The sequence below is a fragment of the Amphiura filiformis genome, chromosome 4 (assembly GCF_039555335.1).
Source record: "Amphiura filiformis chromosome 4, Afil_fr2py, whole genome shotgun sequence".
Classification (NCBI taxonomy): Eukaryota; Metazoa; Echinodermata; class Ophiuroidea; order Amphilepidida; family Amphiuridae; genus Amphiura; species Amphiura filiformis.
In genome coordinates, this window is record NC_092631.1 from 46,902,567 (window position 1) to 46,960,487 (window position 57,921).

Consider the following 57,921-nt stretch of genomic DNA (forward strand, 5'->3'; position numbering starts at 1 on the left):
TTTTTTATCAGATCAGCCCATTTACATCTCCACTCAAGGTCATGCTTGCACAATCACAATATGCATATACAAAAGTAAAAGTTCAATAGACTGAATCAATCCATTCACAATTTTTTGTGCTCTACATCTTTATTTTTTGCAGGTTTCATAACAGAAAGATTTGGCTACAAAATAGAGACAGTGAAGAAGGGAAAATCAACCATGGGCTATATTAGAGATGTTATAAGGAAAAAACTTCTGGAGTATCAGAGGAAACATAAATACTAGACTAGCATTGTGGCGGAAGGGGCATCAAGGGTATTACGTATGAGAGATGCAGATGCGTCAAAGCTAGAGAGCACATTTTTTATGTTTGCCAAAGTCGCGAGAGGTTTGTTTGACGTATCTAGGCTACTGAACATTATTCAGTTTTGTTACTGCGCACATCAATAAAGTCCCAATACCGTCTGACCAACAAGGACATCCTAACTGAACTTTTGGGAGAAGATTGGGATTTACGCATATCTAATGAAGCAGGGATCATGCGCTGATCAATCATGAAACTTTAAGCTTTTGGCTTGTAGAGAGGCGTCCACTGCTGACATATACCCGACTCTTGCAAAAAAAACTTGTTCACCAAGGATTCTACGTTGTTGTTCGTTTTGTAAAAGACTACTTTTAACTCCTTATATTAACATGTATAAGTATATTTTCATTTGGTAGTTCTACACTTAGGCCCTTATTCACCATGACAAGCATCGCTTCATTTTTATTGACTTTACTACCGTACTGACGCGAGTATAGTCCCACCCCGTTTTTGGTTGAACATTTTTCAAAATTAGGGGGTGGGACTAGACTCGAATTTCAAAAAAAAAATTTTTTTTTTTAAATTTTTTTTTTCGGCTTTGGAGTGTCCCTGGACCTAGACCTAAATGCTAGGATCATTCATGGTTGATTTTTAAAAAAAAATATTGTAGGCCTATGTGTTTTGAATAAATTTGTACTCATGTCATACTCTATTAATGATTTCAATACTGAGATAAGAATACGCATTAAATTTGTATGCATTTTTTTTTCTTCTAAATTTCTGAAATTTTTCGAAAATTTAGGGGTGGGACTTTACTCGAAGGTGGGACTATACTCGCGTCAGTACGGTATCAATCTACCTTGCAATTTCAACATTTGTACATTCACATCCTAATCCAGATGACTGGTTTCTTCCCCTCAACAAATATGTTCTTTACAATCTTGTAGTATCATCATGTCCGAAACAGAAAACTGCATCTTTTGACCACTCTGATGCTGAATCTGTTTTAGCCAACATTTTGAAGCCATAATGATATTTCGGGAAATGACATTGATCAACCAAATCTTTGTCGACAGTTACTGGATTCTATCCGATCAATGCGCAGTAAATTGAAATAAGTTTTAGTTCAATTCTGGGTTTCTTGAATAATTTATACTTTTCATGTAGTGGTCATGATGTGGGCCATAGTGGTCAGCGGCAACCTGTAAAGTGTGCTGAGGCTTGTGGATCAACGTCTAGGCGTTGTGCCTGTGCGTAGCGCACTATAAATCACTGCGCTTTTTTAAAAATACTTTTCATGTAGTAGTTGTACAATGTAGTACTAATACATTAACCTGTAGTAGATTAGTAAACTTTACTAAAAATTTACAAATCATTTACATGTGACATACATGTGACCACGATGCAGGCAATTTTGCAGGGTGATAACAACCATGATACTGTATTTCCAATTAACTTCAACATACAGTGCATGATCTGCCAGATATAGTATTCATAAAATCTGTCAAAGATATATTCACGCTCTTTGCCAAGAAAGGGGTTCCTCACCCCAGCAGAAAAATACCTTTCACTTTGGAGAAATTTGCTCTGTGGACAGAACTACTAGGGGACAACTGGTTCTTCCACATTGTAAATGCACATGGTGATTTTGCCTTTGTCGTAAAGGGACAGTTGTGAATTTTGTCTGCTAGATGAGCGTGCACCATTGATTTTACCCAAGCGGGAAAATTAAAGCTCATCCATCAAGGATTTGCGTTTGTTTTGAAGTTGATGAAAGAAGACTTGTTTTTGGAATCTACACATATAAGTAGTAGGTACAGTTATGCTTTTGTGAATTGAATACCAATTCAAAGTTTTAATAGTTCCTGTGTAATTAATTGAATAAACAAACATGTATTTTGGTACATGTTACTAATATCCTCCATTCAGCCTGCTGCACAACTTGCTCCACCAGACAATGACTGTACTTGTCACATGAAGAAATTTTAAATGTAAATAATTTGTTCATGTACAAGTTAGCATTTGGAGGTGACTACCAGAAAAATACTTTTACTGACAAAGGGCTTGGGAACGTGTTAGACCAAATATTTTTGAAACACTATATGACCTCCAACAAGGTTTATTTCCCTTTTAATGCTAAAAAACCCTCAGAAGTCACCTAGATGGTTGCACACAAAAATAAGACTATAATGAAAGACGGAGATAAAAGACTTTATCGCGTCTGACGTCAGCAAACTCGAGCAGGGTTTGTTTACAAGTGTCGTGATGATGACTTGCTGAACGCAGCGTTATAACCGGGCACCTTATTGTTAATTTTGGCCCTTCAAACATACAAACCATCTCAAAAGTTAGGTCTTGATAGTAGGAAACTTCCTTTCTTGAAGGCACCATGTCAACAATACCTGGAAAAGTTGCTTTTTGCCATGTAAAAGTACAAAGTTCAACAACTTCATGCTCAGAAGGTTGAAAATAGTGAACTAGCAAGGGTGAATGAGAGATTGAAACATTGGAAAAAGTAGGGGAAGGGTGGAAGGGGTTGCTCAAAAGGCAAAAAGAATATGAGCAAGTCGCAAAAAAAAATAGGCGTAAGAGAACAGAAGTAGAAAATTGTTTGGCGAGAGTGTTAAAGGCAATCATAGTTGAGGGAGACCAACTAAAAAACGGTTATGTTACGGGGATATTGATGAAATTGTCTTCATAATGGTTTCTTAAAATATAGCAGTAAGGGGGTACCATAAAATCCACAATACTCTAGCTTTCCACAAGCTTACAAAGTAAACGACCGGAGAAAAGAACTGAATGAGACATGCAATGTCAAAGAAGCAACTGTAGGCACAATGGTGTGTGGCAGTCTCTCCGAAGAGTTTTCAACACAGGACTTTTTCTCTCCCAAAATTGGTGCAAGGTATCAGTTGGACTCAAAACTTCCACCATTAAATAATGATGACACTCTCGTGAATAAATGGTGGGCTGACGTTTTCAAGCACTACCCAGCTCTGAAGAAAACAATTAGCGCAGCTTTATCCATATTCACAGGGCCAAGAATAGAGCAGTCCTTCAGTATGATGAATAACATTATCACAAAAAAGACAAACAGGTTAGATGTCACAACATTCGGCTCAATACAAACGGTTCGATATGACCTCATGAATAAAGGAGTGGCATCTGTTGAACATTACTGCAGAGACAACATACTCAAATCACCAGTGGACAGTTCCCTCTAGTTACCACATGCTCACTGCAAGATCCTGACTTGCAGCTAAGAGGAAGAGGCAGTCCAGTAATAAACCATCAGTCATCAGAAAAAGATGTAAATTAAGCGAATCGTCATCTAAACCCAAATCATGAGCCACAGCCCCCATATGGGCTGTTTCACAATCAGGGTACATATTTCAAAATCCATATTTCTTAGCATCCTGCTGCTTAATGAAAGAAGCTGAATGAATTCTTTTAATTTATAAATGAAGTATGTCTACTCCCCTTAAAATCACACATAAAAGAAATCACACAAATGTCTTAGTTTTTTCATTATATGGTGAAAAGTTTGCTTTTTTTTGACATTTTGACGTTTCATCTTCAAAAAGCACATTTTGAAAGCTCTAATTTATATAGTACGGGAATTTTAAATTTGCTATTGGATAACCTTTTTAAATGTACTTATATGCACCTAAGTTTTGAAATTAAAATCATTTGCACATTTGAATACAGAAAAATGTGACCCAAAGAAAGATTTGTCAAAAATATCACAAATAATGTCCTCTCTTTTACATAAAATTTTACGGAGCACTAACCAATTTAAAACCCTTCCAGATTATGCATGTATTTAACATGTGTGTACTTTTTAAATTGCCATCATTATATCTTTATACCAATTCACTTTGAGAACCTTAAGTTCCAAGGCAATACAAAATATCCCAAACCCAACAGCTTTCAATCATTCTTTGTGAAGGTCACCCAATGAAAATTGTCCTTATTTTATACCTTGAAATGGCCTCTCCTGGGGTGCCAAATGTGCAGAAACCCTGATGCCCCTGGACCCCCGGCTGTAAATGCGAGAGCTCCGGTCGCTTCACCCCGGGGCTTCGCCCTTAGTATTTTACATAACCCCAGTTACATCTCTGAATAATAAATAATAAACGGCACTTGATATAGTGCATTTCCAGAACCTGATCAAAGCCCTTTACACAAAATATATACAAAAAACAACAGCAATCAGTACAGGTTTGTTTTAGGTTACTCTTGAAATTATCTACAGTGGGGGGAAACTCTTGAGCTTTTTGAAAAAGAATCATATTTGCAAAATATTTGCAAAAATTCAAGCTTTCTGTGAATTTTATGGTCATTTTTTAATAGCATCTTTTTTTCCTAAAAGAAAAAAATCCCCACAGATCAACCGACCCTACTTAGGGGCACGGTGGCTCAGTGGTTACTGCCTTGGACTCATAATCTGAGAGCTTGCTCGGCGTGCGTGGGAGTTCGATTCCCGTCCCACCACCGTGTTGCGCCCTTGGGCAAGGCGCTTTGCCTCGCTTGCCTCACCCCACCCAGGTGCAATGGGAAGCTGTTAGGAGTAGTCACAGTCGTTGTACTGATGGACCCTGCGCCACTTGTAGGCTGCAAGCGTGGTTCCGACATATTCTAATGACGGCGGAATAAATGTAAAGCGCTTTGAGGCTGTTTACGGCATAAAGCGCTATATAAATGTCTACATTTATTTATTTATTTATTTGGATAGTCTGTCCGCCCATAAAACATGGAGTTTGGTGTTGTTGTTTTTTTTTTTTTGTCGCCTTACCACATTTTGTACATAACACAGAGGATGGCCGATTTGTTGCAAGGAATTGTTATACTGACTTTTAAGCATAGAAATTGCAAAAAACAAAGTGGGACATAATCTGAATCGTCATTTCCTATCAATTGATGACTTGTAATTCAAACTTATTTAACCCTATGAGTAGTACTACATTTCTTACAATGACCCTGATTGGTTGTGACTTGTATGAGCACTACTACATTTCTTACAATGATCCTGATTGGTTATGACTTGAAATTAAAACTTACTTAACTCTATAAGTAGTACTACATTTCTTACAATGACCCTGATTGGTTTCTACATTTTCCATATAATTGCACTAAAATATCCATTTAAGGTTGATTATCAAAATAAAACTTGCCAGTGCTTGGATATATTTAAATAAAAAAATAAATAATAAACAAGTAGCATATCAATACCAATCATTTTGAAAAGCCTCTATATTACAAGTAGAAGAAATGCAATTGACCTTTTCTGTAAATCCCACAAGCCTTTGCGGGTAAATCCCATTAGACCATGATGTTGTCATGCCTATATACGCACATCGATACCGCAAAGGCTTATGGGATTTACTGAAAAGATCAATTGATGACCAATTGCTTAGAAAATGCAGCAATGAATATTTTTTTCCCTTTCAAAATTAATTGTTTCAGGAGTATAATTATGTGACCAGCCACCACAAAAGGGTTGACAAAACTAGTTTTGAGACGGGGTCCATTGAAATTTTCATATCCTCAAATATTTTTTCTTCTTACAGGACTGTAAAAAAATGTACAAATTTTTGAAAATTTCATGTCATAGAAACATGGATTCTCTCCAAAACAATGCTGTGAAAATATTGTCCTTTCCTTGTCAAATATCTCAAAAATTGAAATTGTTGACTTTCTCGCCAATTTGTGGTAGATGGTTACATATCCTTGTGTGAATCGCATACGGATGAATAGCACACAACTACAAGTATAAATTGTCCATGTCCATATTCTGACTACAGAGGGCGACATTACAGATTTTGATACAAGTCATGCAGAGTCATTTTTGCCATGCTCACTATAATCGCGCTCGGCGAATCACAGATGGCACGTCATAGGTAATAATAAATAATATTCAGCGCTATGCAGAAATAAATAGAAAATGGGCTATTCCATTTAAAATGCACACACACCTGTGGAAGATTTCACTGCCATCTAAAAATGTTGAAAACCGGTAAAATTGATCAAATCTGGTTGAATTTTGCACAATTTGGCCTAGTATAATGTAAGATCTTGCACACCATTCCACTTATACGGATGAAAATGGCTTGATCTGGAATAATCTAACCCCAAGAGAACTACCTGCTGATTGGCCGAAAAGAAGTTTTCATTATCAATTGGACCAATCGTCAACATTGTTAGAATAATTTCACCATGCAAAAACATTGAGGTGAATTATTTACAAAGCTCCATTCTGATTGGTGATTAAAGTAATGATATCATGTAACTGACCAATCAGAGGCAATGTTAGATCAGCAGGTAGTGCTCAGGGGGTTAAACTGTTGAATTTGGTTGGAATATAGTCCACACGGGTGATTTTAACTGGAACAGCATAAAATAAACTATAAACAGACCAGCCAGCTTCCTGAAGCCATCACCTCTCTTGTACATCCTGTGTCACCTTCTGCGGGTCTTCTGAATTCTGCTCTGTCGTAGCTTCCTGAAGGTGTCACCTCCTTTGTATATCCTGTGTCACCTTCTGCGGGTCTTCTGAATTCTGCTCTGTCGTAGCTTCCTGAAGGTGTCACCTCCCTTGTATATCCTGTGTCACCTTCTGCGGGTCTTCTGAATTCTGCTCTGTCGTAGCAATGACTTGACCATCTAGTGGTACATCAATAAAACTCTCCGATCTTTCTGATGTTGACTGCTTCATCATGTAGTGGTCGTCCTTCATTGTACATGGAACTGTCAAAAAAAGATGTGAACATTGTTAAGCATGGATTACTTTATATGTGGTAATTTTCGTGAATTTGAGTGAGCGAGACATTTTTACGATTGTTATTTTTGTGACTGCCCTAGTCTTGCCCTATATTTGCAATACATTATACATATATTAGGGGGTTGGAAATTTTGCGGATGGCACTGCATTTGCAAAATCCGGGAAATAATACCTAGCGAAAATTACCACTTTCACAGTAGTTTTGGGGTTTAAAATCTGTAGTAACTGAAAGAGAATTTAATACAACAAAGACACATCAAATTTATTTGTTTGCAAACCACATTTTTTTAAATTATTTGCATGTATTCCAACACAGATCATGGAAAGAAATCTTTCCAGGATCTGTGATTCCAAGTACAAGTTTTTAATTTCAGGTTATATAAGGGTATAAAACGTTTTGGTAACATTCAAAACCATCTTTTTGAAAACTTAATGCAAAACATTTTAACATGTTTTAAGGGATCTAAAATGAGCGTTTATTGCGTTTCGACAGTATTTTTGTGGGACATGAGAGCACCTCAGACCTATCGAATTGCATTCTGAATACTGAAGCATGTCTTTCTGATATCAAATAATTTTTATTTTTTGAAAATCACAATATAATACAAATTTTATGACAAATTATAAAAATTTGATATTTTTCAAATTTTTGATATATAACAGTCCTCAAAGTAAATTATTTAAATCTAATGATATATTCTTGAAGTGTATATAGCAGGGCGGAAAAGCCGACGGTCAATTGAAAGTTTTGACCTTTCATATTGAAGATATGGATTTTTTTCCCCAAAAGACCTATTTTTTTTGTGTTTTGGGAAAAAAAATCCATATCTTCAAAACGAAAGGTCAAAATTTTCAATTGATCGTCGGCTTTTCATCCCACCTACATACACTTTAGGTAGAAATCATCAGATTTATAAAGTTTACTTCAAGTACTGTTAAATATCAAAATATCAATTTTAATGATTTGCCATAAAATGTGTATTAAATTGTAATTTCAAAAATCAAAATTATTTGATATCAGAATGACATTCTTCGTATTCAGAATGCAATTTGATATGTCTGCTATGCTCTAATGTCCCAAAATAAATACTGTCCCAACGTTCATACCCCAGCCCTTAAGTGTTGACAAAATATTTTGCAAAAAATGTTTTCAAACACAAACATTTTGAAAACATATTATAACTGTTATTGCAGTGGGTTTTTTTCCTTCAAAACATTCTAAAACTTTTTCATGACTTTTTATAATATGACTTTTAATGTTATAAAAACATTTTTAACAAAATTGTGATTAAAACAATGTTTAAAAATGTTTTTATGTCTGCTGGGTTAGTGTGATTTCACAGTTTGATTTTCTGACATTTGATTGGTCAACTAAGGCTGTCTCTAGTTCCTCCCTGACACTTGATTGGTCAACTAAGGCTGTCCCTAATTCCTCCCTGACACTTCATTGGTCAACTAAGGCTGTCTCTAGTTCCTCCTTGACACTTGATTGGTCAACTAAGACTGTCCCTATGGTTCCTCCCTGACACTTGATTGATCAACCAAGGCTGTCTCTAGTTCCTCCCTGACACTTGATTGGTCAACTAAGGCCGTCTCTAGTTCCTCCCTGACACTTGATTGGTCAACTAAGGCTGTTCCTAGTTCCTACCTAACACATGATTGGTCAACTAAGGCTGTCTCTAGTTCCTCCCTGACACTTGATTGGTCAACTAATGCTGTTCCTAGTTCTCCCCCCAGACACATGATTGGTCAACTAAGGCTGTCCCTAGTTCCTCCCTGACACATGATTGGTCAACTAAGGCTGTCTCTAGTTCCTCCCTGACACTTGATTGGTCAACTAATGCTGTTCCTAGTTCCCCCTGACACATGATTGGTCAACTAAGGCTGTTCCTAGTTCCTCCATGAATGAATGCATATTATTGAATGAGAAAATAAAATTACATTATGCAGCTCACCCCCACTTCCAACGTAATTATTCAAATAAAAATGATGTTCTCCAAATGTTACCTCGAAAAATATAATTCCATCATGTCAAAGATGAAGTAAAATGCAAAATTATAACCATTCTATATACACTCCCGGAAAGTTTCTGAACAGCCCTGACCAACCGTTTAGTATATTGTATTGTTTTGTATCATTATGAACTGTTATTCATGGTGCTATGCTAGTATGTTATAAGGAGTCCCAAGTTCTCCAGTTTAATCTCTTTAGCGTACTTTTAGATTTCTTGTGCCTGACTAGAGCTGAGCGGTGGATGAAAGCTCTCCCACAGTTGAGACAACTATACTGCCGGTCGCCATGGCACAACTGATGACGGAGAAGAGTCCAATTCTGCTTGAATGATTTGTGACAAGTTGAGCATTTGTGAGGCCTGTCTTCAGTGTGTGACCATCTCCTGTGTGCATTCTTAGCAGCCTACATGCAAAAACAATGTCAAACAATAAGCCCAGTCGCTATAGTAACTTCCTGTTTATGTGAAACAGTTTTGGGATACTCTGACCTCTGACATATCAGGGAAATTGCTTTAATTATTATTCATTTATTTATTTATTACTGTAATAATGTTATCCATAACATTTGTTTAATTCTAGTAAAATATTTTAAATAATGGTTTGTGCACACACACACAAATATTTTCCCGATAGGTCAGACGGCAAAGTGTCCCAAAAAGTATCCCACAATGCATTGCAAATTTTAATGCCAATTTGGCTATTGGAAAAAAGCAAGTTGAATATCAGTTTCATATTCAATTAAATATAAAAATCAAATTCACCATGCCTCAAATGGCTTTTACCGGGCTGGGCAGAATTGCCATGTGACACTTCTTTTAGCCAAGTAAACACCTTGATTTGGGGGTTGTATAAAATTTCAAACGGGCACAGTAAAATTTTGTAAAATGAACCAAAATATAACCGAAAGCTTGAAAAAACTGGCATAATTTTTTGCAAACATATTTTCAAACTTTTTTTTTTTTCAATTTTCAGTCAAAATTAATCAATTTTAGCCAAAATAGATGATTTTACATGCAAAATAATCAAAACAATTTTCCCAAAATGAAAAAGCTAGGTCGGCTGAGCCTGTAAAATAGGGTTTCCGTTCATCGCTTTACTGGTAAATTTTGATCTTGAATCTGCAGTTATCAACTCACCACTGTTTTGAAATGTTTGTTACAAATGCGACAAACGTGTGGCCTCTCGTTGGAGTGTGTATGCTCTAGATGCACACGCACATGAGCCATGCGCTTGAAGAGTTTACCACATTCGCCACATTTATACCTTCTCTCATCAGAATGCCGCACTTCATGCTTATTCAGTGAGTCTTTGGTGATGAAACATCTATTACATACTTGGCACGTGAAGGGTCTCTCCCCTGTGGAGAAATTAGATAAAAATATTAACCACATAAAACACTAATGACTTATTTGCTTATAACATTATGGAAATTACTTAAGATTCCTTCAAAGCCCTTGCCAATATAATATTTATAAAGAAAATGTATTATCCTACAGTTTTCAGTGAGGCTATTTCTTTATTTTTTTGTTTTAATCCTTCTTTGCTCATAACTTTTCATGTAAAATGAAATTTCATGTATGGAGTCGCTTTTAAATAAAATGCTTTACAGGCTTAGGACAACAGTATGGAAACAATCAATGCTAAATTTCCTTCTCTCTACACTGATTTGCAAATTGGGTACCCAAAATTTGACATGTACAAAGGTTAGGGGCAATGTAATGATTTTTTACACTGCAAGGTAGGGAGCGGACTAGCAATTTTTGGCAGGCCAAGAGGGGGGGGGGGCAATGTTTTTGCATGCAGGGGGAGGCAAGCATTTTATGGCAGGCCATTTTGAAATTTGTCCACCATGCGGGGACACAGATAATATTTGAACAGCTACGTACCTGTGTGTTTTCTTGTGTGAATCTTCAACTGATTCTTGCCTGTGAAAGAACGCTCACACACAGGACACATCCACTTCTTCATTAGTAACTGAGATGATTGTTGACCTTGGGTATCCGCTTCCATTATCATTTGAGTTAATACTGTCTCCTGATTCACTAGTATTGCCTGCACAGCTGACAACTGATCTACAGCTAATAAAATCTCTTTCTCCTGAAGAAATTACAATGTGAAAGACAGTAAAATAAGAGACCTGCTCTCAATTTATAGTGGAGACCACCCGGTCTCTTATTTTATCCCTTGAGAAAGAAAAGTTTTGTCTTTTTGAAACGTCAGGTTTTTAACTTTGTTTATATGTTTTGTGTTACTCCCCCATTGGATGTTGTGTCATATTTTCCCTATTTTTAATTTTATCCATTGCTAGTGTGACCTTTTGGATCCATCCTTTGGTTCCCTGCTGGTCAGTTGGAACTGATTTTCCCTGTTTTTTTTATAATCAAAGACAACCAAACAATATTTTTGTTTTGCATTTTGATGTAAGTAAACAAGGCATAATATTAAGAGAATCAAAGATATTCCACAAAAATCTTGATGAGCTAGGGACCATGACTGATTAATATAAAACTTGGACATAATAACAGCAAAATATGCTCAGCTTTCTGTGTTTTAGATTTATGGTTTAGGATTATGGTTACATTAGTGTGTGAATAGTCTTATATGACCATCCACCACGAAGTGGTAGTAAGGTCGGCTCTAGATCATTTTCTGTTTATTGCAGATTTTGAAAGAATGCACTTTCGGCTTTAAAATGACACCTCAACCAGCTTCATCGGACATCTGGAAGTGAAGTTATGGTTCATCAAAGGTCAAATTCCTAATATATTTTACGTAGAAATCCATATACTGTTTTGGATTGTATCTCAAAATGGAAAATGCCGACTGGTGCTGTTACTGGTGTACAAGGGGTACATCCGCCCTGTTTTAGAGTATGCCGCCCCACTTTGGCATTCTGGTCTTACTCATAATCAGGTGGCCCAGCTTGAGAAAATTCAGAGACGTGTTTGCAAATACATCCTTGGTAGAAAGTATACTACCTATGCAGATTCCTTAGCTACCCTTGAACTTCATTCGTTGTCTGAGAGGAGACAAAACATCTGCAAGGAATTTGCCCTGAAAGCAAGCACGTCTGTGAGGTTCTCACACTGGTTTCCACCTAGTAAGTATCACTCCCACATGACTCTTAGAAGACTACCAAAATTTGACTCTTTTAGATGTAGGACCAACAGATTTCAAAATAGTCCCCTACCATTTCTCACCAACATCCTAAAAGCAATGTAATTTGCTTTTATTGCCAGTCCTTTTTTGATATTGTTCCAAATCCAGTCAAGTGCAATTATAATGTGTTCTTATTTATTTGTATGTTTTTTAATGTTTGAGTGTTTTAATTATAAATGTATGTATTTTTCATAATGCTATTTTTAATGTAAATGTCATGCAATTCAGCAGTTGGCTGCTATGTGATTTCTAATAAAATATACAATATAATATACAATACAAAAACTACAAATGACAGATACAAACAGTTATAGACGAATCCAACCAGCCAAGTCATGTTCAGGATTTGGTCGGCCATTATCCCCGCAGCACCAAACTGGTGTCGTGACTGCCCAATTGGGTGGATTAAAGCTGCTTAAAATTCGATGTTAGTTTCTTTTGTGTTGTAAACTGTTATCATTCTTTTGTCTATGTGTAACACGGGTGATAGAATGCAGTTTAAAATACCCTTCAAGGTCGCATCACCTCACATTTTAGGTGAGATGGAGCCGACGGGGACCCAGCTATGGCTGCCATTGCGTGAAATTGGATTCGTCTACAGGCCGGAGCAAATACCTGTCAAGAACGGACAATAAGCCAAGATTGTATGTAGAGTACAGGAAATCTTGCTCAACAGCATCTTTACCAATTCTTCGACTGACATACCTTTGTCTCATTAATGTCGGATGTCTGTTCAGTTTCACTTATACCAGTTCTTGTTACCACAATAGAATCTGATACGGATCCATCATCTGACTTTTTATTTTGCATCTCAGTGCCTTGACTGTCTACTTTACTATCCCTGTTGTTGTCATTAGTTTGTGTGGCTGTGACCGTCACATTATCAACAGTTCTTTCTTCAGTAGTCTCCATTTCTATCTGGTGACAGGCTCTTTCTGTTTCCTCAGAAGCATGATCCTTGATGATTATAGCATCTAATCTGCAAATTAGTATATGACAATAGGAGGCTTAGAAACTGAAAGTTTGACCACATTTATCTGGATGTGGATGTTTTATAGATGAGTTGACTTCTGACGTCAATCCCTGGCAGTATGCGCACGTATCATCACAATTTCCATTGTTTTTTGCATGGCAGTATCCAGTATGCTTGCACCTCGTATTTTGTTCAGGGCTCATGTTTTTAAACCTCCCGTCACATCACAATAAGGTTAATGAGCAGTGCATGAGGTTCACTCAAGTATACCCTATATACCAGTCCCTTTGTTGAGGTCAACTCATCTAGACTCCAATTAAGCAGAAGACTGCATCATTGGATTATTATCTTGAAAAATGAGACTTGAATAAAATTTGTGTGACTCTGAGTTGACTTGCCCTGAAGTCAACAACTTCTTAAATCTGTGACTCTCTGAGAGTTGACTTGCCCTGAAGTCAACAACTTCTTAAATCTGTGACTCTCTGAGAGTTGACTTGCCCTGAAGTCAACAACTTCTTAAATCTGTGACTCTCTGAGAGTTGACTTGCCCTGAAGTCAACAACTTCTTAAATCTGTGACTCTCTGAGAGTTGACTTGCCCTGAAGTCAACAACTTCTTAAATCTGTGACTCTCTGAGAGTTGACTTGCCCTGAAGTCAACAACTTCTTAAATCTGTGACTCTCTGAGAGTTGACTTGCCCTGAAGTCAACAACTTCTTAAATCTGTGACTCTCTGAGAGTTGACTTGCCCTGAAGTCAACAACTTCTTAAATCTGTGACTCTCTGAGAGTTGACTTGCCCTGAAGTCAACAAAAGTGCTGACTTCTTAAATCTGTGACTCTGAGAGTTGACTTGCTCTGAAGTCAACAAAAGTGCTGACTTCTTAAATCTGTGACTCTGAGAGTTGACTTGCTCTGAAGTCAACCTGTGTGAATCCAAATGATTGATTGATCAGGGCAAGTAAACTTTCAGAGTGAAAAATTAAAACCATAATGTATAATTTCTGTCAAATCTTAATTTTGTTATTCCATCTATTATGGGATGATATTAGTTACTGTCAAGAACATTTTCTATCCATTTTAATATTATCTGAATATTTCTGCTTGGTCTAAAAAATGTGGCCGATTTGAATTCAGTATAAGTTGGGACATGTGTAAACATTACATGTAAAAGAAAATTAGGTTTGAAAATTAATTAGCCAAATTCATTTAAAAAGAATGTACATGTATATAATTTCATGTGCTTACCTTGGATTAGCAGGAAGCTCCTGATTATGCACAGTTAACATATGTGTCGCCAGTAACGCTCGTTTTGTACAAGAAAATGCACATAATCTACACCTATGTGGTGTTAGAGTGATATGTGCTGTGATCAGATGATGTGCCAACATGGCTACGTCCTGAAACACCTGGTCACACGCATAACACAGAAGCTGAATACCAGACTTCTTTTTGCTTCTTCCTTCGTTTACTTTTTGGTTGCCATGGTTATCTTTGGTGGTGTCGTCTGGAACATTTTGAGCATTTTCTTGGATTGTTGCAAAATCTATTACAAATGAGACGGCTGCATCATCATTGGCAACATTAGCACTGTCCTTGGCATCTGTCTTTTGGATTACTGTAAATAAATTGGCAAAGCAGTCAAGTTAGCTCAATCGATAAGGCATTCCACTATGGTGTGAGAGATTGCGGGTTCTAACCTTGGCGGTGGTTATAACGTGTAAAAATTGAGTAAAAAATTCCCCATGGACAAGGAACTTACTGCTAATTGTCTTGTTGTAACCCATACGAAACTCTGAGAGCTAATCCTGGCTGCGAATGTTAATTGTGGAATGTCTAGGGTGTGCGCTTCTTAGCTGCAAGTTCCTGTGTTGTAAAAATGGTTTGTGGAATGATATGGGCCATAGTGATCAGCGACAACCAGTAAAGTGTGCTGAGGCTTGTGGATCAATGTCTAGGCATAATAAATCACTGCACTTTTTTTCATTCTATTTTGATTCCAGTTGAAATCCATACACCCCATATGAAATACATGACTGTAATCTTCCACAGGGGGTGTAGATTTCAAATGGCCTATACAAGGTGCAAAAAGATTCCAACAAGCTCAACAAAGAGACAACAGTTTCTTTAATGAAGCGTTATTTAAAGCCGTTTTTATTTCCGTTTGTACTTCTCTGTACTGTTCAGCTCTTTTGTTTCAGTTTTCTATTGTTCCATTTGTTTTAAATTAAAGGCAAACACAAATTAGCCAATCACCACTCTCAAACCAGATGTTTAGTTTGTGGAGTTTTGAATAGGCCAGTTTGTCACTTTTAAAACTGGACCTTTGACTAATCAAATGCTTGTAACTTTACTTCTTGAGGTCACATTGGATTCAATATGGTGTCATAATGTACCAGATTAGATAGTGCATCTAATAAAAAAACAAATTTACCCCAATATGGTTCAGTTTTGAATTTGTGATTATTTTTCCAAATGTAAGGATACTTTTTTGGTGCAGTATATATCAATCCACAATGTTATGAGTCCCTCCTATTACAAGCTGATCGTAGTATACTGTAAAAGTCAATATTTTCGCGATTTTGAAGATTTTGTCAATTGCACAAGAATTAAATTTCACGGTTTTGATATTGATACAATAGAAACCTAATGCAAAAGGTTATTTTCGCGAGTTTTTATTTTCGCGAAGTTCGCCAGTGGACATGAAATCGCGAAAATAAAAACTTCAGCGAAAATTTCTACTTTTACAGTAGTTCATTTTCAATAATCCTAGGTAGATTATAACAACATTCCAAATGTTTCCATACCTTGGATCTCATCTTGATCTGGAAAACCTGTCTTTTTGGTCCAACCATGTTGTCTTCTAAGATGTTCTTGAACATATTTTTCCTGTGATAGTCAAAATCAAAGATTAAGGATAAGGAAGTTTAGACTGATAGAAAGGGAATTTTTACTTTATATTATAATCTGATAATAATTCAATTTTGAAAAATATGAATTTAGCCTGAGCGGACTGGATCGAGTCACCTAAGAAGTTTAACAGGATTATACAATCGGTTTCATGTGGGCATGGTCTTGCAGTCACTTAGTGCTGTATTGTTTTGTATGGTCTAGTAGCGTTAGGGTTAGCACATTAGGCATCACTTACATTAAGAAATCTCTTTGGACATCTTGTGCATGCATATTTGGGTTCAACTTTTGGTTTCTTCATCCCCGTCTTCGTCCATTCGTGTTTATTTTTCATGTGCAACTCCAAACCTTCAATCTGCAACAGAAAAGTCAAATCCAACTCAAATATAAATTAATGGAAAAATTAATGCTCAACTCCATGTGTTCATTATGCTCATAGAGGTATGCTAGAAATGATTTTCAGCAAAATTTGAGGGGATGACCACTGACCAACCAACCCTTTTTGTTGATGTGGCTGGAATGACTCCTATGTGAGTAGGCAAGCCTAACTGATGTTTTTAATGCAAAGTCATCAAGAACCCAAGCCACTATTTCTCAGAAACGTTGTCCAAGAACATATTTTCAACATACCTAAAGTTGATGGTGGGGCAAAATGTCTGACATTGGTTTTCAGGGGGGGGGAGTCAAAATGTACAAAAAATGTACTATTGGAGTTTTGTATATGTAATATCTCAGCTAAAATTATTCTAATTGACTCAATATTGGATAAGAGTAATGTCCTACCACAGAGTTCCGACTGGCAAAAAAATGGACAAAAAAAATATTTTTACTTTTGGAGTTCTGACCCCCCAAAGTTGGTCCTGGATGGACAAAGTTGCATTTTGAGGGCCCTATATCTTTTTAAAAAAAGGAGTTACAAGTTTTCTGATGCCAGATTTGAACTCTACACTATTACGTACCCCAGGATACATACTTTTCAAAGTTGTAGGGTTTTCCCTTTATACATTTATGGACCTCCAAACATCGTCTTTCGGCGTTGCGACACATTTTTACGCTGATCCCCTAAATTTTAAATTGATGCCACGGAAAAGCGAAATAGCATATGAAGCTCAAATTTTCAGGATTTTACTTTCTCATCAATATCTAACATCACACAGAAAAGCGAAAAAAAAAATTGAAGAAGTGCTGCGGTGCACATCCCAGGAGTTGACATGGAATGGCTCATAAAGAACAATCCAAAGTACAACTCAAATGCAACATATCAATACTACTAGTAAGAAAAAATATGTGTTTCTCATCGAGAATTATTTCAAACTTCTCTCTTCATCTTCTTTACTTGTGAAATTTCGTCGAAAATCATTATCTTATTCTGTTGTGATAATAGATTGAAATAATTTCTTACTAGAATATCCAATCTAACATGAGGTATAATTATATATGCAAATAGCGCTTTCACCCCTGGCCCGGTCATACTGATGATGAAGCACCAACTGAAGATGCAGAAGATCAAATTTCATGTTTAAAATTGTATCAAGACCTTTGGGACACCCTGTACCTAATAATTTTCTGATGTTTAGGCGACTAAAAAAGAAAACCTTGTTCTACGGGCCCGACGACCTAGATTTTGAACAAATTGGGGAAAAAAATTTCATGTACAAATGAATGCCGACCCAAATTTCAGAAACAAATTCTTTTTGAATTTTCTCAAATTGCAAATTATTTACAGATTTTGGTGTTTTTTGGGTCATTTCAAAACAAAAACAAAAACAAAAAAACACGACCCTACTTGAAATGTCTGTCCGCCTGTAGAACAGGGTTTCTTTTTATCATCGCCTTATAACATTTTAAAAACATTTTTTTCATGCTGGAATTGATCGAAATTTCAAGACGACAGCTGGAAATTGAACAGTTTCCTAATACTTTAGCAGTCAAGTTAGCTCAATCGTTAAGGCGTTCGACTATGGTGCGAGAGGTTGCGGGTTCGAACCCAGGCGGTCCCTAGTACGCTCCCGTGAAAAATTGAGTTAGCTTGAAACTCCCCGGTCCAAGGAACTCACTGCTAATTTGTCTCGTTGTAACCCGTACGAAACTTGGGGAGCTGATCCTGGTTGCGATGGTTACTTGTGGAATGTCTAGGGTGTGCGCTCTTGAAGCAGCAAAGTCCCTTAATGGTTGTTTAATGGTTTATGGAATGATGTGGGGCCATGGTGGTCAGCGACAACCTGTAAAGTGTGCTGAGGCTTGTGGATCAAAGTCTAGGTGTTGTGCCTGTGCGTAGCGCACTATAAATCACTGTGCTTTTTTTTTTACTTACAGTGCTGTATTTCTTGTCACAGAACTTGCATGCAAACATAGAAAGGTGAGCCGCCATATGCTTGTTGTACGATTCTTCTCCAATAATGTTACATTGTTCAACTTCAGAACACTGATCACAACGGTAAACTTGGTGAGCATTCTTCTGGTGGTCCAGTAGAGACTTTTCACTGCGAAAGCTACGTGAACACAAGCTGCACTGGTTTTCCTTATTAATATCTGGTGAAAAAAGCAAAATATAACAAAACAAAAAAGATGAGATGAATGAAGTCAAATCTGAAGTCATTTTGTTCTTTTCCAGTGATACAATGTAACATAACAGGTAAAAGACTCAGGCTAAATGATGGGATAAAAATTTCACCAAACTAGAGCGGTTCTCAGCTTTCGCGGTTCTCTGCATTCGCCGTTCTGGGTACATACGGGATGTGTTAGGGTAGCCATGTGTGATTCTGGTTGGTGTGTTTTGATTGGTTTAGGTATTTGTGCTGTCTTGGTCTGCATGTGATGTTTCTGTTCAGAACCTTGTATGAGCCCAATGTGTATCTTTTTTTCTTTGCGATGTTGTTTGTCTGTCTGTGCCACTGGAATATTAAACCAATGCAAGAAATATCATAATTATACAAATGTAGTTTGATTTTGAGATGGATACTATAGAACGGAGGGTTTGTTAGTAGCACAGAATGCAAAAATATGATTGTCGTATGCAAGTTTACACTTTGATCATTATTTTTGGGTTATCTACTAAAGTCTTCACAAAAATTAACATAGCTAGAACTATTCATCATAATGTCCAATATCATTCAATATTAGCAACACAGTAGTGTTTTTAAAAGAAAAACTACACAAATTTAAAAGTTGCATTTTACAGTGATTAATGGTTTTTACGCAATCATTGTGGCATGTAAAATCCTCAATTATCTTCGCCCATCAATTCATATCAATCCAGTTTACTGCAACTTTAACATTTGGGCATTTTTCTTTAACAACTAAATTGTCTGACATAGAAGTGTCACATTAATATGGACCAGGGTAACATCATATTTGGCCTATATTAAAATCTAATTGTTCTAATGAAACAGATGAGTAAGAGGGACACTTGACCACTTCAACCACAGGTTTTCCATATGTGACCATCCACGATGAACCCTACAGGTGTAAAGTCGCCAGTACACATTCAGAGATATGAACCGATAAACCAAATAAAATCCGATAGAAAACAAAGGATTTTAAGGCAAACTATTACATTTTGAGTACCAAGTTTACAAGCAATTGTGACATGTGATATACCATTTCAAAGCTTGTTTTATGGTAATTTTAGCCAATTCAAAATCTAAGATACTCAAATGTGCAACTTTACACTGGTTTCGTCATGGACGGTCACATATAATTATCTTATCCAGCCTTTATTGACAGATATGAGTGCGATTGACAGCACCCGTTATTACCGCCCACCCCTATATTGAAATCGGATGCATTGATGTGCCAAACCTACAATGAAGTCAACTTACAAATCAACACTTTTAACTCTCTTCACGCGGGTGTCGACTGCAGACGACATGTTTCAAAAAAAATTTAAAATTCAAAAATTTCAGAAATGTAAATTTTCATGACCATATTTGTAATCAGCATGAAAACTGCATTAAAATGAGTACAAACAAGCCTAGTATTGATTCAGTAGTTCTTAGGGGGTACTACACCCCTCGATAAATTTGTGTCTATTTTTGCATTTTTCTCGAAAACTAATAACACACTGGTAACAAAAGTTATGTATATTATAGGGGCAAGGAATCCAATTACTATACTGGAATTTCAGTGACTAAAGACAAGCAGTTCATTATTTATGATAAGAAATAAGGTACTGCTATGATGTACCTCGTTTCCTATCATATATACTGAACCGCTTGTCTTGGGTCACGGACATTTCAGTGTAGTAATTGGATTCCTTGCCCCAACAATATACATAACTTTTGTTACCTGTGTGTTATTATTTTTTGAGAAAAATAAAAAAATAGTCATAAATTTACCACAGGGGTGTAGTACCCCCTTAAGATAGTTCTTGATATTTTGAGAAAATATTTCAAAACTTGAACTTTTTCCATTGAAGCACATGGCTAGCACGCAGAGCATTAAGTATCAAAATACCTTGCATATTCATTTCTGAACTCCCAGAAACTGAAAAGACCCTCAGTGTGTTTCACATCTGTACTATACAACAGAAGCATATTATAGTGCATGAACATCGCATGGAGGCACGATTTGCATCTTGCTTAAATGCTGATATTTCCCCCAAACCCGACAAAAAGTAACCAGCTCGTTGTAAAAGGTCAACATACTCTGACTGGTCGTGTTTTACTTGTGCACACAGGCAGCTACTCCGACCCACCAGGTTGTGTTTACGCATTACTCCTGACAAAAGTCAGGAGTAGGCCCTAAATTAGTTGTGGGAAGGTCGGAGTAACTTAACACAACTAGCGTTCACCGTTAATAAGGTAATTTAATATAGAATTTACCCCCAAATGAGTTTTTGGCTAGTAAAAATGAAAAAATGTACCCTTTTTGGACTCGTAATTACCAAAAGATTTGAAAAGGTACCCTAAACAAGTTGTTCAGTTTCAGAAAACTACCCTTATTCTTGAAAATCAGCGTTTTTAGACCCTAAATACGTCATGCGCGTAACTTGCCTTGCCTAAAAAAAACAGCCCTTTTTACTTGTTTTGCGTACAGACCATTTATGTGAGTGGCCCCCCCGGGCGAGTTACTAATTTGTCTTGTACTTCTATGGGTAGAGTTTATATTGCCAGAGTTATTGTTGCCTTCACTGACAAAATAGCCCCTAAAGGGAATGGCTCACATCATGTATAAGTTGTTCCATACTGAAACAATATTATTCTCACCATAGAAGTGCTTTCACTAAATATGTATTGACATGACAGAGAAGGTTACTGGCCCAGTCAAGTTCAAAAAGTTCAATTAGTGTTGACTGATCTACCAAATGCTATACTTTGGTACTATGTGACCTCAGTACCTCACACAACCAAATGGAGAGAGATGTTGTGGGTCAAGTCAAGATAATCACCATGACAACTCAGCAACCTCAGATTGAGATACTTTAAACTGGGATATATGTTTCAGTGAAAAGTCATTATTATGATAATGATTGTGTAGATGATCATGCTCCATAATACAAACTAATGGGTAGCAGTCAAGATTAATAGGTAAATTTTCACGGGAAAATTTTCTGAACACGTGACTAATGCGAATCAATGTGAGTGTAACCTTGAGCCTGATCCCTGACCCCCGGCGGTGACCTCACTATTCAAGTCTTGGTACGATTACCGAATAGGGTGCAACTTGCTAGACTTGAGTTCAGTCCTCGTTTACGGAGTTTAGGGTTAGGGTTTAGGGTTGGGGTGGGGCAGTCTTGTAATAAGACTAGTAGAGTTGCACCCTATTCGGCAATCACTCCCAAGTCTTAGTTATTCTGAGGAATAGTATTTTTGATAGTTTCGATAGAAATTTGTGCATTGCAAAATTATTGAAAATTATGTAATCTTAATTTCTTCTCAATATCATCAAAACGTAATTTCAAAAATATCTACCTACAGAAAAAATATTTATCTGCGTAAACTCTTGTTATAACATTATTAACTTGCAACAAGTAACTTATTTTGCATCCAAGGAGAAATTTTTCCTATTCAAATACATTGGAAGACCACCCGCTGTGCTCGGGGTCACATTCCATAATACTAATATGTCTGCGCCCAAGGGTGTCACGTGTCCAGAAAATGTTCCCATGAAAATTTTCCTATTAATCTTGACTGGGTAGTGGAATAATTATGTGCACCCTCAGAGATGAATCAGGGTACCCTTTACTTGGGTAAGCTATATAGGACATGATAGAAGTGGGAGCAAATTGATTTCGGGCATATATTTGCCATACAAACATGTAGCTCTAGTCTAGAGCCTCTGCCACTACCCATAATAAACAAGTAATTAAAATGAGGTCTGCTACTACCATACACTAGGATCCACAACATGCTCATTTATCAGGGCACAGTTCTTTAACCCCAATACATTTGTACATTCATTGAATGACCTTTGAAAATTTGGATACAAAAACTCATACTCTCCAACTTGAGGTCAAATTTTGCAGTATGATTATGTAATTGAGGTTATTGAACTATGCAATTGGGATGAGGCCATTGTGGTCCACAGTGATATCCACAAGCAATCTGCCTTGATGTCGGCCCTACGCAGCTCTTCTTGTCTCGGCACTATATGTATCAGAGCAATTTTCAAAGCATGAAAATATCTATATGAAAAAAGAAAAATCCAGACCTAGACCCATTTTTTTATGTTACGCCCATCAAACAATTTTTTTGCTCAAGTTGGATGACATACTGTCAGAATAAGCCTGTGATATATAGCGAGGTTATCACAAGTTAATAAAGTAGAGGTGGCTATGTCGACATGAAAAGTTATGATAAGTAGGTTCCAAGTAGAGTTTCTTCCACTGATTCGGAGACATGCCGCAAAATAAGGCCATAGGCCTAAATATAATGCTGTGTCAGACATGATCCTTAAAACGGCAAAAGTTCCAAGTCAGCAAAAACATCTGCATCCAGCGATGCTGAGGTCTTCATCACAAGGTTACATTATAAAATATGCAAAAGCTGTCATACATTATTTCAATGTATTACAATGGCTGTATGTCAGGGTGGTTGAATATGACTGTATGTATGTGTTCCTTTTTAAGTTTTTTTCTTCTTTTTTTCTCTGGAGATCTAGATCTGTATGGGGTACAGTGACATAACTTGGTTGGAGGAAGTATGGCCAGAGATGCAACCTGATTAGATATTCAGTTTAAAACATGCTATAAATTAAGTAGCTGATTTTATACAGTACTTTTATGACTACAACTACAGTAACCACAAATTGCTCCACAACTCGCATCAAAACTCTCCCCGTAACTCGCCAAAGCACAACTCGCTCATACACATTTAATGCCAATTTATAGCATAAACTGTAGATAACCCCCAAAGTCAAAGCAGGGAAGTGCCACTAGGAAGAAGTGGTGTCAAAGCTAGGGCTTACTTCCAGGGCTGCATAGTTCAACAGGTAATGCTGTACATGTACTACATCCCTTATAGCACACAGCCATTTGCAACTATTTGCCATCTGAGGTTCTTGCTTTGACAGAAATCACCGCATGCAGTTAGAATTAACATTAACAAGTGGGTATTGGGGCTTTGCCCCCTTTTTTTTTTGGATAAAGTTTAATACAAGTAGAAGTTCAGTAGTTTTGCAAACAGTAAATTAATTTATGTGTCAATTCACCTTTCTGGACTGCTGTGTGGTCAATTCTACTTGGGGCCTACACTAACTTTATCACTCCCTCGCTCTCCTCTCTCTTTCCTTCTTCCCACCCCCCTCTTTCTTTCTTTTTGTCCTCTCTCACTCTCCCTGTCATTCCAATAATATGTCCTTATCTTTCTATTATTTTATTTACTTCTCATTATTTCTTTCTCTTCATTTTTCCTCTTTCTCCCTTCCTGTGGGCCCCTCTCATTCTCCATATCCCCTCCCCTCTTCCTCCCTCATCCCCTCTCAAGACTTCTCACAGGGGTGAATCTGCCCCTCCCCTCCCCTTTGGGTACGCCGCTATTTCTATGCCAATCTCCTTCTTAAAATAAAATTAAATGGACATTTGTGAAAAAAACCTTTATAGGCCTATACATGTACTTATACTTGTATACGCAGCGATTACCATTATAGAGACCTATAGAAATGTGGACATGGCAGCCTTAATATAGAGTCCAAAGTTTTCTGTTTTACGGAAAACGGAAGAAAATCACGGAATCGGAGGTATAACACGGAAATTGACATTTTTGTATGATGTGACAAAAATTACTAAAAATAAGAGAAATAAGTGTTAAAAATAATCATGAGTTGTGTATGTCAATTTTTATGATAAAAATACTATTTAATAATACCGAAATAAAGGTATATTACCAAGGCATGAACCCCCTATATCCCTCCAAACATCGTAATAGTCGGCCTATTATCATGAGAATATTCCAATCGGAGCATATTGATCGCGATAGTGAACACTTTATTGTGACATTAATATCATTATTTATACATTTTAAGGTTTATTCATGATACGGATTTACAAATTTCACAACACGGATTACAACACGGAAAATGGATTTTAGAAAACTGTAAACTTCGGACTCTACCTTAATACATTCTGATGTGTAATCGATCAGCAGGGCATTCAATTTATTTAAATGAAGCGCCTAAAGTCAGGTGGGTGACAAAAAGATTACATCGTCAACTAAAGCCTCCTTTATAGATTTCAGACCCACACAAGCGCACATTTGGGATATGTGAGAACAATGGTACCACTTTACACATGACTGCCCTTACACATGACTTGTATTTTGTAAAATTGATCTCAAAGTGCTATAATCAAACTTCACTTTTCTTCTTCTTTATTACAGTATCACCGCAGCCAACAATAAGCTACAAAGACATCAAAATGTCATCCCCTTCGTCTACCAGTCCTGCTCTTAATAAAGTATTGTTATGGGCAACTCCAAGGTCAATTTCCACTGTGTTCCTCAAATGTATGACTTACGTACCAGACACTGTAGCATGGCATGAACCATGGATGCAAGTCAAAAAATTTGGAAAGGACAGAGCTGATCCTACGGATGAGAGGTTTAGGCAAATGGTCGAGAAGCTTGGTGGTAAAGCTGCTGTTGATAAGATAGAGGGCGGTTTTGATGCGAGTAACTGCACATATGATTGGATCAAAGACAAACTTGAAGGGGATTTCCCAGGGAAGAAAATGGTATTTGTTAAGGAGCTGGCTGCCACTGTCATCAACCAGACCAACACTATTCCAGATGGGTTCCGTCATACTTTCCTCATCCGGCATCCAGTAAAGTTTGCACAATCAGTGTTCAAAATAATGGCAAAAGCCCATGCAAAGGGAGCAGCTGTTGACATGGGTAAAAATCCAATTCCAAAGCAGTATCCGTATCAAGATACCTACAATGTGCTCCAGTACATCAAGGAGAACCACAATCCAAATCCGATCATTATTGATGCTGACGACTTTTTGGCAAATCCCGAAAAGGTATTAGAAGCGTACTGCAAAGCGGTTGATATTCCATACAGCCCAGATCTGCTGAGGTGGGAAGCCGGTGATGACGTCATGACGAAGCACTGGATGGTTCCCAAAGAAACCATACTCACTTTTCGTATGATTGGAGCTCATGATTCAACACTTGAAAGCACCGGGTTTGAGAGGAAAGAAAGACAAGCGCCACCTGTTATAAGCGAGGTGCCCGAGATGATGAGACCGCTAATAGAAGCAGAGCTGCCATATTATGAAAAACTCTATGCTGAAAGACTTATCATACAGTAAACTTGGAAATGGACAAGAAGATCTCATATTAAATAATCAAATCATTAACAGAAGTAGAACTGCCATTATCAAAAAACTCTATGCTGAAAGACTTGTCATACAGTAAACTTGGATATGGACCAGAAGATCTCATATTAAAACAATGAAATCACTAATAGAAGTAGAACTGCCATTATCAAAAAACTCTATGCTGAAAGACTTTTATATCATACAGTAAACTTGGAAATGGACAAGAAGATCTCATATATTAAAACAATTAAATCACTTATAGAAGTAGAACTGCCATTATGAAAAACCTATGCTGAAAAACTTGTGTTTCTCATAATAAACAATCAAATCAGGGGTTAACTTATCTGTGGAAGGTCGAGGTAAAAATGTTAACAATTTGAAACATGCCATATATTATGAAAAACTGTAAAATGCTGACAGATTTGTTATACTAGCGGTCACCCGTCTTTCGCGGTCAGGGTCTTTCGCGGTTGGTAAATTTTGTACATTTTGTGTACATGTAAATGTTTTATTTAATGTGATTAATGGTATGAGAGGAGATGATCATTTAGAACTTCGAAGTATAATATTAATATTTAGTATCTTTTCCATATAAATCAATGGCTTGAAATTGCAATTAGATCATGTCTTGCCCCTGTGAGATGCTGGTCGCTCTGATATTTAAGATTTTTATGCATTTGTTTCTACAGTACTTTTTAGCCCATTTTGGACAAATTTGTTGTACCTTTTAGCTCATTTTTTATCATTTTCATCCAAGTTTGTCCCCACCTTGAAATGTACCTTGCTGCCCCGCCTCCTGCAAAAGTCCTGGCTACATCACTGAGCAGATGAACACAATTTTATTCACATCCCTCTTGGCCCCCTGTGGCCTGCTGGCTGATCTGATATTTTAGATTTCTATGCATTTGTTGTACTTTTTATTTGTTAGCCCATTTTGGATAAATTTGTCGTACTCTTTAGCCCATTTGTGACAATCCCCCATGAAATTTGCCTAGCCCCCCCCTCTCTCTCTCTCTCTCTCTCTCTGAAAAGTCCTGGCTACTTCCCTACACTCTATTTCATATAAAGTTATGATCATACCTGATCATACATTATGCTGTAAACATTAAACCAAAGTATACTTTGATTAAACATAGCACTACCACAAAGCAGAGTAGGCCTATTCATGGTGTGGTTTGGCAACCCTGATTAATTTGTCCTTCAAAAGTTTCACTTTAACCGACTATAGGTTCTCCATAAAAACACAGAATACATGCTAATGTTGATCAATTAGTTGAATAAACAATAGATGTTAATTGAGTTTCTAGTGTGTCATGTAATAGTTGCTTCTACTGTGTCATGTAATAGTTGAGACTACAGGCATAATATCCTCACACCGATGACAGGATAGAAGGCCTAATTCAGGCTATGTCAACATTAGTGTATTGTGTTGGACATTTTTAGCATGCAGGTGCGCTGCCACTGCCTTTGCCCTGCCTTTGAAACTAATTAACATAATTTGACACCCTTAACGTAAACAAAAACAAAATTGGACGTTTTATTGGGGTGCGGACAACTTTACTCTACATAGCATAAAAAATCCGTTTTCCAAAATAATGTAAAACGTAGAAGTTTTTAGCCTTACCAATTCGCCAAACTCAGTAATTTATTATAGATGTAGGCTATACAGCAAACTCAAAAATAGACAATTAGTTTTGTAAGGCCTCATTAAATTAAAATAATTTGCCTCTGCCTGTATCAGTAAATTTGTGCATGTTAGTCACACAAAAATAGTTGAAAAGCAATTTCTTTTCACCATTTAAAACTGAGACAATATATTAGTTATTCATCTCAGATTTAAAACATATAAAAGGCTGTGCTTTGCTGAAATATCATCCCTGTGTCTTATATAGCTTGTTTAATACCCATTCCGGTAGTCTCAATTTATTGTGGCTTAGAGCTTACAATAATATACATTGTACATTAATATAAATGAATGTCAGATTCAGTGCGGATGCATTTGGTAAAGAGTATTTGACAATATTTTTGCTAAATGAATTAATCTGCGGGAAATTTTTGTACATTGTAGCCAGCGTTCGAAATTTTGGTTGTCCGGTTGCCCGGGACAACTAAAAAAGTCGCCGGACAACCAAAAATACTGATTCGGTTGTCCGCCGGACAACCATAAATCTAGCCAAAAGTCACATTTGTAGGCCCTACGGACAACCAAAAACTTAGACGGACAACCAGAAATTGTAATCTGGTTGTCCGTGGGACAACCATTTATTTTTCCTAAATTCGAACACTGATTGTAGCCAAAGATTTCCAGTGAAATAAAAATGTCAACTGTTTTTTAGAAAAGTGGGGGCAGTGGTGTAACTAGGGTTGGTAGCGCCCGGGGCAAGAAACAAAATTGGCGCCCCTACCCCCCCTCCGAGAATATCTTAGACACGAGCAGTGGCGTAGCTAGGGGTTGTGGCGTCTAGAGCTAAGGATACATAATGCCCCCATAACAATTGCTTTATGGATCGATTGGAGTGGAGTCAAACAACATTACTGATCTGTGTGATAATCATCACAAACATATTGGTTTATGTTATGTATAATGTGCATTTTGCTAGTAATAGCAATTTTGTATTGCCATTTAAAACACCCTATGTGTATTAACTGTGTAGGTCTAAGCCCAACAAAGGCCTTTCTATTTTAAGTGATCTAACTGTACTTCCTCTGTATGTCGGTTGAATTTTTTGTCTGTTAGGTTTTGTTTATCTACTACGTGCAGTGATTTTCATCACTCCAGTGTACTTTTGTACTGTTTCCTGACACCTCTGTGGGTTCTGGAATTGGCAATTTTTGGCCATTAAACTTTGGCACTCAGCACCTAACTTTGCCTAACTGTTTGGTTTTTGTCTACTTATGTGCTCAGTGATTTTCATCACTTGTTCTAGCACATTTTCTTCTAATGCCTATCTTGCCCCCCCCCCACGTACTGTCTAGTCTGTATTTTACTTGTTCCCCCACGTCAAGTTGTTGTACCTTGCTTTTTTTCTTTCCAGTTTTTCATATATTCAAGGTATCCTCTTGTATCATTTATTTATCCTTGATGTGTTTTGTGTCCTCGTCCGTTGGATTCACCATTACCCACTTTTTTTGTACTTGCTCAGTAATGCAAACCAAATTTTTCTTTAGAAACATGATTATATATATACCAACTTTACAACAGTCTAGAAAATCCTTTTGTGGCAAGATAAATAGATTATCTTACCACAGAAGGAGAATTCCAGACATATGGTAAATAGAATCTATAATAATAATATTTATTTGAATTACTTGCAAAAATACAATTTATATATAATCTATAATTATTAGCCTGGCTTTTCTGATGAGAGCGATCCAACTGTTATTATTATTATCTTATTTTGTGGCAAGATAATCTTTTTTTATATATATATTAGGGTAAAAATCCCATCCACATAAAAATACTTTCTAAATTAGGATATTTCTATTGAAAGTGATCTGTTTTGAAATCTCATTTTGTTAAGTTAATCTTAATCTTACCAAACTGTGTAAAAATACTTCCAATATAATAAATTAGGGTCTTTGTATTGAAAGTGATCTGTTTTGAGAAGTCCCATCTACATAAAAAAATAAATACTTTCTTTCACATTAGAGTCTTTCTATAAATTGAAAGTGATCTGTTTGGAAATCGTATTTTGCAACAAGAAAATCTTAATTTTACTATCTAGTTTCTTTATCAAATACCCCAAGAGGGAGAGCGTGGCGCAATGGTTAGGGTACTTGCCTTTAGTGCACAAGGTCCTGGGTTCGATTCCCGGCGGTGGTGATTTGCTGGGATTGACTTGGAAAAAAAAAGTCTGAAATTAATTGGCAACTTCTGTAGATTACATTCAGACTTCCACTCTCCCCATGGTTCATTTAGAATTGGGTAAATGAATCATGAAAGTACTCCGTCCTTCGGAGGGGACGTTAAGCCGTCGGTCCTGTGTACAGAGAGCCATACCCGTACATGTATCTCGCAGCCAGTTTTGAAAAGAGTAGGGTGTTAACCCCTGACTGTTCCCAACCTGTCTCGGTGTTCAAATGGACCCCAATAGAAATAAGCTTCAATAGAGGCTTTCTTGGGTTATCCAGGGTTGTCAAAACACGAACAAATCAAATAAAAGTGGAGATTCATTGATGAACTTAAAATCCTACAAGTCATGCTATAATAATGATTAACAGCAGACTGTCGACTTTGCATTAAATATCTGCCCCTTGTAAATTGTTGCTATTTGGCTTTGGCTATGCTCTGTTGCCACTAGTCTAAATATGGGTTTTGTTTCCCTATTGAATGACTGCTATTTAAAGTCATGCAAGAAATTCACTAGACATGAAATTTGCTGGTACTGACATGCAGTTTAGAGTTATCATGCTAAAGTATATTCATACACTATGGACCACAAATCCACAATAGCCTCATGCCAATGGCATAGTTCAATAACCTCAATTAAACATTCATAGTGCAAAATTTGACCTCAAGTTGCAGAGTATTAGTTTTTGTACCCATATTTTCAAAGGTCATTCAATTAATGTACAAATGTATTGGGGTTAAAAAACGATGCCTTGATAGATGAGCATGTTGTGGATCCTAGTGATAGTGTATTTCAAGAGATACACTTGTCACCTAAAAGTAATAGTATGTGGTGCACAGTGTCAACAGTCAGTGTTATAAATATAAACTTAACTAGACTTAGCTGTGGTCTAAGACCACGTACACAGCCGTGTTATGACCCTTTAATCACCTTTGACCCCAAAATATATGAAAACCCCATAGACATTTGCTAATGTCAATGCACGTGTCCATGTGGCATCACTTTGCTATGCTTTTTGTGGCAGAAGGGCATTTTGAAGGTATATCGTTTTATACCGGAAGTGACCCCTTACTGACCTTTGACCCCAAATGTGTGTACACCATATAGACACTGTGTTATAACAATGCATGTGTGCAAGTGGCGTCACTGTCCTACATAATTTGTGGAAGAAGAAGCATTTTAAAGGTATTTCGTTTTATACCGGAAGTGACCCTAAATGACCTTTGACCCCAAATAAAATAATACTACATATAAACTGGGTAACCACAATTCATGTGTGAACATACGGTTACTGTCCTATGTTTTTCTTAGCAAATAAAAATTTTTGAAGGTTTTTCATTTTATACGGAAGTGACCCCTTAATGACCTTTGACCCCAAATCTGTGTACACCCCATAGACACTGGGTAATGACAATGCATGTGTGCAAGTGGCGTCACTGTCCTACAGAATCTGTGGAAGAAGATGCATTTTAAAGGTATTTTGTTTTATACCGGAAGTGACCCCTTAATGAGCTTTTACCCCAAATAAAAAAAATACCACATATACATTCGATGACTGCAGATCATATGTGAACATACCGTTACTGTGCTATGTTTTACTTAGCTAATAAAAATTTTTGAAGGTTTTTCGTTTTATACCGGAAGTGACCCCTTAATGACCTTTGACCCCAAATCTGTGTACACAACATAGACACTGGATAATTACAATGCATGTGTGCAAGTGGCGTCACTGTCCCACGTAATTTGTAGGAGAAGATGCATTTTGAGTTGAAATCACGTTTTTGACCCCTGTGTGACCTTTGACCCCACATGTTTCATGTGACATGTAGGGGCACGGTCAATGATCATTGTGACCAAGTTAGGTCAAAATCGATGTAAGCATGTGAGTGCTAGAGCAAATGTAATGGTTGACAGAAGAAAGAAGAAGAACGAGATCTGATTGCGTTCGCCTGCGACCCATGAGCATGCACAGCCAGCAGTGACAAATGAGTTATGACCCGAATCTGTGAGAACCGGAAGTGATCCCTTAATTACCTTTGACCCGCAAAAATATTACATAGTGCTTAGGATGTCATAAGGAATATTCCTGGTGAATTTCAGCTTAATCGGAACTTATACATGGATTTTGATTTTTTTTAAATTTATGATTGACCTTTTGACCCCCTTAATGACCTTTGACCTCAATGAAAAAAAAACCTCATGTACACCGACAAAATGCATTGTTCCAATTTTAATTTAAAAATTCTACTATGTTTAGTTGTTGAGATAAAAATTCTTAAAGTTATTTAGCTAAAAACAGGAAGTGACCCCTTAATGACCTTTGACCCCCAAAATAAAAATACCATGCATACATCAGGTAACACTGATTCATGTATGATGATTATATTACTCTGGTCTGTTTACATTTTGAGATAAAAAAATTTAAACTTTTTTGATAATTTTGGTTTTTGACCGAAGTAACCCCTTAATGACCTTTGACCCCAAAACTGTAGGCATCCTAAAGACCCTAGCTAGTAGCAATGCATGTGTGCTATTGGCGACTCTCTGCTATGTAATTTGTAAAGACAGTGATTTTTTGAATATTTTAAACAAATTTTTCAGACTTTTACCGGAAGTGACCTCTTAATGACCTTTGATCCCAATTCTGTGAACAACTTTTAGACACTGGCTATAGATGATGCATGTGTGTAAGTGACGTTACGGTGCTATGTAATATGTGGGAGAAGTAGCATTTTTAGTGAAAATCCAAGTTTTGGCCATTGACCGGAAGTGGATGACATTTGACCGGAAGTTGATCATGTGACATCTGTGGCACCACCAAACGGTTATACTGACCAAGTATGGTCAACATGCCTGAAAGCATGTGGCTACGATGGCTGATCATAATGTTGACAGAAGAAGAACGCGGTAAAAACAATGCACAGCGCCGATGGCGGCTGTGCAACAAGATATCTGATCGGTTGCGGTCACCTGCGATCATGAGCACAGCCACCAGGCGGTTTTGTTGATAACCGGAAGTGATCCCTTAATAACCTTTGACCCGCAAAATATTACATACTGCTCAGGATGTCATAAGGAATATTCCTGGTGAATTCCAGCTTAATCGGAATTTATAAATGGATTTTGATTTTTTTAATTTATGATTGACCTTTTGACCCCCTTAATGACGTTTGACCTCAATGAAAAAAAAACCTTATGTACACCGACAAAATGCATTGTTCCAATTTTAATTAAAAAATTCTGCTATGTTTAGTTGTTGAGATAAAAATTCTTAAAGTTATTTAGCTAAAACAGGAAGTGAACCCTTAATGACCTTTGACCCCCAAAATAAAAATACCGTGCATACATCAGGTAATACCAATTCATGTATGATGGTTATATTGCTCTGGTCTGTTTACATTTTGAGATAAAAATTTTTTTTAATTTTTGATAATTTTGGTTTTTGACCGGAAGTAACCCCTTAATGACCTTTGACCCCAAAACTGTAGGCATCCTAAAGACCCTAGCTAGTAGCGATGCATGTGTGCTAATGGCGACTCTCTGCTATGTAATTTGTAAAGACAGTGATTTTTTAATGTTTTTTACAAATTTTTCAGACTTTACGAAGTGACCCCTTAATGACCTTTGATCCCAATTCTGTGAACAACTTTTAGACACTGGCTATAGGTGATGCATGTGTGTAAGTGACATCACGATGCTATGTAATATGTGGGAGGAGAAGCATTTTTAGTGAAAATCCAAGTTTTGGCCATTGACCGGAAGTGGATGACATTTGACCGGAAGTTGATCATGTGACATCTGTGGCACCACCAAACGGTTCTACTGACCAAGTATGGTCAACATGCCTGAAAGCATGTGGCTACGATGGCTGATCATAATGTTGACAGAAGAAGAACGCGGTAAAAACAATGCACAGCGCCAATGGCGGCTGTGCAAAGAAGAAAGAAGAAAGAAACTAGAGCAACTGTGCCCTTTGCAAGGGCACGAGGTAAGTTAGGCGTATGACTGTGATGACATCATCACGCAGCAATACTGTGCAACGTTGACCTTTTCGGCTTCATATTCTGAGCAACGTTAAATTTGACCTCGGATGACCTTTTCGGTTTTACACTCCCCAAGTAAGTGTAAGGGATCATTTGCCGCAAGTTGCAGCCTGGTCGGAGCAACTTTAAATTTGACCTGACCTTTGAACTTGGATGACCTTTCCAGTTTCATACTTCTCAAGTGTCAGGGATTATTTCCCCCGAATTGCAGCCCAATCAGAGCAACTTTAAATGTTACCTGACCTTTGACCTCGGATGACCTTTGCGGTTTAATACTTCCCAAGTGTGAGGGATCATTCCCCCGACTTACAGCCCAACTGGACCAACTTCAAATTTGACCTGACCTTTGACCTCACATGACCTTTGCGGTTTCATACTCCCCAAGTGTCAGGGATCATTTTCCCCGAATTGCAGCCCAATCAGAGCAACTTTAAATTTGACCTGACCTTTGACCTCACATGACCTTTGTGGTTTTATACTCCCCAAGTGTCAGGGATCATTTTCCCCGACTTACAGCCTAATTGGAGCAATTTCAAATTTGACCTGACCTTTGACCTCACTTGACCTTTGTGGTTTTATACTCCCCAAGTGTCAGGGATCATTTTCCCCGAGTTACAGCCCAATCGGAGCAACTTGTAATTTGACCTGACCTTTGACCTCACATGACCTTTGTGGTTGTATACTCCCAAAGTGTCAGGGATCATTTTCCCCGACTTACAGCCTAATTGGAGCAACTTCAAATTTGACCTGACCTTTGACCTCACTTGACCTTTGTGGTTTTATACTCTCAAAGTGTCAGGGATCATTTTCCCCGACTTACAGCCTAATTGGAGCAACTTCAAAATTGACCTGACCTTTGACCTCACTTGACCTTTGTGGTTTTATACTCCCAAAGTGTCAGGGATCATTTTCCCCGACTTACAGCCTCATTGGAGCAACTTCAAATTTGACCTGACCTTTGACCTCGTCTGCGCTTTGTGGTTTAATACTCCCAAAGTGTCAGGGATCATTTTCCCCGACTTACAGCCTAATTGGAGCAACTTCAAATTTGACCTGACCTTTGACCTCACTTGACCTTTGTGGTTTTATACTCTCAAAGTGTCAGGGATCATTTTCCCCGACTTACAGCCTAATTGGAGCAACTTCAAATTTGACCTGACCTTTGACCTCACATGACCTTTGTGGTTTTATACTCCCCAAGTGTCAGGGATCATTTTCCCCGACTTACAGCCTAATTGGAGCAATTTCAAATTTGACCTGACCTTTGACCTCACTTGACCTTTGTGGTTTTATACTCCCCAAGTGTCAGGGATCATTTTCCCCGAGTTACAGCCCAATCGGAGCAACTTGTAATTTGACCTGACCTTTGACCTCACATGACCTTTGTGGTTTTATACTCCCAAAGTGTCAGGGATCATTTTCCCCGACTTACAGCCTAATTGGAGCAACTTCAAATTTGACCTGACCTTTGACCTCACTTGACCTTTGTGGTTTTATACTCTCAAAGTGTCAGGGATCATTTTCCCCGACTTACAGCCTAATTGGAGCAACTTCAAAATTGACCTGACCTTTGACCTCACTTGACCTTTGTGGTTTTATACTCCCAAAGTGTCAGGGATCATTTTCCCTGACTTACAGCCTCATTGGAGCAACTTCAAATTTGACCTGACCTTTGACCTCACTTGACCTTTGTGGTTTTATACTCCCAAAGTGTCAGGGATCATTTTCCCTGACTTACAGCCTAATTGGAGCAACTTCAAATTTGACCTGACCTTTGACCTCACTTGACCTTTGTGGTTTTATACTCTCAAAGTGTCAGGGATCATTTTCCCCGACTTACAGCCTAATTGGAGCAACTTCAAAATTGACCTGACCTTTGACCTCACTTGACCTTTGTGGTTTTATACTCCCAAAGTGTCAGGGATCATTTTCCCCGACTTACAGCCTCATTAGAGCAACTTCAAATTTGACCTGACCTTTGACCTCACATGACCTTTGTGGTTTTATACTCCCAAAGTGTCAGGGATCATTTTCCCTGACTTACAGCCTCATTGGAGCAACTTCAAATTTGACCTGACCTTTGACCTCACATGACCTTTGTGGTTTTATACTCCCAAAGTGTCAGGGATCATTTTCCCCGAGTTACAGCCCAATCGGAGCAACTTGTAATTTGACCTGACCTTTGACCTCACATGACCTTTGCGGTTTCATACTCCCCAAGTGTCAGGGATCATTTTCCCCGAGTTACAGCCCAATCGAAGCAACTTGTAATTTGACCTGACCTTTGACCTCACATGACCTTTGTGGTTTTATACTCCCAAAGTGTCAGGGATCATGTTCCCCGACTTACAGCTTAATTGGAGCAACTTCAAATTTGACCTGACCTTTGACCTCACTTGACCTTTGTGGTTTTATACTCTCAAAGTGTCAGGGATCATTTTCCCCGACTTACAGCCTAATTGGAGCAACTTCAAAATTGACCTGACCTTTGACCTCACTTGACCTTTGTGGTTTTATACTCCCAAAGTGTCAGGGATCATTTTCCCGACTTACAGCCTCATTGGAGCAACTTCAAATTTGACCTGACCTTTGACCTCACATGACCTTTGGGGTTTTATACTCCCAAAGTGTCAGGGATCATTTTCCCGACTTACAGCCTCATTGGAGCAACTTCAAATTTGACCTGACCTTTGACCTCACATGACCTTTGTGGTTTTATACTCCCAAAGTGTCAGGGATCATTTTCCCAGTTACAGCCCAATCGGAGCAACTTGTAATTTGACCTGACCTTTGACCTCACATGACCTTTGCGGTTTCATACTCCCCAAGTGTCAGGGATCATTTTCCCGAAAGTTACAGCCCAATCGGAGCAACTTTAAATTTGACCTGACCTTTGACCTCACATGACCTTTGTGGTTTAATGCGGTCATATTTCAACATTTTACTTACCCCTCACCCCCTTATTCACCATTATTGCGTCATCTGTAGAAACTATATAGTGGGATTATTGATTTTCATAAATGCATCATGGGAAGGCGTGATGCAGTTTTACCCAAGATATCACCCCACACACACCCCCACACCCTATAGCCATCAGTGGAAATGATGTAGCTGTTTATATCTAGCATACAGGCATCACATCACAAGTTACACTCAAGATATGTAACAAAATTGGCATCTGAACATACCTCAGTTTGTTTTCAGGTGAATCGCCCACTTGGGGTTTCATACACCCTAACTGGGCTGTTCAGTTGAAATTCATACAACCTCTCCGGAAGACATTATCTTAATCTCCCACACAGGGCGTGTGAATTTGAATGGGCCTACCTCAATGGGTGACTCCGTTTGTAATATTCACTCCCTGTGTGGACGATTCCAGTCATGTCTTGCATGAAGGGTGTATGGATTGCAGTTGGAATAGCCAAAATTTACACGTTTTGATGTATGGATTGCAGCTGCAATAGCCAGGCAGCGACTGGTATGATAGAGCCGGCAACTTGTGAAACCGCCCGGCCGTATGACATTTTCCACACGGTTGACGATGGAAATTTACTGAATTTAGAGAATGCACGGCACTCACCACCTAGCACTAGAGCGAATCCAGACGAAATTTTACACGCTTTTGAAGCACAGACAGCAGAACCATTGCCTGTGGTTATCTCTTGTTTATCAAAACACTAGACTAGATGTCTCCATGTTTTGCCCCTAATTATAATGGGGGTGCGGCACATATGAGGCAAAATGACCATTTTGACCCCTGTGACCCCCTGGATGACCTCCGATATTAAAACTTTTAAGACTTTTGTAGCCACTTACCCAATACGGCTTGTTATGCGTTTGGTCCACATCCGATCACGGATGTAGCACTAGTAGTCAATTGTGAGAAAGAAAGAAAGAAAGAACTAGAGCAACTGTGCCCTTTGCAAGGGCACGAGGTAAGTTAGGCGTATGACTGTGATGACATCATCACGCAGCAATACTGTGCAACGTTAAATTTGACCCGACCTCTGTCTTCGGTTCACCTTTTCGGTTTCATATTCTAAGCAACGTTAAATTTGACCTCGGATGACCTTTTCGGTTTTACACTCCCCAAGTGTTAGGGATCATTTGCCGCAAGTTGCAACCTGATCGGAGCAACTTTAAATAAAACCTGACCTTTGACCTCACATGACCTTTGTGGTTTTATACTCCCAAGTGTCAGGGATCATTTTCTCCAAGTTACAGCCTGATCGGAGCAACTTCAAATTTGACCTGACCTTTGACCTCACATGACCTTTGCGGTTTCATACTCCTCAATTGTCAGGGATCATTTTCCCCCACTTACAGCCTAATTGGAGCAACTTCAAATTTGACCTGACCTTTGACCTCACATGACCTTTGTGGTTTCATACTCCCCAAGTGTCAGGGATCATTTCCCCCGACTTACAGCCCAATTGGAGCAACTTCCAATTTGACCTGACCTTTGACCTCACATGACCTTTGTGGTTTCATACTCCCCAAGTGTCAGGGATCATCTTCCCCGACTTACAGCCTAATTGGAGCAACTTCAAATTTGACCTGACCTTTGACCTCACATGACCTTTGCGGTTTCATACTCCCCAAGTGTCGGGGATCATTTCCCCCGACTTACAGCCCAATTGGACCAACTTTAAATTTGACCTGACCTTTGACCTCACATGACCTTTGTGGTTTTATACTCCTAAAGTGTCAGGGATCATTACCCCGACTTACAGCCTAATTTGAGCAACTTCAAATTTGACCTGACCTTTGACCTCACTTGACCTTTGTGGTTTTATACTCCCCAAGTGTCAGGGATCATTTTCCCCGAGTTACAGCCCAATCGGAGCAACTTGTAATTTGACCTGACCTTTGACCTCACATGACCTTTGCAGTTTCATACTCCCCAAGTGTCAGGGATCATTTCTAAACTAATTCCAATCAGCCGTCTACACTCATGTACTGTCATGCTTCGTAGTGACGACTGATTATCTTACAGCCCAAATCATGACGGACTTCTGAAAACTATTCAATGCGACTTTGGTTATGCGCCGAAGCGCGATTGACTAGCGGGCGCCCGTGTACAGCGCCGCTGTACCGCGCCGCTGTGACAAGATCGCTCAGAACTTCTAAAACAACAAACTCGGTCAAAAGGTCAATTTGGACACAACTGCGCACGCTCTATGCCACAGGAAACCTGTTGCAAAATCCGTCACTTTTTTTCCATGTAGTTTTCTCAGTCGTCAATCCAGACGGTTGACGACTGAGGGCAGCAGTCTAGATCATTTCCCCCGACTTACAGCCCAATTGGAGCAACTTTAAATTTTACCTGACCTTTGACCTCACATGACCTTTGTGGTTTTATACTCCCCAAGTGTCAGGGATCATTTTCCCCAAGTTACAGCCTGATCGGAGCAACTTCAAATTTGACCTGACCTTTGACCTCACATGACCTTTGCGGTTTCATACTCCCCAAGAGTCAAGGATCATTTTCCCCAAGTTACAGCCCAATCGGAGCAACTTGTAATTTGACCTGACCTTTGACCTCACATGACCTTTGCAGTTTAATGCGGTCATATTTCAACATTTTACTTACTCACCCGACCCCCCCCCCCATTATTCACCATTATTGCGTAATCTGTATAAACTATATAGTGGGATTATTGATTTTCATAAATGCATCATGGGAAGGCGTGATGCAGTTTTAGCCAAGATATCACCCCCCCCCCCACACACACACACACACACACACCCCTATAGCCACCAGTGGAAATGATGCAGCTGTTTATATCTAGCATACAGGCATCACATCACAAGTCACACTCAAGATATGTAACAAAATTGGCATCTGAACATTCCTCAGTTTGTTTCGTGTGAATCACCCACTTGCGGTTTCATACGCCCCAACTGGGCTGTTCCAGTTGAAATTCATACAACCTCTCCGGAAGACATTATCTTAATCTCCCACACAGGGAGTGTGAATTTCGAATGGGCCTACCTCAATGGGTGACTCCGTTTGTAATATTCACTCCCTGTGTGCACGATTCAAGTCATGTCTTGCATGAAGGGTGTATGGATTGCAGTTGGAATAGCCTACTAGACGAAAATTTACACATTTTGATGTATTGATTGCAGTTGCAATAGCCAGGCGGCGAGTGGCATGATAGAGCCGGCAACTTGTGAAACCGCCTCGCCGTATGACATTTTCCACACGGTTGACGATGGAAATTTACTGAATTTAGAGAATGCACGGCATTCACCACCTGGCAGTAGACCAATCCTGACGAAACTTAACACGTTTTGAAGCACAGACAGCAGAACCATTGTCTGTGGTTATCTCTTGTTATCAAAACACTAGACTAGATGTCTCCATGTTTTGCCCCTAATTATAATGGGGGTGGGGCACATATGAGACAAAAATGGCAATTTTTGACCCCTGTGACCCCTGGATGACCTCCGATATTAAAACATTTTAAGACTTTTGTAGCCACCTACCCAATACGGCTTGGCTATGCGTTTGGTCGAAATCCGATCACGGATGTAGCACTAGTAGTAAATTGTGAGAAAGAAAGAAACAAACAGCAAGAAAAAAATAAGTTAGGCTGCACGCCTAACTTAAAGAAAGAAACAAACAAACAGCAAGAAAAAAATAAGTTAGGCTGCACGCCTAACTTAAGAACTAGAGCTACTGTGGCTCACGAGCCACGAATGTCAGGCGGTGATTGATTCTGATTAGCATCGTTTGACCTTATACCTCGGGTAAACTCATGCTATTCGCTACTTGCACGGTTCCGCCATTATGCACTATGTGCGGGGAGAGCCTCGAACTGGCAGCATACATGAAAGGCAGAATTATGTAACCTTACACAGAACGTTATGACTAGTTCAATTCCCATTCATGTATGCTGCCAGTTCGAGGCTCTCCCACATAGTGCATAATGGCGGAACTGCAAGTAGCTTAATACTCCCAAGTGTCAAGGATCATTTTCTGCAAGTTACAGCTCGATTGGAGCAACTTTAAATTTGACCTGACCTTTGAGCTCGGATGACCCTTGCAGTTTTATACTCCTGAGGTATTAGGGATTGTGTTCCCGGAGTTACAGGCTGATCGGAGTAACTTTAAATTTGACCTGACCTTTAACCTTTGATGACTTTGCGGTTTTATACTCCTGAAATGTCGGGGATCATTTGTCCTGATTTGACCTCAGATGACCTTTATGGATTTATACTCCTCCAGTGTCAGGGATTGTTTTCCCTGAGTCACAGGCTGTTTGGAGCAACTTAATATTTGACCTGACCTTTGACCTCGGATGACCTTTGCGGTTTTACACTCCTTAAGTGTCAAGGATCATTTTTCCTGAGTTGCAGCTCAATCGGAGAAACTTAAAATTTGACCTGACCTTTGACCTCAGATGACCTTTATGGATTTATAGTGTCAGGGATTGTTTTCCCTGAGTTACAGGCCAATTGGAGCAACTTTAAATTTGACCTGACCTTTGACCTTGGTTGACCTTTGCAATTTCATATTGTCAGTGATCATTTTCTCGGAGTTACACTCCCATCGGATTAACTTTGAATTTGACCTGACTCCCCCTCCTCCCCTACCCACGCTGCCCTCCCGCACTTTCCCATATAACCAAGCAAAAGTGCATTCCTAACACAGTTCCGCGTGCCTATTACTTGGTCCATGTAGCAAATAGCCCCCCCAAAAAAAAAAAAAAAAAGAAAGAAACTCTTATATGAGATCCACTGTCAGCTATCTTCCCAAAACCACACCACTGCCCCTACACTAGACAATCTCTGACATGTTCAGTTTGGTCTAGTTTGGTGTGGTAAAGATTTAATATGTTGAGACTTTCAAAATATTTACTATGCTTCTCTTGTTATCAAAACAGCAGACAAGCTGTCTCCCTGCCAAATTGATGCCTCTAATGATAGCTGCTTCATTACATTTCACACAAATATTTTCACAAAATGGCCCCTATCAAGCCTTACATGAACTTTGACCCCTATCTGTAGTACAACTTATTTGAAGCTTGGGCCAGCGGTTCTTGCTGATCATGTTTGGTGGTCATAGCATGTCATTTAAAGGAGCAGTAGCATTTTTAAGATTTTCACAAAATGACCCCTAATAACCCTTATGTGACCTTTGACCCCTATCCGTGTAGAAGTTATATTAAGCTTGGGTCAGTGCTTCTTGTGGCCAAGTTTGGTCAAAATTGGTGCAAGCGTCTGGCACTAGTAGCAATTTTTGGTTCTACTAAAGAAGAAAGAAAGAAGAAGATTTGAGAGCTTCACAGTATATCAGGCGGATAAATCCGCCTGACATAAAGAACGTCACGGCTGTGTAATACTCCGTTGGTGAGCGACGGGCGATTAAACGAGGCCTACCGTATCTGATTGGCTAGAAATCGATCGCTTTGTCGCTCAGAGGTGTAGTACAAACTCAAAATGGTGACATGTATTCAATTTGATTGAATCGATATTCTATTATTGACGCAGATAAAGAAAGTTGATAAATGTACATTGTATTATAGATACAGCCCGGTGGGTTCAGTCTTCACTGACAATGTGTACGCATGATGGTTCCAATTAGGGGTACTTTTCAAGAAATGTCCGCGGAATTTTCGAGGACAAAATTGTTCGCGATTGTCCAAATTAGGGGTGTTTTGGAGCAAAATTGTCTTTGAAATGAAAAATAGGGTGTATTTCTAGGACTTTCGTCCGTGTTTTACCGCTACAGTTTTCGTTATTGTCCTCATTTCCCTGTGAAATAGGGGGAAAATTCAAAATCGTCCTTGAAATGGTAAAAATAGGGGTATTTATTTCGGAAAAATGTCCTTGATTCCTCGTGATAAGGGGGTGAAATGAAAATGCGTCCTCAAAATGATAAAAATAGGGGAGGTTTTTTGGGGCAAATTTTCCTTGATTTCGCGCAAAATAGGGGGTAAAATTGCTGCATATGTCCTCGATTCCCGTGAAATAGGGGTCATTTTCAAATCCTGGAACGGTCATACGTCCTACCTTTAAATACAAACTGAACCCACCGGGAGATACAGCACCTGGGTTTTACACGGGTTCCTTTGTATAATTCATTTCTCAAACAGTTGAAAATATCACAATTTTTACTTTGGATTTCAAAATCTTTACTTATAAAATGCAGTTAAAGATATCCGCAGCAAACAGCAAGGCCCCGCTAATTAGTGTATTGCTTTTCGAGTTTAGAAACAAAACCTGCGTTTTACCTGAAAACAAATCGTACACCATATGTGGCACTGATCATGCGCAAATCGTAGAATAGAAACTAAGCGGCAGGCTCTATGGCAGGGCTATGGTATCTCATATCATGTAAATGGTATGCTTAGCCTGAGTCGCTTTCGGCCTATCTCGAACAAAATCGCCATGCGTAGCTTTTGAAAAACGAGAGGATTCGCCGTACTATCACAGCAATTTTTGACACGAAGATATAGGGATGATGACAATTCAAAAAGCTGCTTAAAACTCACTTGTACAATTTTTAGTATTTTCATTTTGTCTTTACATTGACTTTTGTTTTCCACTGGCTGGTTATTGTTTGTTGTTGGTATTGTAGTTTTGTGCGTTTAGATCAATTTTTTGCATAAGCGCCTTAAATCACCTTTATGTATGTATGTATGTATGTATGACACAGTGTGGTGTGGTTTTGTTTGGCTTATAATTGGCGAAAATTATTCAGTTCCAGAGTTCGCAGGTTTTTGTCGCAAGTGGAAAAAAATGTGGTTTTCATCATCATCAGTCGGCTGCGGAGCAGGCGACTACAAGCTTTCTCCAACTAATGCGATCTTGGGCAAGCGAAACAATTTTGTTTGGCTGCAGCATCCTTCAGTATCTCCCAGGAGGTGCTGGACATACTGTAAGTACAGTGTGCTTGCGGCCGTCCGGTTCCTCTTCCCATGTGGTGGAATATAAAGCGCATATTCTTTCACAGGCTCGCCATCTTCAAGACGCAGTATATGGCCGAGAAATTTGAGTTGATGAATCTTGACTCTGGCAACCAGTGGAGTGGTGTTGGTCAGGTTGTAGATGGTTTCGTTTGGAATCCGATCCACACGCTTGATGTTTAACATGACTCTGTAGCAAGATGTTGCAAATGCATTGATCTTGTTTTCCATGTCCTTGGTAATTACCCATGACTCGCTTGGCAAAAACAGTTTTTGCCGGCAAAAATGGCAAAAACTAAAAAAGTGATTAATAGTTCAGTTTTTTCATCTCAAAACAAATTATTAAGTTACAAAAATAATTTCCTGAACGTAACAAGACCAGGTTTTGTAATTATACTTTCCCCCTCCCTGTGCTACCCTTGAGAGAAAAAGAAGAATAAAAAAGAGTGAAGAAGAGAAAGAGAAAGGAAAAAATTGCATGTAAATGAGTAGGTCCATGCTTAAAAGGTTGGGCTTTGATTAAATCCCATTCAAAAATGTATAAAATTAATATGTTCGAATAATAACAAATAGTGTAAAAATAGTACACCACAATAACTTCAATTGAGCTTTCAATAAAAAAAATCCAACTTCCTCTCAGATGCCCCTGCGTTGCGCTATAATAGGAACCTGCTGATATGCCTGCCAGTAGCGTGCGCAAAGGCAGGGCTACGAAATCACCGGTATCGTGGTACCGGCGTTCCCAGAAAAAAATTCATAATGTTTTTAATATCATAATCATTTAATACCATTTTCCTTCAGATCTTGTAAAATATATTTCTGCAAACTTTGAGAGCTTTTGAGGATAGCTCATAGCTGATCAATAAAATTGAACGCGAGGAATATTTGTAAACAAAATATGAAAATAAAAAGATGCCTTTTAATTTGTTGATTTTAAATTTTGTATGGCTCGATCCACTCATAGACTCTGAAGAAATGATCCACTGTAGTCTCTAACGCTGCTGCGTCAACAAGAGCTCCAGGCCAGACGACACCGCTGGGATCCCAGAAAGTACAATGTAAATGCGGTAGAGTAAACTGTAATCTTGTTTTTCAAGGATTCATACCACTAAATCGGCTATATAGTCTCAACTTTGCATAAAAATTGTGCAAAATCAGTACAATATTAGAACTTGTGAATGTGATCTCTACAAATTTGAAATGAAAACACAACAATTTGAGTGATATTTACGATTATGTGCGCATGAACAGACGAGGTCAAAACATGGTTAGCAGAGCGGATGCCACCACGAGAAATGCTGGCCTTTTTATATGGCGCTAATTTTCTCAAAAGGTAGACCTAAATTCCGTAAATAAATTCATCAGGATTATCCATAATTTATAATTTGCAAATGTTCTTGTGTACAAATCCAAAAGTATTTCCGTATAAAGATCTTAAACATACCTCAATGACGTTTCGCACAACACCGTATAGTACTTTCTCAAATGGACTGATTTTTTTATCATATTTGAATTTTCAGATGTTTGGTATAAATTTTTGCAACCTGCTTGCGCTTGTAATTCAGTAGTTTCAGTACAACGGCCGGCCCTGCCTGGATCCCGCTGGGGCTTCGCCCTGGACCCCACCCATTCTTACTCGCGCTCCGAATCCGCGATGGCAGAAAATATTCCAAACAGCACTTCACGTTCCCAGAAAGGGAATTATTTTCCGCTGCCCTGCGCAAAGGGGAGCAGGGGGCCATGGCCCCCCACTTTTGTTGGTCATTCGGGGGATTCGGGGGAAAATTGTTAAAAACATCAAAATTTGCTCCTAAGGCCAAAAAAAAAGTTGTTTGCTTGCCCTCGTCCGACCGACCGTCTCGGCAGTCCCTTAACGTAGATCTTTTTTTTTTGAAAAAAGTTTCTTTTTTTTTTATTTTCCCAAAAATGGCATGTATTTTTCGTCTGAAAAAATGATGATTTAAAAGAAACGTTGTAAAATACCATATATCCTGCATGTTAACGTGTCCGGCTGTACCTAACTGTCTGGTTCCGCAATTTCGTATACCACCTCAGTGTCTAAGCTCTAATACAATTTGCTATCCACCTGCACATTTCGGACGGCGCATCTAGGGATGAGTTTATTTACAGGCAAAATATAACCGTGCATATCGTGCAAGAATGGATACAATATAGCAGATGTTAAAATATGGTAAAAGTACTTTCCACCACTTTCAATGTGTTGCGCACGCCACTGACGCCTGCAACGTCCAACCTAGGAGAATCCTTATCAAGTCTAAAATACCCCTAACAAATTTCTGGCCATATGACCATCCCAGCCCTCGAATTAAGCATCTGAAGGGGCATGGCAACTTTTTTAGGGCAAGTTGATTATTGCCTTGGATTTTCACTGAAAAGGCAAGGCAGCACAGCAGTTTGTAATATTTCAAAAGGGCATCATGGTAACTGTTGAAAATTTGAGAAAGGCACCAAGGCAAAGTGAACAAAACACACGCAAACAGTCTGTAGATGATTTTATAATGAAGGGGCAGGGCTGGGGCACCGACGGCAACTTCATTAGAGGGCACGGTAATTGACTGCCTTGAGTGAAGGACATATTTTGAGGGCATTACGGCAGTGGGGATGGACACCCACGGCAAAATGCCATGGGTGCCGTGGGTTAATTCGAGGGCTGGACCCTCCTGTACAGTTTACCTCTTATTCAATGCCATACTCCGTACATTTTGAGCTCGCAACACTCCCAATTCCAGAAACATACAGAACTATATTTTTAGAATTAAAATGCCAAATGACACATATCTAAAATCTTAATACTTATAATATAACTCTTGGGTTATAACTTAAAAGTTAGTACTAATTAGAAATAAAAATTTAATTTTATTACTAAAGTTTGCAAATTTGGGGGAAATTGGCCAAATAAATACAATTTTTCTTACAAAATTCCTGGAACAAGTCTAAGGACTCAAAATCTTGACTTTTTAATTATATTAATTTTGATAACTGGTTACAAAAGATATTAAAGAATGTGTTTTACAAAAAAATTAAACCGTATAACCTACAATTAATATTTGTACACATTTTGGGGCTTGATTGTCAGTGTCAGAGCATACAAAAACCACCCTAAAACACATGTTTTTGGCCCTTATTTCCAAAATCGACCAAATATTAAAATTTTAATGACTTGCATTGCCTGTTAGAACTAACTTAAGGGGGCACTACACCCCTCAAGACAAGCGGTTCAGTATATACGATAGGAAATGAGGTACATCCTAGCGGTACCTCATTTCTTATCATAAATAACGAACCGCTTGTCTTGGGTCACTGAAATTCCTGTGTAGTAATTGGATTCCTTGCCCCTATAATATACATAAATTTTGTTACTAGTGTGTTATTAGTTTTTAAGAAAAGTGCAAAAATAGTCACAAATTTATCGAAGGGTGTAGTACCCCCTTAAAGGATTAGGATTTAATAGCTACATGAACGGAAGGTTGCGGGTTCGAGCCCCACCACGGCCAGTGTGTTGCGTCCTTGAGCAAGATAGCTTAATTCCCAATTGCTTCACTCCACCCAGGTGTAAAATGGGGAGCTGCTGGGGGTAATCACAATCCAAGTCGCTGAGAGTACCTGCGCATCAGTTGCGGACTTGGTGAAGCGGAAATGATTCTGATATATCCTTATGGCAGCGGAATAATTGTTGAAGTGTGCTGATAATTAGGCCATGCCTAGCTGAAGCGCACGTTAAATCAAACAACATTTATTTTATTTATTTATTTAAATTTGGCAAAACAGGATAATACTTTTAGTGCTGTATTTTGCAGGAGTAACCCTTGCATTACCTGTTTGTTGTTCTCCTGAATTCCCCATATCCACCAGTTGCTTGTTAAAGGTCTTCCTCTTCTTAATTTCTTTCTTCAGCACTGGCGGCATTCTTTTATGAGGAACAAGTTCTGGATAAAATACATGTGGCTTTTCAGTGACAGCTTTGCTGAGGGTGAACCGTAGACTGTGTTCAACATACTTATGCCTGGCAAACTGCTCCATCACAGTGAAAGTTTCCTGACACTGGCCACAAGTGTGTGTGTCATGATCATCCATTACCTGCAAGGGAGAAAAAAAAACGTTTGAAATTAGCTTTACTGAGATAAATGCGCGTGAAGCGCGTGGCAATTTGTCATTTTAATACTTAATGGACCAAAGTGGGGTTATTTTTGGGCCCGAAATAGACCGTAAATGTAAATCGTAAATTTTGTCAGAATATTTCTGTCGATTGAGCAGGAGAGGGGGCTTACTTTCCACCCTGGCCCATGCAGTGCCGGATTTACCGTTTTGGAGGCCCTGAGCCAGGCCAAAATTTGGAGATACCAATCTCACCGTGAGAGAGACATGTGCACTCAAGTAGCCAAGTTTTGATTTGCATATATAGGGGGGCATACTAAAAGATCGGCAGCGGCGGAGACAAGCACATTTTGTTCGATTTTACCAAGACATTTGCTTGTATGGCAAGCACGCTAATTATTTTTATAATTTAGACAATTTAGGCCTAAATAAAGGTGAATTTTGCTATGTAAAAAGCCAGTACGCCCACACCGTGTAAAATTTTGCAAGTTTACTATATTTTGGTCCAAAACATGGTGTTTTGGGACTAAAAAGAAACATGAACATGCAGGGGCTATTTTAACGTGCCTCCTGGCACGTTTGTGCAGTGAGATTAAAATTCCGTGCAGTGAGAATTAAAAATCTGTGTTTAAAATATTTCGATGCAATTCGACAAACTCAATAGGGATGCTTTAAATATAGCACCTACCGTACCGTAATGGTCACTTTCAGGTAAAGTTTCAAAATTTTCACGCTGCGCGCACTTAACACTTCATCACCTCTTTCCTTATGTTTCTCGAAAACTCCCCATTTTCAAAGGGCCTTATGCATATACGCATAGTTTGCATGCCGCTACTTAGTATCTTCAACTCCCCCACGCTTTGCTCACAATCTAAACAAGGTCTGGTAGCTTTCCATTTGCTAACGTGCGTGCTATATGGGGTAGGGTACGGCAACGCTTGGAGATCGCAACAAAAAGACACAGGCCTAGATACCGGGGGGGGGGGGTGATCCACCATTTTTTTATATATATATGGGAGATGGTCCATGCAATCATCCTCCCCTCATGCTGACGCTCGTATGTGAGTTTCTGCGCCAAGTTTTGCGCTCTTCCAGCATATTTTTTCCCTTTTGCATCATAGGCCTACTTTACCATTTTTGCTTTAAGAATATGGCAAAACAACTATGCCAAAGGTGCTTGATTCACTATATTTCAAGAAATTTCACCAACCCCTTTCCCCACATGTGTCAAAAAGAAATCTACACCCCTGCAAAAAAAACGTTGGTAATCAGAGTTTATAGTTTCATCCTTTCTAAATTATATAAATCATCAATATGAGTGATGGGGAAGCTCTACAGTCTACGATGCCTTGAAAAGGCCTAAATGTAAAAACTCGTGAGCTTGGGGCTCTACCCCCTGGGCCCCCGCCAGGGGCTTTGACACACGACTCCACCAGGGAATATAAGGACCCACCCCAACCCGTTTGAGCTCGCAACATTGATAACCTGCCAATAAAAAATAGTCCTATAATCCCTACAAGCATGGCAAGTGAGCAAAGTGTTGGACTGCAGAAATTTCCCCCCTAAAATCATTTTGTTGGGCCTTCGGCCAAGTTGCTATTTTTTAATTCAATGTTAGGGTGAATTTTTTGTGAAAGTGGAAGAGTATTTTATACTCATTTCGTGGGTGCTTTTCTGTTTTCAAAAAGTAACAAAATAAGAGCAAACAAGAGTGTTTTGCAGGTTTGTTTGTAGATTATAACTCAAGAGTGTCAAGTGTCCAATCCGGTAACTAATACGGTCAGAAATGAGTCGCCTAAATGAGTGATGTTTTAAAAATCTCCAAATCTCGAAGGAGGAAACTTCCCTCCAACCAGGGGCGTAGACAGGTTTTATTTTTGGAGGCTGATTTTGAAAAATGGGACCTTTTCTTAAATTTTGGACTTGTTTGAACAAGAAAATATAAAAAACCTAGATCACTACACTCGCAAATGGGCAAATTTGGATCTTGCTTGACCGAAAAAGCATAAAAACATGGTTTTTTTTCGGTCGCTACGCTCGCAAAGTGGACATTTTGGCCTTCGGTGATTTTTTTGTTTTTTTGGAGGCGGGCTATCCCTGCCTACACCCCTGCCTCCAACACCCCCTCCCTGCAAGCTTGTTGCCGCTGGTTGATCACCAAGACTTTACATCGCCAACGCCCAACGTGCAGTGACTTTTTTCATCTAAAAATAGCCCCTGTGTACGACTGTACGTGGCAATTTTTAGGGCCCAGTGCACATCTGGCCCAAATGGTAAATCCGGCCCTAGTTCCATGGCTAATCTCCATTTCTGCTGATGAGCGGGCATGGTGCGGAGGGATGATGGGATGCCCACATATTTTGTCACTTACAAAATCATTAGTTCTTTGTCCACATCACCTTAACACGCCTGTCAACATCATTGTAGGCCCACAATATACCGGCCCAATAGGGCATATATTACGATACAAACTTATTGTGTTATCCCATTTCTTTCACATGTTGTGAGACTGAGCTGAGAGACACATACTACTACTAAAGTTTTTTTTTTTTTAAACTTCCGTGGTCGTGCCTGTGCGTATCGCGTACACGAGCGTAAATGCAAAAGCAATATAACAATCACGCTGATTGGCTGATCAACACACTTGACAACAAGCCGGCTGACCCATTGGTCTTCGGCGCGGCGCGTAGTAGGTGACCTACGCGATCGCAATTCACCAGCGCGTACCCGGACCACGGAAGTATTGTGGAAGTACAGTGTTATAACCCTAACCCTAACCCGCCCATATTAAGGCAGCTATTACATGTAAAAATAAAAAACCTAAAGTAAAGGAATGCCGATTTCTCGATCAAGATATTATTTCATCATTCATTTTAATTCTTTTAATAGTTATTGCATTTTAAAATGCACCCTTTCCGAATTTTGCACCCATCATCATCGTGATCATAATGATAAACCCACAATTCGCACATAGACACGTGACTTTATTGGCTTTTCCTCAATAGTTTTCCATGTGATCCCAATCACTGAGTCAATTCTATTCACTTACTATGAATATTTACGCTCTTTTGTGCACAGAAAAAGATTGTTTTCTTCCGAAACGATCGCACGAAATATTTACAGCCCGTGGTCTTCGCTGCTTTGCGCAACTCGTGCAGCGTGTCTTCCAGTGGTGGCGGGAATTTCAGATAAATTTATTGTCCATTCAGGGGCTGTGCAATGATTATGAGCCCTGGGGAGGGTAAATATGGGGGAGGGTAAAATTGGGGGGGGAAGAAATTTTGGCGAGCCGAAAGGGGGGCAAGCAATTTTGGCCAGCCGAGGGGCAAGCGATTTTTGGCACACATTGGGGCGCAGGGGCGTAGCCAGCTTTCTTGGTCAGGGGGGGCAAAATAAAATTTTGGGGGCACAGACGAAAAAAATTGCAGTTGCATCATACAATACATAGAGACTGTATGTCTTCGAGCTTCCCGAAAAGGGCCTTATTGAGATAATGTGCGCACGTAGCGCGAAAAAAATGGTATTTTACACTATTTTCGCCCATTATCCGGCTAAAAAAGGGGCTTTATTGTTACAATTTGCGCGCGTAGCGCGGAAAATTTTTGTATTTTACACTATTTTGGCCCTGAATTTTGCTAGAAAAGGGCTCCTTGCCCTTTTCTTTTCCTTTGCCCTCCTGATTTTCTCTCTCATTTTTTGTCAGAGGGGCACTTTTTCTTTCATTTTTTGTCAGGGGGGGGCACTCTGCCCCACCTGCCCCCCCGCTGGCTACGCTACTGTTGGGGCGCCTTTTTAATAAAACACTCTAAAAAGGCTTAGGAAAACAGTACGAAAACGCTTCAATATGCAAATTTTCCAGCTCGCTGCGCTCGCAACATAGGCCTATAATTATCTAGACCATAAGCCAAGGTTTGAAAATTGGGATCCTGAAATTTGGCATGTGTAAGGGGGGGCAAACATTTTTGGCAGGCCAAGAGGGGGGGCAAGCGATATTTGGCAGGCAGAGAGGGGGGGCAAGCGATTTTGGCGGGCCGTTCGGAAAATTTATTCCCCTCCCCGGGGGTCATAATTATTGCACAGCCCCTCAGTGATTTGCTCGTCCCCGGAGTCTATGATCCCCGGGGGGAGGTACTCCCTATCTGAAATGGCAGGGATGTGCCTCGGCCATGTTAAAAGTAGGGGGCATTCAGGTCAAATGTACAATTACAAAAATATAGGGTCATTCAGTACACAACCTGAATAAAAATGGGGTCATTCGGAATGAAACTTTAAAAAAGGATGGTCATTGGGGTAACAAAAAGTAAAATGGAAGTCATACAGGATTGCCAAAAGAGTATCATTAGTACACATAAATAAGTGCCAAACTGCGTAAAAACAACTTGGCCACCTTGGAAATGTGAAAAATCTCATTATTTCTGGAGGAGAACACAAATACCACCTAAATTTGGGAATTAAAAGGGGGGTCATTGGGTAGGCCTATAGCAGGAAATAGAAAAAAGGGGCCATTGAGTACATGAATTTTTTAAAGGGGTCATTGGGTACCGGTAATAGGTAGGACCATAACACAAAAAAGGGGGTCATTGGGTACAAGCCGGTTTGAAAAAGGGGGTCTATCCCGAGGCACATGATGCCCCCTGGGCTATGATCGTAAAAATCATCAAATTCAAATTTTGGTACCGGTACCTTAGTCATTGTCATAAATGTGTTAAACATAGGCTAGTTTGCCAGTGGTTTAGCCGAAAGTCGTGTATTTTAAGACAAAACCAGGGGCTGTGCAATAATTATGAGCCCTAGGGAGGGTAAAATGGGGGGGGCAAGACATTTTTTTGCCAGCCGAAAGGGGGGGCAAGACATTTTTGGCCAGCCGAGAGGTTGGGGGCTAAGACATTTTTGGCCGACTGGGGCGCCTACCAACAACAGCAAAAGGAAGATATGGAGGCGGGTGTGGAGGGCCATCACAGTTCGAGGACTCGACAATGGCAGTAGGCATTAACGACAAGAATTCGGCTTGAAATGTGGGGGGTGTTCAATCCGGTTGAAGTGTCAAAAAAAATGGCTAAAAAGAAAAAATGGGTAATTTTGCCAAAAGTTGGGGAGAAACGTCCTCCCTTTCCCTCCCCATCCCCCGGATTGACGCCCATGACATTAGGGGCTGTGCAATTATAAGCCCTGGGGAGGGTAAAATGGGGGGAGGGGCACGGACATTTTTGGCCAGCCGAAAGGGGGGCAAGACATTTTGGCCAGCCGAGAGGGTGGGGGCCAAGACATTTTTGGCACACTTTCATGGGGCGCCTTTTGCTCACAACATAGGCCTATATCTAGATAGACCATTTAAGGTTTGCAAATTGGGAAAAATTGGCATGTGCAGGGGGGGGGCAAAGATTTTTTGGCGGGCCGAGAGGGGGGAAGCGATTTTTGGCAGGCCGATCAGAACTTTTATCCCCCCCCCCCCGGGGGCTCATAATTATTGCAGAGCCCCTTAGGCATGCATTTTGAAGGAAATAAAAGCTACGGTAGGCCTACCCTGGGCACGACATTGTGCAATTTCAAGGACATGAAAACTGCCCTGGGGATATCACTGTTATATCCATTGCAAGGAGGTTAGAGATAGAAAGGAGAGAAGTAGATTACGTAATGCACCGGCGTGTCCAGGATCTTTTCCTGCGGGGGGCTCAGAGTCGCTTTCAGATTTATGCGGGGGGCTTCATGGCTAAAATCGCCAAAAAAAACCGGCTGATTTTACATGTTTTAAACAAAGTGCGGGGGGCTTCAGCAACCAAAGCACGCCCCCCCCGGACACGCCACTGTATGCTTTGTTAATCCTTTGATGCCGATTAGATTTTCCGGTAGGCTATATTCATAAAAAGTGGTACCATTGTTTCGAACAAAGGGGTTCCGCCATTAAATTAATCCGGCATCATAAACGCTTTACACAGCAGGCGAGTATCAATAAGTGACCATAAAATATCAAATGCCGATTACTAGTCCTTTATGCCAAAACATATTTCACAAAATCATACAAATAACACTTATTTCATTAATATGTTACACTGACAAAATTTTGGGCGTGGCACGTGGAATGCACTAAATGTTCGTGTAGACGAAATTAGTTTTTTATCACTTTCACACACTATTCCAACAAATATTTTGGACTCTACTAAATATATCATGTATACAGTCACATTTACCATCTAAACAAAACTTACTCAAATTTGGAAGTTAATACCAAAATGCCCTTTTTTTTTTGTTTTGTTTTGTTTTTTGGTTCCTAACCAAGTTTTTTTGTAAACATAAACAATACAAAGTACAATACAAGAACTTCAAGTACGACCTACTTACATTACAATGTCAAAGAAAAGTTTAAAACTATTTATACTCACGTTTTTATCGGAATATAAATTTCAGAGTTTCCATACTCCATCCTCAGCGGTGTGGTACGGTACTGTTAATGAATGACTGCAGCGATGCAGATGAGTGACCTTTACTTCTTGACAATGTCCTTTTTTTTTGGTCCTTTTTTTACTTTTTTGAGCTTGTCCATAATCCATTGTCCAGTCCATTGGACACCAATGTCCTTTCTTGTCCTTTTTTGACCTTTCTTGAGTTTTGTACGATGTGTTGCAAAAACTAAATCTTGATTCCAAGGCGAGTTACTTCCATCATTGACAAGGTAGTGGTTTAGGAGTCCCAACCCTTGATGACCAAACCGCTCAGTATTGTCCAGTCCGTTGGACACCACTGATGTCCTTTCTTGTCCTTTTTCGACCTTTCTTGAGTTTTGTACAATATGTCACTTGCAAAAACTAAATCTTGATTCCAAGGCGAATTACTTCCATCATTGTCAAGGTATTGGTCAAGGTGTCCCAACCCTTGATGACCAACACTGCTCAGTAGTCAGTGTCCAGTTCATAATGATCTTGGACACCACTAGACTCGCTTGCCAGTCATACGTCGTGCCTATTGTGCATCGGCATCACGATTGCCAGAACTAGCCCCGCGCGACTGATTCGCTGAAGGGCAGTACAATGTCTATTTCTCGAAGAAAATTTGAAGTTGCGACCACCCGACCATGGACAAATAATTGGTGCTATTAAGCTTAAAAGCTTTATAGCCCACCCCTAGTACAAGCTAGTACAGCTTTTAAGCCGCTAATGGACAGCTGAATGGACGCCCAGGTGACCCGACCTTTAACCAGACCTAAAGGATTCACAAAAAGTAACCCCCCTAAAATTACAAAACATTTCTTTGTATAACTTAACATACATTTCGTTGATTTGAAAAATTAAAAAACCTGTGAATACGGTAGGCCTAATCGTTTTTCTACCCTCCCAAAGATCATTCTTCTAAAAATCTTTTTGTTTTTATCAAAAATAATCACAATTTCCAAAAATGATAGTTTCAGAAAAAGTTGCACTTTTCAACATCCTCATTTATGTCAAAATTAGCTTCAACGAATCATTATTTTGCACTACATGATGATTGCATGGGTGACAGAGACAGAAAGGTGAAGAAAAAAAAAACAATAATCATAACATTGATATCGAGAAAGTTTTGTACATTGCATGTATGGGATGTTGAAAAGTGCAATTTTTTCAAAGCATCATTTTTGAAAAATGTGATTATTTTTTACCAAAACAAAAGGATTTGAGAAGGGATAATGTTAGTAGGGTAGCAAAAAGTTGCCTTTATTCGCAGGCTTTTAAATTTTTCAAATCAATAAAATGAATGCCAAGTTATGCAAAGAAATGTTTTGTAACTCATAAATTGATTTTACCATTTTTGAAACACCGGCTCAATAAAACCTTCTAGAAATACCCCATACATGTCACATCAATGGATCATTGTTTTATACTGCAAGATGATTTGCATGGTTGACTGGGTTATCGTATACATAAAAATTAAAGAAAACAAAAACACCATTAAATCAATCAAAACATTGATATCGAGAATGTTTCTTGTACACTACATGTATAGGATGTGGAAAAGTGCAACTTTTTCTGAAAGCATCATTTTTGGAAAATGTGATTATTTTTGGCCAAAGCAAAAGATTTTTTTTTTAAAGAACTTTTGGAAGGTAGGAAAATGATTCCTTTATTCACGGGTTTTTAATTTTTTCAAACTTCAATTCGGACATAGTATAGAAGGTGAGAAGTTTTAAACTTCAATTCGGACAGAGTATGGAACGTGAGAAGTTTTAAACTTCAATTCGGACATAGTATGGAACGTGAGAAGTTTTAAACTTCAATTCGGACAGAGTATAGAAGGTGAGAAGTTTTAAACTTCAATTCGGACAGAGTATGGAAGGTGAGAAGTTTTAAACTTCATTTCGGACAGAGTATAGAACGTGAGAAGTTTTAAACTTCATTTCGGACAGAGTATAGAAGGTGAGAAGTTTTAAACTTCAATTCGGATAGAGTATAGAAGGTGAGAAGTTTTAAACTTCAATCCGGACAGAGTATAGAAGGTGAGGAAGTTTTAAACTTCATTTCGGACAGAGTATAGAAGGTGGGGAAGTTTTAAACTTCAATCCGGATAGAGTATAGAAGGTGAGAAGTTTTAAACTGAAATCCGGACAGAGTATAGAAGGTGAGAAGTTTTAAACTTCAATCCGGACAGAGTATAGAAGGTGGGGAAGTTTTAAACTTCATTTCGGACAGAGTATAGAAGGTGGGGAAGTTTTAAACTTCAATCCGGATAGAGTATAGAAGGTGAGAAGTTTTAAACTGCAATCCGGACAGAGTATAGAAGGTGAGAAGTTTTAAACTTCAATTCGGACAGAGTATAGAAGGTGAGAAGTTTTAAACTTCAATCCGGACAGAGTATAGAAGGTGAGAAGTTTTAAACTTCAATCCGGACAGAGTATAGAAGGTGGGGAAGTTTTAAACTTCAATCCGGACAGAGTATAGAAGGTGGGGAAGTTTTAAACTGCAATCCGGACAGAGTATAGAAGGTGAGAAGTTTTAAACTTCAATTCGGACAGAGTATAGAAGGTGAGAAGTTTTAAACTTCAATCCGGACAGAGTAGGCCTATAGACAATGATAGAAGGTGAGGAAGTTTTAAACTTCAATCCGGACAGAGTGTAGAAGGTGAAAAGTGTTGAACTTCAATCCGGACAGAGTATAGAAGGTGAGAAGTTTTAAACTTCAATTCGGACAGAGTGTAGAAGGTGAGAAGTTTTAAACTTCAATTCGGACATAGTATAGAAGGTGAGAGTATGGAAGGTGAGAAGTTTAAACTTCAATTCGGACAGAGTATAGAAGGTGAGAAGTTTAAACTTCAATTCGGACAGAGTATAGAAGGTGAGAAATTTTAAACTTCAATTCGGACAGAGTATAGAAGGTGAAAAGTGTTGAACTTCAATCCGGACAGAGTATAGAAGGTGAGAAGTTTTAAACTTCAATTCGGACAGAGTGTAGAAGGTGAGAAGTTTTAAACTTCAATTCGGACATAGTATAGAAGGTGAGAGTATGGAAGGTGAGAAGTTTAAACTTCAATTCGGACAGAGTATAGAAGGTGAGAAGTTTAAACTTCAATTCGGACAGAGTATAGAAGGTGAGAAATTTTAAACTTCAATTCGGACAGAGTATAGAAGGTGAGAAGTTTTAACCTTCAATTCGGACAGAGTATGGAAGGTGAGAAGTTTTGAAGTTCAATTCGGAAAGAGTATAGAAGGTGAGAAGTTTAAACTTCAATTCAGACAGAGTATGGCAGGTGAGAAGTTTTAAACTTCAATTCGGACATAGGCCTAGTATAGAAGGTGAGAAGTTTAAACTTCATTTCGGACAGAGTATATGGAAGGTGAGAAGGTTAAAACTTCAATCCGGACATAGTATAGAAGGTGAGAAGTTTTAAACTTCAATCCGGACAGAGTATAGAAGGTAAGACGTTTTAAACTTCAATCCGGACAGAGTATAGAAGGTGAGGAAGTTTTAAACTTCAATCCGGACAGAGTATAGAAGGTGAGAAGTTTTAAACTTCAATCCGGACAGAGTATAGAAAGTGAGAAGTTTTAAACGTCAATCCGGACAGAGTATAGAAGGTGGGGAAGTTTTAAACTTCATTTCGGACAGAGTGTAGAAAGTGAGAAGTTTTAAACTTCAATTCGGACAGAGTATAG

At 38.9% G+C, this 57,921-nt stretch overlaps 2 protein-coding genes across 4 annotated transcripts; one reads left to right on the forward strand and one right to left on the reverse strand.

The window, feature by feature from the left end:
* Positions 1 to 5,016: 5,016 nt before the first annotated feature.
* On the reverse strand, positions 5,017 to 54,730 carry LOC140150959 (uncharacterized). 3 transcript variants are annotated; one of them, XM_072173119.1, is made up of 11 exons: positions 54,184 to 54,730; positions 47,524 to 47,785; positions 18,434 to 18,651; positions 16,358 to 16,474; positions 16,017 to 16,098; positions 14,458 to 14,827; positions 12,944 to 13,217; positions 10,966 to 11,176; positions 10,216 to 10,436; positions 9,284 to 9,482; positions 5,017 to 7,033 (listed from the first exon to the last, which is right to left on the reverse strand). In XM_072173119.1, the coding sequence occupies exons 2-11, from the start codon at positions 47,780 to 47,782 to the stop codon at positions 6,873 to 6,875; spliced, it is 2,112 nt and encodes a 703-aa protein (XP_072029220.1). In that variant the 5' UTR covers positions 47,783 to 47,785; positions 54,184 to 54,730; the 3' UTR covers positions 5,017 to 6,872. The 3 variants fall into 3 exon arrangements, with proteins under 3 accessions (XP_072029220.1, XP_072029221.1, XP_072029222.1); XM_072173120.1 differs by lacking the exon at positions 54,184 to 54,730 and adding an exon at positions 50,853 to 50,938; XM_072173121.1 differs by lacking the exon at positions 9,284 to 9,482 and having other exon boundaries at positions 6,887 to 7,033.
* On the forward strand, positions 23,380 to 26,300 carry LOC140150958 (uncharacterized). Its single transcript, XM_072173118.1, has 2 exons — positions 23,380 to 23,666; positions 24,936 to 26,300. The coding sequence occupies exons 1-2, from the start codon at positions 23,642 to 23,644 to the stop codon at positions 25,865 to 25,867; spliced, it is 957 nt and encodes a 318-aa protein (XP_072029219.1). The 5' UTR covers positions 23,380 to 23,641; the 3' UTR covers positions 25,868 to 26,300.
* Positions 54,731 to 57,921: the final 3,191 nt, after the last annotated feature.

Excerpts from the sequence above, each read along its gene's own strand:
- LOC140150958 (XM_072173118.1), top strand. The coding sequence starts at position 23,642 with ATGCAGTTAGAATTAACATTAACAA. Across the intron at positions 23,667-24,935 it reads GTTAGAATTAACATTAACAA|TATCACCGCAGCCAACAATA; the intron begins GTGGGTATTGGG and ends TCTTTATTACAG.
- LOC140150959 (XM_072173119.1), bottom strand. The coding sequence starts at position 47,782 with ATGGATGATCATGACACACACACTTGTGGCCAGTGTCAGGAAACTTTC. Across the intron at positions 13,218-14,457 it reads GAGCTTCCTGCTAATCCAAG|ATTAGATGCTATAATCATCA; the intron begins GTAAGCACATGA and ends ACTAATTTGCAG. Across the intron at positions 10,437-10,965 it reads TCACACAAGAAAACACACAG|GGGAGAGACCCTTCACGTGC; the intron begins GTACGTAGCTGT and ends ATTTCTCCACAG.